The 54,677-nt window shown below is 47.0% G+C and overlaps 1 pseudogene; it reads left to right on the forward strand.

The window, feature by feature from the left end:
* Positions 1-679: 679 nt before the first annotated feature.
* Positions 680-38,343, forward strand: LOC135533816 (high affinity cationic amino acid transporter 1-like; annotated as a pseudogene).
* The last annotated feature ends 16,334 nt before the right edge of the window (positions 38,344-54,677 follow it).

The following is a 54,677-nucleotide window of genomic DNA, read 5'->3' on the forward strand; positions in this document are numbered from 1 at the left end:
CTACAGGTGGGTGTTACTATGGTGACCAGTGAAATATACCTGCTGGAGAACATGCTACAGGTGGGTGTTACTCTGGTGACCAGTGAAATATACCTGCTGGAGAACATGCTACAGGTGGGTGTTACTATGGTGACCAGTGAAATATACCTGCTGGAGAACATGCTACAGGTGGGTGTTACTCTGGTGACCAGTGAAATATACCTGCTGGAGAACATGCTACAGGTGGGTGTTACTATGGTGACCAGTGAAATATACCTGCTGGAGAACATGCTATATCGTCCGGGTGAGGGAAGGGTTTGGCCCAGCATCGTCCGGGTGAGGGGAGGGTTTGGCCCAGCATCGTCCGTGTGAGGGGAGGGTTTGGCCCAGCATCGTCCGGGTGAGGGGGAGGGTTTGGCCCAGCATCGTCCGGGTGAAGGGAGGGTTTGGCCCAGCATCGTCCGGGTGAGGAGGGTTTGGCCCAGCATCGTCCGGGTTAGGCCCAGCATCGTCCGGGTGAGGGGGAGGGTTTGGCCCAGCATCGTCCGGGTGAGGGGAGGGTTTGGCCCAGCATCGTCCGGGTGAGGGAAGGGTTTGGCCGGTGGGGCTTTACTTGGCTCATTGCTCTAGCGACTCCTTGGCTGGGAAAGGCTGACTTCGGTCGTCAGTTAGCGGTGCTTCCTCCGACACATTGGTGCAGCAGGCTTCCACATTGGTGCAGCAGGCTTCCACATTGGTGCAGCAGGCTTCCACATTGGTGCAGCAGGCTTCCTGCTTCAGTGGATGGGTGATATTAAGAAGTACGGTTTGGTCAAATTTCGGAGAACGCATGACTCGACATACGCCTCTCCAGAGCACGTGGGGAGTTGGAGAGATGAGACAAGTTCGTAATCACGAAATTATATACATGTTTTTTGAATATTATTCAAAATGATTGACAGCTATTACGGCTGCCCAAGGTGCTCCCACCAATAATTAATTATGGGGTGTAAAGACCTACGCAACGAAGACGTCTTCATTCATTTACAACATTAACTTTCTTTCTCTTTGAAAATAGGTTGCGGAGATCTTGAGGAATCTGTGACATCTAACCCCTGACATCTGACCTCTAACCTCTGACCTCTGCCCCCAGGTGAGGAGGTGAAGAACCCTCAGAAGGCCATCCCCATAGGCATCGTGTCGTCTCTCCTCATCTGCTTCGTGGCCTACTTCGGAGTGTCTGCTGCTCTCACCATGATGATGCCCTACTACCTCCTAGACAACAACAGTCCTCTGCCCGCAGCCTTTAAATATGTAGGCTGGGAGGGAGCCACTTACGCTGTGGCTGTAGGGTCACTGTGTGCTCTGTCCTCCAGGTTAGTACACATACTGTACATCTATGTATAGAAGGTGATTCAACACACACACCCTAGCCTCACCTAGACAAACTAACCTGTATGTACACACACACCCTGCTGATGTGATCAGTGAGTTTAGCTCACACCACCAGGTGTGTGCGTGTGTGTGTCTCTTAGTGAGTATATATTTAACCATGGGGGTATTTGATTCCCCAGCTGTCTATTAATATCAGTAGAGAGATCTGTCATATTGTCCCATAAATCTAACAGGTATATCATGTTCATTATAAACTGGGTGGTTCAAGCCCTGAATGCTGATTGGCTAACAGACGTGGTATATCAAATCAATCAACAGCTGATGTCACAAAGTGCTGTACAGAAACCCAGCCTAAAACCCGAAACAGCAAGCAATGCAGGTGTAGAAGCACGTTGGCTAGGAAAACTCCCTAGAAAGGCCAAAACCTAGGAAGAAACCTAGAGAGGAACCAGGCTATGTGGGGTGGCCAGTCTCTTCTGGCTGTGCCGGGTAGAGATTATAACAGAACATGGCCAAGATGTTCAAATGTTCATAAATGACCAGCATGGTCGAATAATAATAAGGCAGAACAGTTGAAACTGGAGCAGCAGCACGGCCAGGTGGACTGGGGACAGCAAGGAGTCATCATGCCAGGTAGTCCTGAGGCATGGTCCTAGGGCTCAGGTCCTCCAAAGAGAGAGAGAGAGAATTAGAGAGAGCAAACTTAAATTCACACAGGACACCGGATAGGACAGGAGAAGTACTCCAGATATAACAAACTGACCCTAGCCCCCATGACACAAACTATTGCAGCATAAGTACTGGAGGCTGAGACAGGAGGGGTCAGGAGACACTGTGGCCCCATCTGATGACACCCCCGGATAGGGCCAAACAGGAAGGATATACTGTATATCAGACCGTATACCACGGGTATGACAAAACATGTAGTTTTCCTGCTCTAATTTAGTTGATAACCAGTTTATAACAGCAATAAGGCTCTCGGGGTTTGTGATATATTGCCAATATACCACCGCTAAGGGCTGTGTCCAGGCACTCCACATTGCGTCGTGCATAAGAACAGCCCTTAGCCTTGGTATATTGGCCACATACCACACCCCTCGGCCTTATAACTTAAGTATGACAAACCTATACACTTCCTATTTCAACTATTAAAAATGCTAAATTATTGAAAAATACAAATGAAATGTATTATTATTCCACCTGCCGGTTAGCGGTTCTAAAGCCAATGAGTTGTATTCATTCCTCTAATTTGATTCCCAGACGTTAGAAGAAAAGTGTTTCAAAGGGATCTTCGGCTGTCCCCATAGAAGAACCCATAGAAGAACCCTTGTTGGTTCCAGAAAGATCCATTTTGGGTACCATGTAAAATGCTGTGTGAAAAGGATTCAACATTGAAGCCAAAACAGCTCTACTTAAAACCAGGTTCTACCTGGAACCAACTAGTGTTCTTCAAAGGGTTCTTCTATGGGACAGTCGAAGAACCCTTTAGGTTCTGGAGGGCATCTTTTTTCCCTGAGGGTGTAGTTCCATTCCGTGTCTGTGATAAGATGTCTAAATGATTAGCGTCTCCTGATATTACAATATGAAATGTGTTTTATTTCGACCTTGATCTCTCTGTCTGAATTGCCTGTTTCATGATTATGGGTTTGTCCACATGGCATCCTATTCTCATTATAGTGCACTACATTGCACCAGGGTCCATAGGGCTTTATAGTGCACTACATTACACCAGGGTCCATAGGGCTTTATAGTGCACTACATTACACCAGGGTCCATAGGGCTTTATAGTGCACTACATTACACCAGGGTCCATAGGGCTTTATAGTGCACTACATTACACCAGGGTCCAGAGGGCTTTGTAGTGCACTACATTACACCAGGGTCCATAGGGCTTTATAGTGCACTACATTACACCAGGGTCCATAGGGCTTTATAGTGCACTACATTACACCAGGGTCCATAGGGCTTTATAGTGCACTACATTACACCAGGGTCCAGAGGGCTTTATAGTGCACTACATTGTACCAGGGTCCATAGGGCTTTATAGTGCACTACATTGTACCAGGGTCCATAGGGCTTTATAGTGCACTACATTACACCAGGGTCCAGAGGCTTTATAGTGCACTACATTACACCCGGGTCCAGAGGGCTTTATAGTGCACTACATTACACCAGGGTCCAGAGGGCTTTATAGTGCACTACATTGTACCAGGGTCCATAGGGCTTTATAGTGCACTACATTGTACCAGGGTCCATAGGCTTTATAGTGCACTACATTACACCAGGGTCCAGAGGGCTTTATAGTGCACTACATTACACCCGGGTCCAGAGGGCTTTATAGTGCACTACATTACACCAGGGTCCAGAGGGCTTTATAGTGCACTACATTACACCAGGGTCCATAGGGCTTTATAGTGCACTACATTACACCAGGGTCCAGAGGGCTTTATAGTGCACTACATTACACCCGGTCCAGAGGGGCTTTATAGTGCACTACATTACACCAGGGTCCAGAGGGCTTTATAGTGCACTACATTACACCAGGGTCCAGAGGGCTTTATAGTGCACTACATTACACCAGGGTCCATAGGGCTTTATAGCACTACATTACACCAGGGTCAGAGGGCTTTATAGTGCACTACATTACACCAGGGTCCATAGGGCTTTATAGTGCACTACATTGCACAGGGGTCCATAGGGCTTTATAGTGCACTACATTGTACCAGGGTCCAGAGGGCTTTATAGTGCACTACATTACACAAGGGTCCATAGGGCTTTATAGTGTGCTACATTACACCAGGGTCCATAGGGCTTTATAGTGCGCTACATTACACCAGGGTCCATAGGGCTTTATAGTGCACTACATTACACCAGGGTCCATTGGGCTTTATAGTGCACTACATTACACCAGGGTCCAGAGGGCTTTATAGTGCACTACATTACACCAGGGTCCATAGGGCTTTATAGTGCACTACATTACACCAGGGTCCAGAGGGCTTTATAGTGCACTACATTACACCAGGGTCCAGAGGGCTTTATAGTGCACTACATTACACCAGGGTCCATAGGGCTTTATAGTGCACTACATTACACCAGGGTCCAGAGGGCTTTATAGTGCACTACATTACACCAGGGTCCAGAGGGCTTTATAGTGCACTACATTACACCAGGGTCCAGAGGGCTTTATAGTGCACTACATTACACCAGGGTCCATAGGGCTTTATAGTGCACTACATTACACCAGGGTCCAGAGGGCTTTATAGTGCACTACATTACACCAGGGTCCATAGGGCTTTATATTGCACTACATTACACCAGGGTCCAGAGAGCTTTATAGTGCACTACATTACACCAGGGTCCATAGGGCTTTATAGTGCACTACATTGCACGAGGGTCCATAGGGCTTTATAGTGCACTACATTACACCAGGGTCCAGAGGGCTTTATAGTGCACTACATTACACCAGGGTCCATAGGGCTTATAGTGCACTACATTACACCAGGGTCCATAGGGCTTTATAGTGCACTACATTGCACCAGGGTCCATAGGGGTCTTGTCTAGAAGTGTGCAAAATAGGGAGTACGATGCCGTTTTGGGATTGAGCCTCTCACTCTGTGTTTATGCATGAAGGAATATTAACTATTTAAAATGGTAATTGCTCTCACTAACACCCTTCATCACTATCGTAACCCCGCCTGCTAACACTTTCAGTCCTGTGATTGGATGCCCCAGCCTTCAGTCAAATCTCAGCACACTGCTCATACGTCGTAAATGCGTGAAAATCGCACCCCTTTGGAAATAAAAGTCCGATCAAAACCAAAATGTTCAAATGATACTGTCTTTCCAAAAATCCGTCCATGGACTTTCAATCACAAACAAATCAACATAATCTACTCAAACATTCCAAAAGAACATAAAGCCTAAAACAATTACGAAATATGTACAGTGCCTTGCGAAAGTATTCGGCCCCTTTGAACTTTGCGACCTTTTGCCATATTTCAGGCTTCAAACATAAAGATATAAAACTGTAATTTTTTAAGAAGAATCAACAACAAGTGGGACACAATCATGAAGTGGAACGACATTTATTGGATATTTCAAAAACTGAAAAATTGGGCGTGCAAAATAATTCAGCCCCTTTACTTTCAGTGCAGCAAACTCTCTCCAGAAGTTCAGTGAGGATCTCTGAATGATCCAATGTTGACCTAAATGACTAATGATGATAAATACAATCCACCTGTGTGTAATCAAGTCTCCGTATAAATGCACCCCACACTGTAATAGTCTCAGAGGTCCGTTAAAAGCGCAGAGAGCATCATGAAGAACAAGGAACACACCAGGCAGGTCCGAGATACTGTTGTGAAGAAGTTTAAAGCCGGATTTGGATACAAAAAGATTTCCCAAGCTTTAAACATCCCAAGGAGCACTGTGCAAGCGATAATATTGAAATGGAAGGAGTATCAGACCACTGCAAATCTACCTAGACCTGGCCGTCCCTCTAAACTTTCAGCTCATACAAGGAGAAGACTGATCAGAGATGCAGCCAAGAGGCCCATGATCACTCTGGATGAACTGCAGAGATCTACAGCTGAGGTGGGAGACTCTGTCCATAGGACAACAATCAGTCGTATCTTGCACAAATCTGGCCTTTATGGAAGAGTGGCAAGAAGAAAGCCATTTCTTAAAAATATCCATAAAAAGTGTTGTTTAAAGTTTGCCACAAGCCACCTGGGAGACACACCAAACATGTGGAAGAAGGTGCTCTGGTCAGATGAAACCAAAATTGAACTTTTTGGCAACAATGCAAAACGTTATGTTTGGCGTAAAAGCAACACAGCTCATCACCCTGACCACACCATCCCCACTGTCAAACATAGTGGTGGCAGCATCATGGTTTGGGCCTGCTTTTCTTCAGCAGGGACAGGGAAGATGGTTAAAATTGATGGGAAGATGGATGGAGCAAAATACAGGACCATTCTGGAAGAAAACCTGATGGAGTCTGCAAAAGACCTGAGACTGGGACGGAGATTTGTCTTCCAACAAGACAATGATCCAAAACATAAAGCAAAATCTACAATGGAATGGTTCAAAAATAAACATATCCAGGTGTTAGAATGGCCAAGTCAAAGTCCAGACCTGAATCAATCGAGAATCTGTGGAAAGAACTGAAAACTGCTGTTCACAAATGCTCTCCATCCAACCTCACTGAGCTCGAGCTGTTTTGCAAGGAGGAATGGGAAAAATTTCAGTCTCTCGATGTGCAAAACTGATAGAGACATACCCCAAGCGATTTACAGCTGCAATCGCAGCAAAAGGTGGCGCTACAAAGTACTAACGTAAGGGGGCTGAATAATTTAGCACGCCCAATTTTTCAGTTTTTGATTTGTTAAAAAGTTTTGAAATATCCAATAAATGTCGTTCCACTTCATGATTGTGTCCCACTTGTTGTTGATTCTTCACAAAAAAATACAGTTTTATATCTTTATGTTTGAAGCCTGAAATGTGGCAAAAGGTCGCAAAGATCAAAAGGGCCGAATACTTTCGCAAGGCACTGTATATTTTTCTACTATTTGGCTGCTCTGTGATTAACTCCCAACGTGACTGGCCTGCGTGGCATTGCCTGTATTCTGCCTGTATGTGTCCGGCTGTCCAGCTGTGTGTGTGTGTGTGTGTGATCGTCCATCCTGTGCCTGTATGTGTCTGTGTGTGTGCAGCCTGTTCGGAGCTATGTTCCCTATGCCTCGTGTGATCTGAGCCATGGCGAATTATGTTCTGCTGTTCAAGTACATAGCAGAGACAAGCCATAGCACCAAAACACCCCTAATCACCACCCTCACCTCTGGCTTTATGGTCAGCCCTCTCACCAACATACCATGGTACCATGGTTATCACTAACAACATGGTTATCACTAACACCATGGTTATCGCTAACAACATGGTTATCACAAGCAACAAGGTTATCGCTAACAACAAGGTTATCAATAACAACAAGGTTATCACTAACAACATGGTTATCACTAACAACATGGTTATCACTTACACCATGGTTATCGCTAACACCATGGTTATCACTGGCGACAAGGTTATCGCTAACAACATGGTAACACAAACAACATGGTTATCGCTAGCAACAATGTTATCGCTAACAACATGGTTATCACTAACAACATGTTTATAACTAACAACAAGGTTATCGCTAACTACAAGGTTATCACTAACCACATGGTTATCACAAACGACATGGTTATCACTAAAAACAAGGTTGTCCCAAACAACATGGTTCTCGCTAACAGCATGGTTATCACTAATAACAAGGTTATCGCTAACAACAAGGTTATCGCTAACAACAAGGTTATCACTAACAGCATGCTTATCACTAATGACATGGTATATCGAACAATATGGTTATCGCTAACACCATGGTTATCACAAACTACATGGTTATCGCTAACAACATGGTTATCGCTAGCAACAAGGTTATGGCTAAAAGCATTGTTATCGCTTAGCTACAAGGTTATCGCTAACGACATGGTTATCTCTAGCAACAAGGTTATCACTAACAACATGGTTATCACTAGCAACAATGTTATCGCTAACAACATGGTTATCTCTAGCAACAAGGTTATTGCTAACAGCACGGTTAACGATAAAAACACGGTTATCGCTAACGGCAAGGTTATCGCTGGCAAGGTTATCGCTAACAAAAGGTTTTCGCTAACAACAAGGTTATTGCTAACGCTATGGTTATCGCTAACAGCAGGGTTATCACTAACAACATGGTTATAGCTAACAACATGGTTATCACTAACAACTGGTTTATCGCTAACAACATGGTTATCGCTAACAGCCTGCTTATCGCTAGCAACATGGTTATCGCTAACGCCATGGTTATCGCTAACGCCATGGTTATCGCTAACAACATGGTTGTCGCTAACAACAAGGTTGTCACTGACAACATGGTTATCACTAACAACATGGTTATCGCTAACAACATGGTTATCGCTAACAACATGGATATCGCTAACAACAAGGTGGTACCCAGACAGAGGGACATCAATAACGGAAGCCAAGATCATGATATGCTGAAACAGACTGGTACCCGCACTAAACACAAGAGGTTAATGGTGGAAGGGTCAGGTCTAGTAAGGAGCAACATTACAGATACATTACAGCGAGCAACATTACAGCTACGTTACAGGGAGATACATTACAGGGAGCTACGTTACATGGAGCTACATTACAGGGAGCTATATTACAGCTAAATTACAGGAAGACACATTACAGGGAGCAACATTACAGCTACATTACAGGGAGCTACATTACAGGGAGCTACATTACAGGGAGCTACGTTACAGCTACATTACAGGGAGCTACGTTACAGCTACATTACAGGGAGCTACGTTACAGGGAGCTACATTACAGGGAGCTACGTTACAGGGAGCTACATTACAGGGAGCTACGTTACAGCTACATTACAGGGAGCTACATTACAGGGAGCTACGTTACAGCTACATTACAGGGAGCTACGTTACAGCTACATTACAGGGAGCTACGTTACAGGGAGCTACGTTACAGCTACATTACAGGGAGCTACATTACAGGGAGCTACGTTACAGCTACATTACAGGAGCACCATTACAGGGAGCTACATTACAGCTAAATTACAGGAAGACACATTACAGGGAGCTACATTACAGGGAGCAACATTACAGCTACATTACAGGGAGCTACATTACAGGGAGCTACGTTACAGCTACATTACAGGGAGCTACGTTACAGCTACATTCAGGGAGCTACATTACAGGGAGCTACGTTACAGCTACATTACAGGGAGCTACATTACAGGAGCTACGTTACAGCTACATTACAGGGAGCACCATTACAGGGAGCTACGTTACAGCTACATTACATGGAGCTACATTACAGGGAGCTACATTACAGGGAGCTACGTTACAGTTACATTACAGGGAGCTACATTACAGGGAGCTACATTACAGGGAGCAACGTTACAGTTACATTACAGGGAGCTAAGTTACAGGGAGCTACATTACAGGGAGCTACATTACAGGGAGCTACATTACAGGGAGCTACATTACAGCTACATTACAGGGAGCTACATTACAGGGAGCTACGTTACAGCTACATTACAGGGAGCACCATTACAGGGAGCTACGTTACAGGGAGCTACATTACAGGGAGCTACGTTACAGTTACATTACAGGGAGCTACATTACAGGGAGCTACATTACAGGGAGCAACGTTACAGTTACATTACAGGGAGCTAAGTTACAGGAGCTACATTACAGGGAGCTACATTACAGGGAGCTACATTACAGGGAGCTACATTACAGGGAGCTACATTACAGCTACATTACAGGGAGCTACATTACAGCTACATTACAGGGAGCTACATTACAGTGAGCTACATTACAGGGAGCTACATTACAGGAGCTACATTACAGCAACATTACAGTGAGCTACATTACAGGGAGCTACATTACAGCAACATTACAGGGAGCTACATTACAGGGAGCTACGTTACAGGAGCTACATTACAGGAGCTACATTACAGCTACATTACAGGAGCTACATTACAGGGAGCTACATTACAGGGAGCCACGTTACAGCTACATTACAGGGAGCTACATTACAGGGAGCTACATTACAGGGAGCTACATTACAGGGAGATACGTTACAGGGAGCTACATTACAGGGAGCCACGTTACAGGGAGCTACATTACAGGGAGCTACGTTACAGCTACATTACAGTGAGCTACATTACAGGGAGCTACATTACAGGGAGCTACATTACAGGGAGATACGTTACAGCTACATTACAGGGAGCTACATTACAGGGAGCTACGTTACAGCTACATTACAGGGAGCTACATTACAGGGAGCTACGTTACAGCTACATTACAGGGAGCTACGTTACAGGAGCTACATTACAGGGAGCTACATTACAGGGAGCTACATTACAGGGAGCTACATTACAGGGAGCTACGTTACAGGGAGCTACATTACAGGGAGCTACATTACAGGAGCTACATTACAGGGAGCTACATTACAGGGAGCTACGTTACAGCTACATTACAGGGAGCAACGTTACAGTTACATTACAGGGAGCTAAGTTACAGGAGCTACATTACAGGGAGCTACATTACAGGGAGCTACATTACAGGGAGCTACATTACAGCTACATTACAGGGAGCTACATTACAGGGAGCTACATTACAGGGAGCAACGTTACAGTTACATTACAGGGAGCTAAGTTACAGGGAGCTACATTACAGGGAGCTACATTACAGGGAGCTACATTACAGGAGCTACATTACAGCTACATTACAGGGAGCTACATTACAGCTACATTACAGGGATCTACATTACAGTGAGCTACATTACAGGGAGCTACATTACAGGGAGCTACATTACAGCAACATTACAGTGAGCTACATTACAGGGAGCTACATTACAGCAACATTACAGGGAGCTACATTACAGGGAGCTACGTTACAGGAGCTACATTACAGGGAGCTACGTTACAGCTACATTACAGGGAGCTACATTACAGGGAGCTACCTTACAGGAGATACGTTACAGGAGCTACATTACAGGGAGCTACGTTACAGGGAGCTACATTACAGTGAGCTACATTACAGGGAGCTATGTTACAGGAGCTACATTACAGGGAGCTACGTTACAGCTACATTACAGTGAGCTACATTACAGGAGCTACATTACAGGGAGCTACATTACAGGAGCTACGTTACAGCTACATTACAGGGAGCTACATTACAGGGAGCTACGTTACAGCTACATTACAGGGAGCTACATTACAGGGAGCTCACGTTACAGCTACATTACAGGGAGCTACGTTACAGGGAGCTACATTACAGGGAGCCACGTTACAGGGAGCTACATTACAGGAGCTACGTTACAGCTACATTACAGGGAGCTACATTACAGGAGCTACGTTACAGCTACATTACAGGGAGCTACATTACAGGGAGCTACGTTACAGGGAGCTACATTACAGGGAGCCACGTTACAGCTACATTACAGGGAGCTACATTACAGGGAGCTACGCAGCTACATTACAGGGAGCTACATTACAGGGAGCTAAATTACAGGGAGCTACGTTACAGCTACATTACAGGGAGCTACATTACAGGGAGCTACGTTACAGCTACATTACAGGGAGCTACATTACAGGGAGCTACGTTACAGGGAGCTACATTACAGGGAGCTACATTACAGGGAGCTACATTACAGGGAGCTACATTACAGGGAGCTACGTTACAGCTACATTACAGGGAGCTACATTACAGCTACATTACAGGGTGGATTTTGTTGTTTGACTCCTTGTCTCTTCCTGCTCTATACTAGTTTGACCCTCTATTAAGCGTCACCCTCCTCCTCCCTTGACTGTCACTTTACCCTCTCTCCTACCGAATATCTCCCCTCAACCCTTCCCCCCCTCAACCCTTCCTCCTCTCCTCTATCAAGTCTCTCTTCTCTCAACCCTTCCTCCTCCTCTCCTCTCCTCTATCAAATCTCTCTTCTCTCAACCCTTCCTAACCCCCTCTCTCCTTCCTCCCCCTCTATCAAATCTCTTCCCTCAACCCTTCCTCCTCCCCTCAACCCTTCCTCCTCCCCTCAACCCTTCCCCCTCTCCTCTATCAAGTCTCTCTTCCCTAACCCTTCCTCCCCCTCAACCCTTCCTCCTCTCCTCTATCAAGTCTCTTTCCCCTCAAACCTTCCTCCTTCCCCCAACTCTTCCTCCTCCTCAAATCTTCTTCCTCCCCTCAACTCTTCCTATGCCCCTCAACCCTTCCTCTCCTCTATCAAGTCTCTCTTCCCTCAACACTTCCTCCTCCCCTCAACTCTTCCTATGCCCCTCAACCCTTCCTCTCCTCTATCAAGTCTCTCTCCCCTCAAACCATCCTCCTTCCCTCAACTCTTCGTCCTCCCCTCAAATCTTCCTCCTCCCCTCAACTCTTCCTATGCCCCTCAACCCTTCATCTCCTCTATCAAGTCTCTCTCCCTCAAACCTTCCTCCTTCCCTCAACTCTTCCCCTCCCCACAACCCTTCCTCCTCCCCTCAACTCTTCCTTCTCCTCTATCAAATCTCTCTACCCTCAACCCTTCTTCCTCTTCTCTACCAAATTCTCCTCCCCCTGTTCCCCCACTTTACCCTCACCCCCTCTTATACCTACCATTCTACCAAAATCTCCCTTTCTCATCCCTTTCCTCTCCCTCCCTTCCTCCCCCAGTCTCCTGAGCTCACTGTTCCCTCTCTCCTCAATTCTCTCCCCTCACTTCCTTCCTCCCCCAGTCTCCTGAGCTCACTGTTCCCCTCTCCTCATTCTCTCCCCTCACTTCCTTCCTCCCCCAGTCTCCTGGGCTCACTGTTCCCTCTCTCCTCATCCCTCTCCCCTCATTTCCTTCCTCCCCCAGTCTCCTGGGCTCGCTGTTCCCTCTCTCCTCAACCCTCTCCCCTCCCTCCCTCTCCCCCTAAGTCTCCTGGGCTTCATGTTCCCTCTCTCCTCATCCCTTTCCTCTCCTTCCCTTCCTCCCCCCAGTCTCCTGGGCTCGATGTTCCTCTCCTCGTATAATATTTGCCATGTCTCCGACGGCCTCATCTTCTCCTTCTTGGCCCGCATCAGTGAGAGGAAGACACCCATCATGTCCACCATGGCTGCTGGAGTCATGTCTGGTAAGCAGCGTCAGGGGTTAGGGGTTAGAGGTTAGAGGTTAGGGAAGACACCCATCATGTCCACCATGGCCACTGGGGTCATGTCTGGTAAGCAGCGTTAGGGGTTAGAGGTTAGAGGTTAGGGAAGACATCCATCATGTCCACCATGGCCGCTGGGGTCATGTCTGGTAAGCAGCGTCAGGGGTTAGGGGTTAGAGGTTAGAGGTTAGGGAAGACACCCATCATGTCCACCATGGCCGCTGGGGTCATGTCTGGTAAGCAGCGTCAGGGGTTAAATTACAAGAGTTAGAGTTGGGAAGACAGTGGTAGAGCGAGCATCTGCATGGTGTCGTTGTTTACCTAGCTGTGAATACCTAGCTGTCATCTCTCGAAGAGAGAGGTTAAAGTTAATAAATACATAATAATAAATCAACCTGGTGTTCAGAGTGCTGTGACACAGTTAGTCACCTGAGGACCTACAGTCAGATTGGACCCCAGCTCTGTGGATGATGTGGCCAAGCTGTTCTGTGTTTGAACCACACATCATCAGTTTGTAGTATTGTTGTTACTCTTTCAGATGTCTCGGCCCAGTGATATTTACTTATCTGACAACTATTATCAAGCATACGAATGAAAAGTGTTGAGGGAGAGGAGAGAGAGTAGGGGAGGAGAGATTGTAGGGGGAGGAGAGAGAGTAGGGAGAGGAGAGAGTGTGGGGGAGGAGAGATTGTATTGGGAGGAGAGAGAGAGTAGGGAGAGGAGAGAGAGTAGGGAGAAGAAGGAGTAGGGGGGGAGGAGAGATTGTAGGGGGAGGAGAGAGAGTAGGGGAGGAGAGATTGTAGGGGGAGGAGAGAGAGTAGGGGGAGGAGAGAGAGTAGGGGAGGAGAGATTGTAGGGGGAGGAGAGAGAGTAGGGGGAGGAGAAATTGTAGGGGGGGGAGAGAGTAGAGAAAGTAGGGAGCGGCAGGAGATAGTAGGGAGATGAGTTAGAGACAGAGGGGTAAGTGTAGACAGAGGAGATGAGATAGAGGGGGTTAGTGTAGACAGAGGAGATAGAGGGGGTTAGTGGGGTTAGTGTAGACAGAGGAGATAGAGGGGTTAGTGTAGACAGAGGTGACAGAGGGGTAAGTGTAGATAGAGGAGACAGAGGTGTTAGTGTAGAGAGAGGAGATAGAGGGGTTAGTGTAGAGAGAGGAGATAGAGGGGTTAGTGTTGATAGAGGGGTTAGTGTTGACAGAGGAGATAGAGGAGATAGAGGGGTTAGTGTAGACAGAGAAGATAGAGGGGTTAGTGTTGACAGAGGAGATAGCGGAGATAGAGGGGTTAGTGTAGACAGAGGAGATAGAGGGGTTAGTGTAGACAGAGGTGACAGAGGGGTAAGTGTAGATAGAGGAGACAGAGGTGTTAGTGTAGAGAGAGGAGATAGAGGGGTTAGTGTTGATAGGGGTTAGTGTAGAGAGAGGAGATAGAGGGGTTAGTGGAGATAGAGGTGTTAGTGTAGACAGAGGAGATAGAGGGGTTAGTGGGGTTAGTGTAGACAGAGGAGATAGAGGGGTTAGTGTAGACAGAGGAGACAGAGGAGATAGAGGGGTTAGTGTAGAGAGAGGAGATAGAGGAGATAGAGGGGTTAGTGTAGAGAGGAGATAGAGGAGAGGGAGGGAGATAGAGGGGTTAGTGTAGACATAGGAGATAGAGGGGTAAGTGTAGATAGAGGAGACAGAGGAGATGGGGGTTAGTGTAGACATAGGAGATAGAGGGGTTAGTGTAGAGAGAGGAGATAGGGGGGTTAGTGTTGATAGAGGGGTTAGTGTTGACAGAGGAGATAGAGGAGATAGAGGGGTTAGTGTAGACAGAGAAGATAGAGGGGTTAGTGTTGACAGAGGAGATAGCGGGAGATAGAGGGGTTAGTGTAGACAGAGGGGATAGAGGGGTTAGTGTAGATAGAGGGGTTAGTGTAGACAGATGAGATAGAGGGGTTAGTGTAGACAGATGAGATAGAGGGGTCAGTGTAGAGAGGAGATTATAATAATAATTATTATTATTATTATCGCCTTTTGTCTCTCCTCCAGCTATCATGGCCTTTCTGTCTCTCCTCCAGCTATCATGGCCTTTCTGTCTCTCCTCCAGCTATCATGGCCTTTCTGTCTCTCCTCCAGCTATCATGGCCTTTCTGTCTCTCCTACAGCTATCATGGCCTTTCTGTCTCTCCTCCAGCTATCATGGCCTTTCTGTCTCTCCTCCAGCTATCATGGCTTATCGCCTTTCTGTCTCTCCTCCAGCTATCATGGCCTTTCTGTCTCTCCTCCAGCTATCATGGCCTTTCTGTCTCTCCTCCAGCTATCATGGCCTTTCTGTCTCTCCTCCAGCTATCATGGCTTATCGCCTTTCTGTCTCTCCTCCAGCTATCATGGCCTTTCTGTCTCTCCTCCAGCTATCATGGCCTTTCTGTCTCTCCTCCAGCTATCATGGCCTTTCTGTCTCTCCTCCAGCTATCATGGCCTTATGGCCTTTCTGTCTCTCCCCCAGCTATCATGGCCTTTCTGTCTCTCCCCCAGCTATCATGGCCTTTCTGTCTCTCCTCCAGCTATCATGGCCTTTCTGTCTCTCCTCCAGCTATCATGGCCTTATGGCCTTTCTGTCTCTCCTCCAGCTATCATGGCCTTTCTGTCTCTCCTCCAGCTATCATGGCCTTTCTGTCTCTCCTCCAGCTATCATGGCCTTTCTGTCTCTCCTCCAGCTATCATGGCCTTATGGCCTTTCTGTCTCTCCTCCAGCTATCATGGCCTTATCGCCTTTCTGTCTCTCCAGCTATCATGGCCTTATGGCCTTTCTGTCTCTCCCCAGCTATCATGGCCTTTCTGTCTCTCCCCCAGCTATCATGGCCTTTCTGTCTCTCCCATAAGCTATCATGGCCTTTCTGTCTCTCCTCCAGCTATCATGGCCTTTCTGTCTCTCCTACAGCTATCATGGCCTTTCTGTCTCTCCCCCAGCTATCATGGCCTTTCTGTCTCTCCTCCAGCTATCATGGCCTTTCTGTCTCTCCTACAGCTATCATGGCCTTTCTGTCTCTCCTCCAGCTATAATGGCCTTTCTGTCTCTCCCATAAGCTATCATGGCCTTTCTGTCTCTCCTACAGCTATCATGGCCTTTCTGTCTCTCCTCCAGCTATCATGGCCTTTCTGTCTCTCCTCCAGCTATCATGGCCTTTCTGTCTCTCCTCCAGCTATCATGGCTTATCGCCTTTCTGTCTCTCCTCCAGCTATCATGGCCTTTCTGTCTCTCCTCCAGCTATCATGGCCTTTCTGTCTCTCCTCCAGCTATCATGGCCTTTCTGTCTCTCCTCCAGCTATCATGGCCTTATGGCCTTTCTGTCTCTCCCCAGCTATCATGGCCTTTCTGTCTCCCCCAGCTATCATGGCCTTTCTGTCTCTCCTCCAGCTATCATGGCCTTTCTGTCTCTCCTCCAGCTATCATGGCCTTATGGCCTTTCTGTCTCTCCTCCAGCTATCATGGCCTTTCTGTCTCTCCTCCAGCTATCATGGCCTTTCTGTCTCTCCTCCAGCTATCATGGCCTTTCTGTCTCTCCTCCAGCTATCATGGCCTTATGGCCTTTCTGTCTCTCCTCCAGCTATCATGGCCTTATCGCCTTTCTGTCTCTCCAGCTATCATGGCCTTATGGCCTTTCTGTCTCTCCCCCAGCTATCATGGCCTTTCTGTCTCTCCCCCAGCTATCATGGCCTTTCTGTCTCTCCCATAAGCTATCATGGCCTTTCTGTCTCTCCTCCAGCTATCATGGCCTTTCTGTCTCTCCTACAGCTATCATGGCCTTTCTGTCTCTCCCCCAGCTATCATGGCCTTTCTGTCTCTCCTCCAGCTATCATGGCCTTTCTGTCTCTCCTACAGCTATCATGGCCTTTCTGTCTCTCCTCCAGCTATAATGGCCTTTCTGTCTCTCCCATAAGCTATCATGGCCTTTCTGTCTCTCCTACAGCTATCATGGCCTTTCTGTCTCTCCTCCAGCTATCATGGCCTTTCTGTCTCTCCTCCAGCTATCATGGCCTTTCTGTCTCTCCTCCAGCTATCATGGCCGTTCTGTCTCTCCTACAGCTATCATGGCCTTTATGTCTCTCCTCCAGCTATCATGGCCTTTCTGTCTCTCCTCCAGCTATCATGGTCTTTCTGTCTCTCCTCCATCTATCATGGCCTTTCTGTCTCTCACCCAGCTATCATGGCCTTTCTGTCTCTCCTCCAGCTATCATGGCCTTTCTGTCTCTCCCCCAGCTATCATGGTCTTTCTGTCTCTCCTCCAGCTATCATGGCCTTTCTGTCTCTCCCCCAGCTATCATGGCCTTATGGCCTTTCTGTCTCTCCTCCAGCTATCATGGCCTTTCTGTCTCTCCTCCAGCTATCATGGCCTTATGGCCTTTCTGTCTCTCCTCCAGCTATCATGGCCTTTCTGTCTCTCCTCCAGCTATCATGGCCTTATGGCCTTTCTGTCTCTCCTCCAGCTATCATGGCCTTTCTGTCTCTCCCCCAGCTATCATGGCCTTTCTGTCTCTCCTCCAGCTATCATGGCCTTATGGCCTTTCTGTCTCTCCTCCAGCTATCATGGCCTTTCTGTCTCTCCTCCAGCTATCATGGCCTTATGGCCTTTCTGTCTCTCCTCCAGCTATCATGGTCTTTCTGTCTCTCCTCCAAGCTATCATGGCCTTTCTGTCTCTCCTCCAGCTATCATGGCCTTTATGTCTCTCCCCCAGCTATCATGGCCTTTCTGTCTCTCCCCCAGCTATCATGGCCTTTCTGTCTCTCCTCCAGCTATCATGGCCTTTCTGTCTCTCTTCCAAGCTATCATGGCCTTTCTGTCTCTCCCCTACAGCTATCATGGCCTTATGGCCTTTCTGTCTCTCCTCCAGCTATCATGGCCTTATGGCCTTTCTGTCTCTCCTCCAGCTATCATGGCCTTTCTGTCTCTCCTCCAGCTATCATGGCCTTATGGCATTTCTGTCTCTCCTCCAGCTATCATGGTCTTTCTGTCTCTCCTCCAGCTATCATGGCCTTTCTGTCTCTCCCCCAGCTATCATGGCCTTTCTGTCTCTCCCCCAGCGATCATGGCCTTTCTGTCTCTCCTACAGCTATCATGGCCTTTCTGTCTCTCCTCCAGCTATCATGGCCTTTCTGTCTCTCCTACAGCTATCATGGCAATTCTGTCTCTCCTCCAGCTATCATGGCCTTATGGCCTTTCTGTCTCTCCTCCAGCTATCATGGCCTTTCTGTCTCTCCTCCAGCTATCATGGCCTTATGGCATTTCTGTCTCTCCTACAGCTATCATGGCCTTTCTGTCTCTCCTCCAAGCTATCATGGCCTTTCTGTCTCTCCTCCAAGCTATCATGGCCTTTCTGTCTCTCACCCAGCCATCATGGCCTTTCTGTCTCTCTTCCAAGCTATCATGGCCTTTTTGTCTCTCACCCAGCTATCATGGTCTTTCTGTCTCTCCTCCAAGCTATCATGGCCTTTCTGTCTCTCCCCCAGCTATCATGGCCTTATGGCCTTTCTGTCTCTCCTCCAGCTATCATGGCCTTTCTGTCTCTCCTCCAGCTATCATGGCCTTATGGCCTTTCTGTCTCTCCTCCAGCTATCATGGCCTTTCTGTCTCTCCCCCAGGTATCATGGCCTTTCTGTCTCTCCTCCAGCTATCATGGCCTTTCTGTCTCTCTTCCAAGCTATCATGGCCTTTCTGTCTCTCACCCAGCTATCATGGTCTTATGGCCTTTCTGTCTCTCCTCCAGCTATCATGGCCTTTCTGTCTCTCCTCCAGCTATCATGGCCTTATGGCCTTTCTGTCTCTCCTCCAGCTATCATGGCCTTTCTGTCTCTCCCAGCTATCATGGCCTTTCTGTCTCTCCTCCAGCTATCATGGCCTTTCTGTCTCTCTCTTCCAAGCTATCATGGCCTTTCTGTCTCTCACCCAGCTATCATGGTCTTTCTGTCTCTCCTCCAAGCTATCATGGCCTTTCTATCTCTCCCCCAGCTATCATGGCCTTATGGCATTACTGTCTCTCCTCCAGCTATCATGGTCTTTCTGTCTCTCCTCCAGCTATCATGGCCTTTCTGTCTCTCCCCCAGCTATCATGGCCTTTCTGTCTCTCCCCAGCTATCATGGCCTTTCTGTCTCTCCTACAGCTATCATGGCCTTTCTGTCTCTCCTCCAGCTATCATGGCCTTTCTGTCTCTCCTACAGCTATCATGGCCTTTCTGTCTCTCCTCCAGCTATCATGGCCTTTCTGTCTCTCCTCCAGCTATCATGGCCTTTCTGTCTCTCCTCCAGCTATCTTGGCCTTATGGCCTTTCTGTCTCTCCTCCAGCTCTCATGGTCTTTCTGTCTCTCACCCAGCCATCATGGCCTTTCTGTCTCTCTTCCAAGCTATCATGGCCTTTCTGTCTCTCACCCAGCTAATATGGTCTTTCTGTCTCTCCTCCAAGCTATCATGGCCTTTCTGTCTCTCCTCCAGCTATCATGGCCTTATGGCCTTTCTGTCTCTCCTCCAGCTATCATGGCCTTTCTGTCTCTCCTCCAGCTATCATGGCCTTATGGCCTTTCTGTCTCTCCTCCAGCTATCATGGCCTTTCTGTCTCTCCCCAGCTATCATGGCCTTTCTGTCTCTCCTCCAGCCTTTCTCTCCTCCTCTAGCAATCATGGCCTTTCTGTCTCTCCTACAGCTATCATGGCCTTATGGCCTTTCTGTCTCTCCTCCAGCTCTCATGGCCTTTCTGTCTCTCCTCCAGCTATCATGGCCTTTCTGTCTCTCACCCAGCTATCATGGCCTTTCTGTCTCTCCTCCAGCTCTCATGGTCTTTCTGTCTCTCACCCAGCCATCATGGCCTTTCTGTCTCTCTTCCAAGCTATCATGGCCTTTCTGTCTCTCACCCAGCTAATATGGTCTTTCTGTCTCTCCTCCAAGCTATCATGGCCTTTCTGTCTCTCCTCCAGCTATCATGGCCTTATGGCCTTTCTGTCTCTCCTCCAGCTATCATGGCCTTTCTGTCTCTCCTCCAGCTATCATGGCCTTATGGCCTTTCTGTCTCTCCTCCAGCTATCATGGCCTTTCTGTCTCTCCCCCAGCTATCATGGCCTTTCTGTCTCTCCTCCAGCCTCCCTCCTCTAGCAATCATGGCCTTTCTGTCTCTCCTACAGCTATCATGGCCTTATGGCCTTTCTGTCTCTCCTCCAGCTCTCATGGCCTTTCTGTCTCTCCTCCAGCTATCATGGCCTTTCTGTCTCTCACCCAGCTATCATGGCCTTTCTGTCTCTCTTCCAAGCTATCATGGCCTTTCTGTCTCTCACCCAGCTATCATGGTCTTTCTGTCTCTCCTCCAAGCTATCATGGCCTTTCTGTCTCTCCCCAGCTATCATGGCCTTATGGCATTTCTGTCTCTCCTCCAGCTATCATGGTCTTTCTGTCTCTCCTCCAGCTATCATGGCCTTTCTGTCTCTCCCCCAGCTATCATGGCCTTTCTGTCTCTCCCCCAGCTATCATGGCCTTTCTGTCTCTCCTACAGCTATCATGGCCTTTCTGTCTCTCCTCCAGCTATCATGGCCTTTCTGTCTCTCCTCCAGCTATCATGGCCTTTCTGTCTCTCCCCCAGCTATCATGGCCTTTCTGTCTCTCCTCCAGCTATCATGGCCTTTCTGTTTCTACTACAGCTATCATGGCCTTTCTGTCTCTCCTCCAGCTATCATGGCCTTATGGTCTTTCTGTCTCTCCCCCAGCTATCATGGCCTTTCTGTCTCTCCTCCAAGCTATCATGGCCTTTCTGTCTCTCACCCAGCTATCATGGCCTTTCTGTCTCTCCTACAGCTATAATGGCCTTATGGCCTTTCTGTCTCTCCTCCAGCTCTCATGGTCTTTCTGTCTCTCACCCAGCCATCATGGCCTTTCTGTCTCTCACCCAGCTATCAAGGCCTTTCTTTCTCTCCTCTAGCTATCATGGCCTTTCTGTCTCTCCGCCAAGCTATCATGGCCTTTCCGTCTCTCTTCCAAGCTATCATGTCCTTTCTGTCTCTCCTACAACTATCATGGCCTTTCTGTCTCTCCCCCAGCTATCATGGCCTTTCTGTCTCTCCTCCAGCTATCATGGCCTTTCTGTCTCTCCCCCAGCTATCATGGCCTTTCTGTCTCTCCCCCAGCTATCATGGTCTTTCTGTCTCTCCCCCAGCTATCATGGCCTTTCTGTCTCTCCCCCAGCTATCATGGCTTTTCTGTCTTCCCCCAACTATCATGGCCTTTCTGTCTATCCTCCAGCTATCATGGCCTTTCTGTCTCTCCTACATCTATCATGGCCTTTTTTCTGTCTCTCCCCCAGCTATCATGGCCTTTCTGTCTCTCCTCCAACTATCATGGCCTTTCTGTCTCTCCCCCAGCTATCATGGCCTTATGGCCTTTCTGTCTCTCCCCCAGCTATCATGGCCTTTCTGTCTCTCCTCCAGCTATCATGGCCTTTCTGTCTCTCCCCAGCTATCATGGCCTTATAGCCTTTCTGTCTCTCCTCCAGCTATCATGGCCTTTCTGTCTCTCCTCTAGCTATCATGGCCTTTCTGTCTCTCCCCCAGCTATCATGGCCTTTCTGTCTCTCCCCAGCTATCATGGCCTTATGGCCTTTCTTTCTCTCCCCCCACCTATCATGGCCTTTCTGTCTCTCCTCCAGCTATCATGGCCTTTCTGTCTCTCTTCCAGCTATCATGGCCTTATGGCCTTTCTGTCTCTCCTCCAGCTATCATGGCCTTTCTGTCTCTCCCCAGCTATCATGGCCTTTCTGTCTCTCCTAAAGCAATCATGGCCTTTCTGTCTCTCCTACAGCTATCATGGTCTTTCTGTCTCTCCTACAGCTATCATGGCCTTTCTGTCTCTCCTCCAGCTATCATGGCCTTATGGCCTTTCTGTCTCTCCCCCAGCTATCATGGACTTTCTGTCTCTCCTACAGCTATCATGGCATTATGGCCTTTCTGTCTCTCCTCCAGCTATCATGGCCTTTCTGTCTCTCCTCCAGCTATCATGGCCTTATGGCCTTTCTGTCTCTCCCCCAGCTATCATGGCCTTTCTGTCTCTCCTACAGCTATCATGGCCTTATGGCCTTTCTGTCTCTCCCCCAGCTATCATGGCCTTTCTGTCTCTCCCCCAGCTATCATGGCCTTATAGCCTTTCTGTCTCTCCTCCAGCTATCATGGCCTTTCTGTCTCTCCTCCAGCTATCATGGCCTTTCTGTCTCTCCCCCAGCTATCATGGCCTTTCTGTCTCTCCCCCAGCTATCATGGCCTTTCTGTCTCTCCCCCCAGCTATCATGGCCTTATGGCCTTTCTTTCTCTCCCCCACCTATCATGGCCTTTCTGTCTCTCCTCCAGCTATCATGGCCTTTCTGTCTCTCTTCCAGCTATCATGGCCTTATGGCCTTTCTGTCTCTCCTCCAGCTATCATGGCCTTTCTGTCTCTCCCCCAGCTATCATGGCCTTTCTGTCTCTCCTAAAGCAATCATGGCCTTTCTGTCTCTCCTACAGCTATCATGGTCTTTCTGTCTCTCCTCCCGCTTATCATGGCTTTTCTGTCTCTCCTACAGCTATCATGGCCTTTCTGTCTCTCCTCCAGCTATCATGGCCTTATGGCCTTTCTGTCTCTCCCCCAGCTATCTCAGCCTTTCTGTCTCTCCCCCAGCTATCATGGCCTTTCTGTCTCTCCTCCAGCTATCATGTCCTTTCTGTCTTTCCTCCAGCTATCATGGCCTTTCTGCCTCTCCCCCAGCTATTATGGCCTTTCTGTCTCTCCTCTAGCTATCATGGCCTTTCTGTCTCTCCTCCAGCTATCATGTCCTTTCTGTCTCTCCTACAGCTATCATGGCCTTTCTGTCTCTCCCAGCTATTATGGCCTTTCTGTCTCTCCTCTAGCTATCATGGCCTTTCTGTCTCTCCTCCAAGCTATCATGGCCTTTCTGTCTCTCCTACAGCTATCATGGCCTTTCTGTCTCCCCCCCCAGCTATCATGGCCTTTCTGTCTCTCCTCCAGCTATCATGGCCTTTCTGTCTCTCCTACAGCTATCATGGCCGTTCTGTCTCTCCCCCAGCTATCATGGCCTTTCTTTCTCTCTTCCAAGCTATCATGGCCTTTCTGTCTCTCACCCAGCTATCATGGCCTTTCTGTCTCTCCCCAGCTATCATGGCCTTTCTGTCTCTCCCCCAGCTATCATGGCCTTTCTGTCTCTCCTCTAGCTATCATGTCCTTTCTGTCTTTCCTACAGCTATTATGGCCTTTCTGTCTCTCCTCCAGCTATCATGTCCTTTCTGTCTTTCCTACAGCTATTATGGCCTTTCTGTCTCTCATCCAGCTATCATGGTCTTTCTGTCTCTCCCCCAGCTATCATGGCCTTATGGCCTTTCTGTCTCTCCCCCAGCTATCATGGCCTTATGGCCTTTCTGTCTCTCCCCCAGCTATCATGGCCTTATGGTCTTTCTGTCTCTCCCCCAGCTATCATGGCCTTTCTGTCTCTCCCCCAGCTATCATGGTCTTTCTGTCTCTCCTCCAGCTATCATGGCCTTTCTGTCTCTCCTCCAGCTATCATGGCCTTTCTGTCTCTCCTCCAGCTATCATGGCCTTTCTGTCTCTCCTCTAGCTATCATGGCCTTTCTGTCTCTCCTCCAAGCTATCATGGCCTTTCTGTCTCACCTCCAGCTATCATGGCCTTTCGGTCTCTCCTCCAGCTATCATGGCCTTTCGGTCTCTCCTCCAGCTATCATGGCCTTTCTTTCTCTCCTCCAGCTATCATGGTCTTTCTGTCTCTCCCCCAACTATCATGGCCTTTCTGTCTCTCCTACAGCTATCATGGCCTTTCTGTTTGACCTGAAGGACCTTGTAGATCTGATGTCTATTGGTACTCTACTGGCCTACACCCTGGTGGCAGCCTGCGTTCTGGTACTCAGGTTAGTATCCTGAACCCTACACCCTGTGTTCTGGTACTCAGGTTAGTATCCTGAACCCTACACCCTGTGTTCTGGTACTCAGGTTAGTATCCTGAACCCTACACCCTGTGTTCTGGTACTCAGGTATCCTGAACCCTGGTGTTAGCCTGCGTTCTGGTACTCAGGTTAGTATCCTCAACCCTACACCCTGTGTTCTGGTACTCAGGTTAGTATCCTGAACCCTACACCCTGTGTTCTGGTACTCAGGTTAGTATCCTGAACCCTACACCCTGTGTTCTGGTACTCAGGTTAGTATCCTGAACCCTGGTGTTAGCCTATGTTCTGGTACTCAGGTTAGTATCCTCAACCCTACACCCTGTGTTCTGGTACTCAGGTTAGTATCCTCAACCCTGGTGTTCTGGTACTCAGGTTAGTATCCTCAACCCTACACCCTGTGTTCTGGTACTCAGGTTAGTATCCTGAACCCTACACCCTGTGTTCTGGTACTCAGGTTAGTATCCTGAACCCTACACCCTGTGTTCTGGTACTCAGGTTAGTATCCTGAACCCTACACCCTGTGTTCTGGTACTCAGGTTAGTATCCTGAACCCTGGTGTTAGCCTATGTTCTGGTACTCAGGTTAGTATCCTCAACCCTACACCCTGTGTTCTGGTACTCAGGTTAGTATCCTCAACCCTGGTGTTAGCCTGCGTTCTGGTACTCAGGTTAGTATCCTCAACCCTACACCCTGTGTTCTGGTACTCAGGTTAGTATCCTGAACCCTAAACCCTGTGTTCTGGTACTCATGTTAGAGGACAATCATATATATCAACAGATGACGCCCATTAAAAAGGATTATCTCCATGTGTAATGGTCTGCCTGTGTCCTCTAACCCTAAGAGATTGATCCTCGTTCTGACTGTGTCCTCTAAACCTAAGAGATTGATCCTCGTTCTGACTGTGTCCTCTACACCTAAGAGATTGAACGAGGATCAGACTATGTCCTCTAACCTTAAGAGTACTGGCGTGGTAATACGATTGGTCTGTTAACAGAGCAGGTTAAGAGAACTAACGAGGCAGGTTAGGAGAACTAACGCGGCAGGTTAGGAGAACTAACACAGCAGGCTAGGAGAACTAACGCGGCAGGTTAGGAGAACTAACACAGCAGGTTAGGAGAACTAACACAGCAGGTTAGGAGAACTAAGACAGCAGGTTAGAGAACTAACACAGCAGGTTAGGAGAACTAACACAGCAGGTTAGGAGAACTAACACAGCAGGTTAGGAGAACTAATACAGCAGGTTAGAGAACCAACACAGCAGGTTAGGAGAACAAAGACAGCAGGTTAGGAGAACCAACACAGCAGGTTAGAGAACAAAGACAGCAGGTTAGGAGAACTAACACAGCAGGTTAGGATAATTAAATTGGCAGACTAGGAGAACTAATTTAGCAGTTTAGCTGAATTAATTTAGCAGGTTAAAAGGATGAGTTTTAAAGTTAGGAAAAAGGTTAGGTTTTGCTACAATGATAAAGTGAAAATGTTGTCCCCAATGTCACTACTTGATACTAGATAGAGCACAACTAGATAGCCAGAAACGTAAACAAACCGTCTGTGACAACAACAAATTATCAGTATCATAACACCAGAACAAAGAGCTCCACCCTCTCTCTTGCAAGTTACGGGAAAGTCTATGAGCCTCCCCTTCCGAAATGTGAAAGATACAAAATCCTGATTTATCCAAAGCTGCTTGTTATCTCATATGCATCTCGTTGTATCATGACAGATCAACGCTACCATTTCTGTTTACATAGTCTGTCCACCAGATTACATAGTACAATAGGACAGTGTTTCTCAAGCCTTTCCTCTGGGACCCCCCAGCAGTTCCATGTCTTTAATATATTCCAGAACTACCTGATTCAACTTGACAATTAATCATCATCACTTTATGTCTCTCTCAAATGTCAAAATGCTTTGTATACTGTTGTTTAGGATAGTTATCATTGTTTTAGTTTACTGTGGAGCCCCTAGTCCCAATCAACATGCCTCAGATTCCTCCTTTGTCCCACCCCCCACACATGCGGTGACCTCACCCAGTATAACCAGCATGTCCAGAGACGCAACCTCTCTTATCATCACCCAGTGCCTGGGTTTACCTCCGCTGTACCCGCACCCCACCATACCCCTGCCTGCACATTAAGCTCTGAATCTATTCTACCACGTCCAGAAATCTGCTCCTTTTCTTCTCTGTCCTCAACGCACTAGACGACCAGTCTTGACAGCCTTTAGCCGTACCCTCATCCTACTCCTCCTCTGTTCATCGGGTGATGTGGAGGTTAACCCAGGCCCTGTGTGTCCCCAGGTGCTCTCATTTGCTGAATTCTGTAACCAAAAAAGCCTTGGTTTCATGCATGTTAACATCAGAAGCCTCCTCCCTAAGTTTGTTTTACTCACTGCCTTAGCACACTCCGCCAACCCTGATGTCTTTGCCATTTCTGAATCCTGGTTTAGGAAGGCCGCCACAAATTCTGAGATTTCCATGCACAACTACAACATTTTCCATCACGATAGAACTGCCAAAGGGGGGGAGTTGCAATCTACTGCAGAGATAGCCTGCAAAGTTCTGTCATACTTTCCAGGTCTGTGCCCAAACATTTCGAGCTGCTCATTTTAAAAACGAATCTCTCTAGAAACAAGTCTTGCACTGTTGCCGCCTGTTACATACCCCCTCAGCTCCCAGCTGTGCCCTGGACACCATATGTGAATTGATCGCCCCCATCTATCTTCAGAGTTTGTTCTGTTAGGTGACCTAAACTGGGATATGCTTAACACCCCGGCAGTGCTACAATCTAAGCTAGATGCCCTCAATCTCACACAAATTATCAAGGAACCCACCAGGTGTAACCCTATATCCCTAAAGACTCTCATAGATATCATCCTGACCAACCTGCCCTCCAAATACACCTCTGCTGTTTTCAACCAGGATCTCAGCGATCACTGCCTCATTGCCTTAATGGGTCTGCGGTCAAACAACCACACCTGATCACTGTCAAACGCTCCGAAAACACTTCTGTGAGCAGCAGGCCTTTCTAATCAACCTGTCCCAGGTATTCTGGAAGGATATTGACATCATCCTGTCAGTAGAGGACGCATTGTTGTTCTTTAAAAGTAATTTCCTCACCATCTTAAATAAGCCCTTTCAAAAATAGAACTAAGAAAAGATATAGTCATTGGTTCACTCCAGACCTGACTGCCCTTGACCAGCACAAAAACATCCTGTGGCAGACTGAACTAGCATTGAATAGTCCCGGCGATATGCAACTTTTCAGGGAAGTCAGGAACCACTACAAGCAGTCAGTCAGGAAAGCAAAGACTAGCTTTTTCAAATAGAAATGTGCATCCTTTAACTCCAAAAGCTCTGGGACACTGTAAAGTCCATGGAGAATAAGAGCATCTCCTCCCAGCTGCCCACTGCACTGAGGCTAGGAAACACTGTCACCACCGATATATCATCAGGTGGGTATACACGATAATCGAGAATCATTTTTCTACAGCTGGCCATGCTTTCCTCCTGGCTACCCCAACCTCGGCCAACAGCTCCACACCCCCGCAGCCTCTTGCCCAAGCCTCCCCAGCTTCCCAGCTTCTCCTTCACCCAAATCCAGACAGCAGATGTTCTGAAAGAGCTGCAAAACCTGGACCCATACAAATCAGCTGGGCTTGACAATCTGGACCCTCTCTTTCTAAAATTATCCACCGCCATTGTTGCAACCCCTATTACCAGTCTGTTCAACCTCTATTCCATATTGTCCGAGATCCCTAAACATTGGAAAGCTGTCGCGTCATCCCCCTTCAAAGAGGTGACACTCTAGACCCAAACTGTTATAGACCGATTTCCATCCTGCCCTGCCTTTCTAAAATCTTCAAAGCCAAGTCAATAAACAGATCACTGACCATTTCGAATCCCACCGTACCTTCGCTGCGCAATCCAGTTTCCGAGCCGGTCACGGGTGCACCTCAACCACGCTAAAGGTACTAAATGATATCATAACCGCCATCGATAAAAGACATTACAGTGCAGCCGTCTTCATCAAAGGCTTTCGACTCTGTCAATCACCGCATTCTTATCGGCAGACTCAACAGCCTTGGTTTCTCAAATGATTGCCTCGCTTGGTTAACTAACTCCTTCTCAGACAGAGTTCAGTGTGTCAAATCGGAGGGTCTGTTGTCCTGACCTCTGGCAGTCTATGGGGGTACCACAGGGTTCAATTCTCGGGGCGACTCTTTTCTCTGTATATATCAACGACATCGCTCTTGCTGCAGGTAATTCCCTGATCCACCTCTACGCAGACGACACCATTACATTTACATTTACATTTAAGTCATTTAGCAGACGCTCTTATCCAGAGCGACTTACAAATTGGTGAATTCACCTTCTGACATCCAGTGGGACAGCCACTTTACAATAGTGCATCTAAATCATTTAAGGGGAGGGGGGTGAGAAGGATTACTTATCCTATCCTAGGTATTCCTTGAAGAGGTGGGGTTTCTGTATACATCTGGCCCTTCATTGGACACTGTGTTAACTAACCTCCAAATGAGCTTCAATGCCATACAACACTACTTCCGTGGTCTCCGACTGCTCTTAAACGCTAGTAAAACCAAATGCATGCTTGTCAACCGTTCGCTGCCCACACCCGCCTGCCTGACTAGCATCACTACTCTGGACGATTCTAACTTAGAATACGTGGACAACTACAAATACCTAGGTGTCTGTCTAGACTGTAAACTCTCCTTCCAGACTCATATTAAACATCTCCAATCCAAAAATAAATCTAGAATTGGCTTCCTATTTTGCAACAAGCCGCCTTCACTCACGCAGCCAAACTTACCCTTGTAAAACTGACTATCCTACCGATCCTCTACTTCAGCAATGTCATTTACAAAATAGCTTCCAATGCTCTACTCAGCAAACTAGATACAGTCTATCACAGTGCCATCCTTTTTGTTACCAAAGCCCCATATACTACCCACCCACTGCGACCTCTATGCTCGTTGGCTGGCCCTCACTACATATCTGTCGCCAAACCCGCTGGCTCCAGGTCGTCTTTGCTAGGTAAATCTCCGCCTTATCTCAGCTCACTGGTCACCATAGCAACACCCACCTGTAGCACGCGCCTACCAGGTATATTTCAAAGGCAACTTTGGCCGCCTTTCCTTCCAGTTCTCTGCTGCCAATGACTGGAAGAAATTGCAAAAATTGCTGAAGCTGGAGACTTTTATTTCCCTCACTACCTTTTTAACATCAGCTATCAGAGCAGCTAACCGATCGCTGCATCTCTACATAGCCCATCTGCAAATAGCGCACCCATTCTACCTCATCCCCATATTGTTTTTATTTGACTTTTCTGCTACTTTGCACACTAGTATTTCTACTTGCACATCATCATCTGCTCATCTATCACTCCAGTGTTAATTTGCTAAATTGTAATTACTTCGCTACTATGGCCTATTTATTGCCTTACCTCCGCACGCCATTCGCACACACTGTATATAGACTTATTTTTTTCTATTGTGCTATTGACTGTACGCTTGTTTATTCCATGTGTAACTCTGTGTTGTTGTTTGTGTCACACTGCTTTGCTTTATCTTGGCCAGGTAGCAGTTGTAAATGGGAACCTGTTCTCAACTGGCCTACCTGGTTAAATAAAGGTGTTCTCAACCAGCCTACCTGGTTAAATAAAGGTGTTCTCAACCAGCCTACCTGGTTAAATAAAGGTGTTCTCAACTGGCCTACCTGATTAAATAAAGGTGTTCTCAACTGGACTACCTGTTTAAATAAGGTGTTCTCAACCAGCCTACCTGGTTAAATAAAGGTGTTCTCAACTGGCCTACCTGATTAAATAAAGGTGTTCTCAACTGGCCTACCTGGTTAAATAAAGGTGTTCTCAACCAGCCTACCTGGTTAAATAAAGGTGTTCTCAACTGGCCTACCTGATTAAATAAAGGTGTTCTCAACTGGACTACCTGTTTAAATAAAGGTGTTCTCAACCAGCCTACCTGGTTAAATAAAGGTGTTCTCAACCAGCCTACCTGGTTAAATAAAAGTGAAATAAATAAAAAATAAAATCAAAACTTTGACCGTTCAGAGCTACAACAAAATAATGAAACGTCTGGGAGTCCGCAAGGAGAAGGGTTGAGAAACACTGCAATATGGAAATAGCAGGCTAGGAGAACTAACACAGTAGGTTAGGAGAACATTTGGGACACAGTAAAACTCCTCTCTGTTCCAGGTACCAACCAGAGCATCCCAGCTCCTTGGCCTATCAGATGGCCAGTACCGTGGAGGAGATGGAGCTAAGTGATGGTATCTCCGCCCCTAGTATGGGCATCCTGCCTGGTGTGAAGGAGCACTTCAGCATGAAGACTGTCCTGTTCCCTGACAACACTGAACCCTCAGCCCTGTCCGGCTTCACTGTCAACATCACTGTCAGCCTCATGGGTAAAGGGGGTACAGGAAGACTACAGATAAGCTACACACACACACACACACACACACACACACACACACACACACACACACACACACACACACACACACACACACACACACACACACATATCTCCCCTCCCATCCTTCTCCGTCGTCTCCTCCCTTCTCATCCCTTTCTATCTCTCCTCTGTCATCTATTGCCTGCCCTCCCTCTCCTCCATTGCCTGCCCTCCTCTCCTCCCTCCTCCTCCCTCTCCTCCTCTCCTCCCCTCTTCCACCTCCTCTCCTCCCGCCTCCCTGCAGTGTGGAACATCGTAGCTCTGACCGTCATCTTCATGGTGTGTCTTTTCCTCCTCTCCTCCCTCTCTTCCCCTCTTCCTCTCCTCCTCTCCTCCCTCTCTTCCCCTCTTCCCCTCCTCCTCCTCCTCCTCCTCCTCCCCTATAGGCCTTCTGATCCTGGTGTTCAGTATACTAGCAGTACAGGGTGGATTTGCAGTGTGGAACATCGTAGCTCTGACCGTCATCTTCATGGTGTGTGTTCTCCTCACCTTTATAATCTGGAGACAACCAGAGAGCAAGACCAAGCTGTCCTTTAAGGTGGGTATACAATACCTAACCCCACCAAGACCCCAACACCCTAACACCAAGACCCTAACACCAAGACCACCAAGACCCTAACACCAAGACCCCAACACCAAGACCCCAACACCAAGACCCCAACACCAAGACCTTATCACCAAGACCCCAACACCAAGACCCTAACACCAAGAACCCAAAACCAAGACCCCAACACCCTAACACCAAGACCCCAACACCAAGACCCTAACACCAAGACCCTAACACCAAGACCCCAACACCAAGACCAATCCACCCCATACTAAAACCTCTCACCCCAACAAGATAAAGCACATTGGACCAAATAACCTCCTCGCTGTTACCTTTCTGCCAATCTAGGCTGCTTTGAAGGGTCCTGCCCATTACACAAACTCCCAATCACCCTCTTGACACGCCCCCTCTCCTGCCAACTAGTCACACCTGAACTCACTGTGATAATCACCTCTCCTGAACTCACTGTGATAATCACCTCTCCTGAACTCACTGTGATAATCACCTCTCCTGAACTCACTGTGATAATCAACTCTCCTGAACTCACTGTGATAATCAACTCTCCTGAACTCACTGTGATAATCAACTCTCCTGAACTCACTGTGATAATCACCTCTCCTGAACTCACTGTGATAATCACCTCTCCTGAACTCACTGTGATAATCACAGACAAAAGTTGGCAGATCTGCTGTACTGACTTCAGACTGTAAAGCAAAACGTAGAACACCATTGTGTTTGTTAGAGTCTCATCTTTCCATAGATAGGTCATAATAGTTTATAGGCCTAACCATTTGGATGCTATGAACGATTTTGTGAGAATAATGATTTTTGGGATGTATCATGGTCTGACAAACACCTCCATCACCCCCATCTTCATGTCTCATGGTCTGACAAACACCTCCAACACCCCATCTTCATGTCTCATGGTCTGACAAACACCTCCATCACCCCATCTTCATGTCTCATGGTCTGACAAACACCTCCAACACCCCATCTTCATGTCTCATGGTCTGACAAACACCTCCAACACCCCATCTTCATGTCTCATGGTCTGACAAACACCTCCAACACCCCATCTTCATGTCTCATATGGTCTGACAAACACCCCATCTTCATGTCTCATGGTCTAACAAACACCTCCAACACCCCATCTTCATGTCTCATGGTCTGACAAACACCTCCAACACCCCATCTTCATGTCTCATAGTCTGACAAACACCTCCAACACCCCATCTTCATGTCTCATGGTCTGACAAACACCCCATCTTCATGTCTCATGGTCTGACAAACACCTCCAACACCCCATCTTCATGTCTCATGGTCTGACAAACACCCCCAACACCCCATCTTCATGTCTCATGGTCTGACAAACAACTCCAACACCCCATCTTCATGTCTCATGGTCTGACAAACACCTCCAACACCCCATCTTCATGTCTCATGGTCTGACAAACACCTCCAACACCCCATCTTCATGTCTCATGGTCTGACAAACACCTCCAACACACCATCTTCATGTCTCATGGTCTGACAAACACCTCCAACACCCCATCTTCATGTCTCATGGTCTGACAAACACCTCCAACACCCCATCTTCATGTCTCATGGTCTGACAAACACCTCCAACACCCCATCTTCATGTCTCATGGTCTGACAAACACCCCATCTTCATGTCTCATGGTCTAACAAACACCTCCAACACCCCATCTTCATGTCTCATGGTCTGACAAACACCTCCAACACCCCATCTTCATGTCTCATAGTCTGACAAACACCTCCAACACCCCATCTTCATGTCTCATGGTCTGACAAACACCCCATCTTCATGTCTCATGGTCTGACAAACACCTCCAACACCCCATCTTCATGTCTCATGGTCTGACAAACACCTCCAACACCCCATCTTCATGTCTCATGGTCTGACAAACACCCCCAACACCCCATCTTCATGCAGAAGTGTGACATTATTGGATGCGCTGGATTGAGACGCATCCAAACTGTCTCCAGAGAAGGTTTCTTGTCTGCATTTATAAAGTCGTGTACCCTTACGGAAAACCAACACGTTGTAGCCGAGGTATCTTCAAGGTGGGCGGCAGGGTAGCCTAGTGGTTAGAGCGTTAGACTAGTAACCGGAAGGTTGCAAGTTGAAATCCCGAGCTGACAAGGTACAAATCTGTCGTTCTGCCACTGAACAGGCAGTTAACCCACTGTTCCTATGCCATCATTGAAAATAAGAATTTGTATTTTACTGACTTGCCTAGTTCAATAAAGGTTTAAAAAATGTAAAGGGTGTGACTGCGGTAGATATACATTCATTGCTCGACCCTAGCGTTCCAACATAGGTAATTGGACCATTAATCTGCATTGTGAATTGATGAGTAAATTAATGATTTTTTTCTTAACGGAAAACCAAATTGTCCATTTTACTTGTTGTCTGCTTGTTTTAGACAACTACAAAACTACATTTAAGAAAAGTACAACATATCTAAATGTTATTTTTCAACACTGCCTGCTTCTGAGTGTTCTCACTACATAGAAAAACATAATATTGTAAGGTTTCCCTTATGTGGGGTGGCAGGTAGCCTAGTGGTTAGAGACAAGTAGTCTAGTGGTTAGAGGTAGGTAGCCTAGTGGTTAGAGTAGGTAGCCTAGTGGTTAGAGGCAGGTAGCCTAGTGGTTAGAGGCAGGTAGCCTAGTGGATAGAGGCAGGTAGCCTCGTGGTTAGAGGCAAGTAGCCTAGTGGTTAGAGGCAGGTAGCCTAGTGGTTAGATTAGGTAGCCTAGTTGTTAGAGGCAGGTAGCCTAGTGGTTAGAGGCAGGTAGCCTAGTGGTTAGAGGCAGGTAGCCTAGTGGTTAGAGTAGGTAGCCTAGTGGTTAGAGCAGGTAGCCTAGTGGTTAGAGTAGGTAGCCTAGTGGTTAGAGGCAGGTAGCCTAGTGGTTAGAGGCAGGTAGCCTAGTGGTTAGAGGCAGGTAGCCTAGTGGTTAGAGTAGGTAGCCTAGTGGTTAGAGCAGGTAGCCTAGTGGTTAGAGTAGGTAGCCTAGTGGCTAGAGGCAGGTAGCCTAGTGGTTAGAACAGGTAGCCTAGTGGCTAGAGGCAGGTAGCCTAGAGTTAGAGTAGGTAGTCTAGTGGTTAGAGCAGGTAGCCTAGTGGTTAGAGTAGGTAGCCTAGTGGTTAGAGGTAGGTAGCCTAGTGGTTAGAGTAGGTAGTCTAGTGGTTAGAGGTAGGTCATCTAGTGGTTAGAGGTAGGTAGCCTAGTGGTTAGAGCAGGTAGCCTAGTGGTTAGAGTAGGTAGTCTAGTGGTTAGAGGTAGGTCATCTAGTGGTTAGAGGTAGGTAGCCTAGTGGTTAGAGCAGGTAGCCTAGTGGTTAGAGTTAGGTAGCCTAGTGGTTAGAGCAGCATAGCCTCAGTGGTTAGGGAAGGTAGCCTAGTGGTTAGAGCAGCATAGCCGAGTGGTTAAAGCAGCATAGCCTAGTGGTTAGGAAACGTAGCCTAGTGGTTAGAGCAGGTTGCCTAGTGGTTAGAGCAGCGTAGCCGAGTGGTTAGAGCAGCATAGCCTAGTGGTTAGAGGTAGGTAGCCTAGTGGTTAGAGCAGCATAGCCTAGTGGTTAGGGAAGGTAGCCTAGTGGTTAGAGCAGCATAGCCGAGTGGTTAAAGCAGCATAGCCTAGTGGTTAGGAAACGTAGCCTAGTGGTTAGAGCAGGTTGCCTAGTGGTTAGAGCAGCGTAGCCGAGTGGTTAGAGCAGCATAGCCTAGTGGTTAGAGGTAGGTAGCCTAGTGGTTAGAGCAGCATAGCCTAGTGGTTAGGGAAGGTAGCCTACTGGTTAGAGCAGCGTAGCCTAGTGGTTAGAGCAGCATAGCCTAGTGGTTAGGGAAGATAGCCTAGTGGTTAGAGCAGGTAGCCTAGTGGTTAGAGCAGCATAGCCTAGTGGTTAAAGCAGCATAGCCTAGTGGTTAGGGAAGGTAGCCTAGTGGTTAGAGCAGCATAGCCTAGTGGTTAGAACAGCATAGCCTAGTGGTTAGGGAAGGTAGCCTAGTGGTTAGAGCAGCATAGCCTAGTGGTTAAAGCAGCATAGCCTAGTGGTTAGGGAAGGGAGCCTAGTGGTTAGAGCAGGTAGCCTAGTGGTTAGAGCAGCATAGCCTAGTGGTTAGAGCAGCATAGCCTAGTGGTTAGGGAAGGTAGCCTAGTGGTTAGAGCAGCATAGCCTAGTGGTTAGAGCAGCATAGCCTAGTGGTTAGGGAAGATAGCCTAGTGGTTAGAGCAGGTAGCCTAGTGGTTAGAGCAGCATAGCCTAGTGGTTAGAGCAGCATAGCCTAGTGGTTAGGGAAGGTAGCCTAGTGGTTAGAGCAGCATAGCCTAGTGGTTAAAGCAGCATAGCCTAGTGGTTAGGGAAGGTAGCCTAGTGGTTAGAGCAGCATAGCCTAGTGGTTAGAGCAGCATAGCCTAGTGGTTAGGGAAGGTAGCCTAGTGGTTAGAGCAGCATAGCCTAGTGGTTAAAGCAGCATAGCCTAGTGGTTAGGGAAGGGAGCCTAGTGGTTAGAGCAGGTAGCCTAGAGGTTAGAGTGTTGCACTAGTATCCGAAAGGTTGCAAGATCTAATCCCCGAGCTGACAAGGTAAAAATCTGTTGTTCTGCGCCTGAACAAGGCAGTTAACCCACTGTTCCTAGACCAGTTAACCCACTGTTCCTAGACCAGTTAACCCACTGTTCCTAGACCATCATTATAAATAAGACTTGCCTAGTTAAATGAAGGTTAAATAAAATACCCCTTGTGATGTCCTAGCAGCCATGTGAATGAGTGCTAGCTAGCTAACGACTGGAACATTAAGTTATCCAAGACCAACAGCACAAACAAACAGACTATATAAAGTGGGGAGAACAAGTATTTGATACACTGTCGATTGTGCAGGTTTTCCTACTTACAAAGCATGTAGAGGTCTGTAATTTTTATCATAGGTACACTTCAACTGTGAGAGACGGAATCTAAAACACAAATCCAGAAAATCACATTGTATGATTTTTAAGTAATTAATTTGCATTTTATTGACATAAGTATTTGACGAAAGGATTTGATCACCTACCAACCAGTAAGAATTCCGTCTCTCACAGATCTGTTAGTTTTTCTTTAAGAAGCCCTCCTGTTCTCCACTCATTATCTGTATTAACTGCACCTGTTTGAACTCGTTACCTGTATAAAAGACACCTGTCCACACACTCAATCAAACAGACTCCAACCTCTCCACAATGGACAAGACCAGAGAGCTGTGTAAGTACACCTTATTGAGGGGTGGATGGAAGGGGCCATGTAACACGAGATCTTGGCCAACAACCTCCTTCCTCAGTAAGAGCATTGAAGATGGGTTGTGGATGGGTCTTCCAGCATGACAACGACCCGAAACACACAGCCAGGGCAACTGAGGAGTGCCTCCGTAAGAAGCATCTCAAGGTCCTGGAGTGGCCTAGCTAGTCTCCAGTCCTGAACGCAATAGAAAATCTTTGGAGGGAGCTGAAAGTCCGTATTGCCCAGTGACAGCCCCGAAACCTGAAGGATCTGGAGAAGGTCTGTATGGAGGAGTGGGCCAAAATCCCTGCTGCAGTGTGTGCAAACCTGGTCAAGAACTACAGGAATCGTATGATCTCTGTAATTACAAACAAAGGTTTCTGTACCAAATATTAAGTTCTGCTTTTCTGATCTATCAAATACTTATGTCATGCAATAAAATGCAAATTAATTATTTACAAATCGTACAATGTGATTTTCTAGAATTTTGTGTACCTATGATAAAAATTACAGACCTCTACATGCTTTGTAAGTAGGAAAACCTGCAATATCGGCAGTGTATCAAATACTTGTTCTCCCCACTGTAGTTACAAATAGTGAGTGGAGGTACTAACAGACAAGTTAAATGTCTTTGATTAAATGTTTTCCACCTTCGTGTGTCTTGCTTGGACACCATCTCCCACACCAAATAGACTTTTCTCACAGGCTCCATATATCCCTACGTGGGAGAAGGTTGGGAGATTTTACCTTGTTTGACCTGAACAACATAATATATTTTTGGCATGTTTTGTTACTTCTGTATAAAAGAAAATCGACGACAAAGTAGGCTCTTTTACACAATATTTGTTTTTTCCAATTTGTTGTCGAGGAGAATTTCTTATTTTAAGGTGAATATCGACTCGGATTACGCCTCTTGTTTCTGACTAGCTGACCTCTGCATGACCTTTGTATTTTACCTCCGACCCCTTAAGGTGCCCCTGTTGCCGTTCATCCCAGTGGTCAGCATGTTTGTCAACGTCTACCTGATGATGCAACTGGACAGAGGCACGTGGATACGCTTCGCTGTCTGGATGGCTATAGGTAAGAAACTATTTTCTATAACAATGTCATCTCTATTGAGATATCCTCTTCCAAGACATTATCAGAATATTATCAACTCCTCTATAGAGAGATACCGCTGCTGGCTTGGCTCTGAAGCTAAGCAGGGTTGGTCCTGGTCAGTCCCTGGATGGGAGACCAGATGCTGCTGGCTTGGCTCTGAAGCTAAGCAGGGTTGGTCCTGGTCAGTCCCTGGATGGGAGACCAGATGCTGCTGGCTTGGCTCTGAAGCTAAGCAGGGTTGGTCCTGGTCAGTCCCTGGATGGGAGACCAGATGCTGCTGGCTTGGCTCTGAAGCTAAGCAGGGTTGGTCCTGGTCAGTCCCTGGATGGGAGACCAGATGCTGCTGGCTTGGCTCTGAAGCTAAGCAGGGTTGGTCCTGGTCAGTCCCTGGATGGGAGACCAGATGCTGCTGGCTTGGCTCTGAAGCTAAGCAGGGTTGGTCCTGGTCAGTCCCTGGATGGGAGACCAGATGCTGCTGGCTTGGCTCTGAAGCTAAGCAGGGTTGGTCCTGGTCAGTCCCTGGATGGGAGACCAGATGCTGGTTTTGGAGGCACTTTGTCCTCTGGTCTAAAAACATATCCCAATGCCCCAGGGTTAAATCAAAAAATAAAATAAATATATCCTCTTCCAAGACATTCCATTATTAACCCCTCTGTTTATTGCAGGGTTTGTGATCTACTTTGGCTACGGGATCCACCACAGTGCTGAGGCGGCTCTGGACCGCTCCTCTCCTGGGTCTGATGTAGAGCTGAACGGCTACATAGCCAGCCACTCAAACAACATGGAGCCCATGTCTCCTGAGAAAGAGGCGTTTCTACATAATGGTCTGGAGGCCCGGGGAGAGGAGGACCGAGACCTGTAGAGTGCTGGGACCCAGCTGACAACTGCCACAGCCTGCCCTGACCACATATCACACCTTATCACGCCCCTTTGGAACTTTTGTCTGTCTGGTACCTTTATCAAACAGGATAGAACCCTATTGGAATGAACCGTCTCATTTTTGGATGTACCATGCCGTTTTTTAACAGGGTCCTGGATTTAGACTTTAGTCTAACATCTCACAGTGGCACATGTAGCTTCTCGCAGGTGTTCCTGGGAAGTACAATTCTAATGCAGAAAATAAAGGAGTAGAGAAAAAGAAGGAAGAGAGGATAGACTGCTGTTTGTTCCTGAGGGTGTATTGTGAGCTCACATGGGGTTTCCTACTACAGACAGGAGAACCATATCAACCTAGAGAAACTGAGCAGACATCTTGGATCTTGTCCTCCTCCATTTTAGGGAGAGTGTGGGTTGATGTGAAGGGAGTGGGGTAGTGTAATGTTGCTGTTGAGGACTGAGTTTGATTGGACCCACTGGTTGAATCAACGTTGTTTCCAAATCATTTAAATTAAGTTACGTTGAACTAACGCTGAATAGACGTCGAATTGACGTCTGTGTGCAGCGAGGATACTCAACTAGCTAGCACACGGTACTCTCACAGCTCAGGAAGGACTATCTGTTGGTTCACATCCTAATGGATTAGTTAGGGTTAAGGTTGTGCATTAGAGTTGTGCATTAAGCCTGTCACTCCAGAGATGTCAGAAAACATCACGAGTCACTCAGATGACTTTTGTAACTGAGTGACTTAGATGTAGCCATGGAAACTCTGTTGGGTAATCTTCAAGATAATCACACTGTTTGATGAGGCAAATCTATACTCTCAACATTTTCAGATGATTGTCAACCTGTCTAGAAGGGTAAACACCAGACATGGTGTTGTCACGCCTTGGTCATTGTATTTTGTGTTTTCGTTATATATTTGTTCAGGCCAGGGTGTGACATGGGTTTATTGTGTTGTCGTATTGGGGTTTTTGTAGGCATTGGGATTGTGGTTGATTAGGGGTGTGTCTAGTTTAGGCTTGGTTGCCTGAGACGGTTCTCAATCAGAGTCAGGTGATTCTCGTTGTCTCTGGTTGGGAACCGTATTTAGGTAGCCTGGGTTTCACTTTGTATTTCGTGGGTGATTGTTCCTGTCTCTGTGTAGTGTTCACCAGATAGGCTGTAATAGGTTTCACGTTCCGTTTGTTGTTTTTTGTATTTATCAGTTATTCCATGTACCGCGATTCATTTGTTTCATTAAATAACATGAGTAACCAACACGCTGCATTTCGGTCCGACTCTCATTCAACAAATGAAGAACGCCGTTACAGAATCACACACCACACACGGACCGAGCAGCGTGTTAACAGGCAGGAGCCACAGGAGAGGCAACAGAAGCAGCTTCAGTGGGAGAGGCTACACCACTTGGAGTATACGACGTGGGAAGAAATAGACAGGTGGGCGGCCGACCCAGAGAGTGCCGGAGCCCGCCTGGGATTCGCTGGAGCAGTGCGAAGAGGGCTATAGGAGAATGGAGTCGAAAAGAAGGACACGGCGGCGCAGAGCTAAACCAGAAAATCAGCCGCAAAAATTTCTTGGGGGGGGGGGGCTTTCAGGGAGTATGGCTACGCCAGGTAGGAGACCTGCGCAAACTCCCTGTGCTTACCGGGGGGCTAGAGAGACCGGGCAGGCACCGTGTTATGCAGTGGTGCGCATGGGGTCCCCAGTGCGGGTGCATAGCCCGGTGCGGTATATTTCAGCTCCGCGTATCGGCCGGGCTAGATTGAGCGTCGAGCCAAATGCCATGAAGCCGGCTCTACGCATCTGGTCCCCAGTGCGTCTCCTTGGGCCGGCTTACATAGTACCAGCCTTGCGCTCGGTGTCTCCGGTTTGCCTACATAGCCCAGTGCGGGTGGAATACACCTCGCTGCACTGGGTGACTGGAGTCAGTAAAACTGACTATCCTACCGATCCTCGACTTCGGCGATGTCATCTACAAAATTGCTTCCAACACTCTTCTCAGCAAACCGGATGCAGTTTATCACAGTGCCATCCGTTTTGTCACTAAAGCACCTTATACCACCCACCACTGCGACTTGTATGCTCTAGTCGGCTGGCCCTCGCTCCATATTCGTCGCCAGACCCACTGGTTCCAGGTCATCTACAAGGCCATGCTAGGTAAAGCTCCGCCTTATCTCAGTTCACTGGTCACGATGGCAACACCCATCTGTAGCACGCGCTCCAGCAGGTGTATCTCACTGATCATCCCTAAAGCCAACACCTCATTCGCCGCCTTTCGTTCCAGTACTCTGCTGCCTGTGACTGGAACGAATTGCAAAAATCGCTGAAGTTGGAGACCTTTATCTCCTCACCAACTTCAAACATCAGCTATCTGAGCAGCTAACCGATCGCTGCAGCTGTACATAATCTATTGGTAAATAGCCCACCCATTTTCACCTACCTCATCCCCACAGTTTTTATTTATTTACTTTTCTGCTCTTTTGCACACCAATATCTCTACCTGTACATGATCATTTATCAATCCAGTGTTAATCTGCAATATTGTAATTATTCGCCTACCTCCTCATGCCTTTTGCACACATTGTATATAGACTCCCCTTTTTTTCTACTGTGTTATTGACTTGTTAATTGTTTACTCCATGTGTAACTCTGTGTTGTCTGTTCACACTGCTATGCTTTATCTTGGCCAGGTCACAGTTGTAAATGAGAACTTGTTCTCAACTAGCCAACCTGGTTAAATAAAGGTGAAAAAAAAAAAAACTGGCAGGGCGACCGAGAGGATTCAACCTGGTAAGGTTGGGCAGGCTCGGTGCTCAAGAGCTCCAGTGCGCCTGCAGGGTCCGTATCCAGTACCACCTCCACACCCCAGCCCTCCGGTAGCAGCTCCCCGCACCAGGCTTCCTGTGCGTGTCTTCGGCCAAATACCACCAGTGCCAGCACCACGCATCAGGCCTACAGTGCGCCTCGCCTCTCCTCGCCTCTCCTCTCCTGCGCTGTCGGAGCCTTTCTTCTCTCCTGCGCTGTCGGAGTCTCCCACCTGTTCAGCGCTATCAGAGCATTTCTCCTCTCCAGCGCTGCCGGAGCCTCCTGCCTGTTCGGAGCAGCCAGAGCTGCTAGTCTGCATGGAGCAGCTAGAGCTGCCAGTCTGCATGGAGCTGCCAGTCTGCAAGGAGCTGCCAGTCTGCAAGGAGCTGCCAGTCTGCAAGGAGCTGCCAGTCGGCAAGGAGCTGCCAAAGATGTTAGTCTGCATGGAACAGTCAGAGCTGTCAGTCTGCAAGAAGCCGCCAGAGCTGTCAATCTGCATGGAGCAGCCAGAGCCGCCAGTCAGCATGGAGCAGCCAGAGCCGTCAGTCAGCATGAAGCAGCCAGAGCCGTCAGTCTGCCAGGATCCGCCAGTCAACCAGACTCTTCCGGTCCGACTCTCATTCAACAAATGAAGAACGCCGTTACAGGTATTAAATACTTAATAACTAGTATAATAATTAATAACTAACTACTAATATACTCTACCTTTAGATCTGCTAAAACCATGGATGAGCTATATATGTGTGTTTCCTCTGAAACAGTGTATTCCTCTGAAACAGGATATAGGCTACCTTGTTGTAAACTTCCGTTATCTCCCTGTGATGTAGTGGCTGTGGCTCACCACTAGAGGTCACTGTGTATCACACAACGTCAGTAGACCTTTCAAATCAAATGAAATAAAATTGTATTCATCACCTGCGCCGAATACATAAGGCGTAGACTTTACCGTGAAATGATTACTTACAAGCCCTTAACCAACAATGCAGTTCAAGAAAGAGTTATAAATATTTACTAAATATACTAACGTGAAAAAATGTAATATCAAAAAGTAACACAAGAAAATGACAAAACATTAATGAGGCTATATACAGGTGATACCGAGTCAATGTGCAGAGGGCACAGGTTTCTCAAAGTAATTTGTAAAGTGGCTATGCATAGATAAGTAACAGCAAAAAGTAGCAGTGTAAAAACAAAGCGGGTGTCAATGTTAATAGTCCGGTGGCCATTTAATTCATTGTTCAGCATCTAATGGGGGTAGAAGCTGTTAAGGAGCCTTTTGGTCCAAGTCTTGGCACTCCGGTACCGCTTGCCGTGCGGTAGCAGAGAAAACAATCTATGACTTTTGGGTGACTGGAGTCTTTGACAATGTTATGGGCTTTCCTCTGACACCACCTGGTATGGATGGCAGGAAGCTTGGCCCCTGCAATCAACTGGACCGTCCGTATGCACTACCCTCTGTAGCGCCTTACGGTCAGATGCCGAGCAGTTGCCATACCAGGCAGTGATGCAACCATGCTCTCTGGTGCAGCTGAAGAACTTTTGAGGATCAGCGGACCCATGCCAAGTATTTTCAGTCTCCTAGAGGGGAAAATATGCATAGGTAATAAACAGCAAGTATCAGCAGTGTACAAAACAAATGGAGGGGGTGTAAATGTAAATTGTCCAGGTGGCCATTTAATTCATTGTTCAGCAGTCTTATGGCTTGGGGTTAGAAGCTGTTAAGGAGCCTTTTGGTCCAAGTCTTGGCGCTTCGGTACCGCTTGCAGTGTGGTAGCAGAGAGAACAGTCTATGAGTTGGGTGAATGGCGTCTTCGACAATGTTTGGGGCCTCTGACAACACCTAGTATGGATGTCAGGAAGCTCTCGAGAGGTCTAAGGCATCTCAGAGACGTCACTACAGACCCTGGTTCGATTCCAGGCTGTATCACAACTGGTCGTGATTGGCAGTCCCATAGGGTTGCGCACAATTGGCCCAGCGTCATCCGGGTTAGAGTTTGGCTGGGTTAGGCCGTCATTGTAAATAAGAATTTGTTCTTAACTGACTTGCCTAGTTAAATAAAGGTTAAATACATTTTCGTTTTTAAAGCTTGGCCCCAGTGATGTACTGGGCCGTACACACTACCCTCTGTAGTGCCTTACGGTCGAATAACGAGCAGTTTCCATACCAGGCGGTGATGCAACCAGTCAGGATGCTCTCGATGGTGTGGCTGTATAACTTTTTGAGGATCTGGGGACCCATTCAGTCTCCTGAGTAAATATGGTCACCAAGGAACTTGAAACTCTCTACCTCTCATCCACTTCAGCCCAGTCGATGTTAATGGAGGCTTGTTCAGCCCTACTTTTCCTATAGTCCACGATCAGATCCTTTATCTTTCTCACATTGAGGAAGAGGTTGTTGTCCTGGCACCACACTGCCAGATCTCTGACCTCCTCCCTATAGGCTGTCTCATCATTGTCGGTGATCAGGCCTACCACCTTTCTTGCAAACTCAGTAATGATGTTGGAGTTGTGGTGAACAGAAAAGAGCATGAAAGAGCATAAAAGGCATTTAGCTCCTCTGGTAGGCTCGCGTCTGGCCCCGCGGCCTCGAGTCTTCTTGGGTATGACGCTACAAGTTCGGCACACCTGTATTTGGGCTGTTTCTCCCATTCTTGTCTGCAGATTCTCTCAAGCTCTGTCAGGTTGAATGGGGAGCGTCGCTGCACAGCTATATTCAGGTCTCTCCATATATGTTAGAGCGGGTTCAAGTCTGGGCTCTGGCCGGGCCACTCAATGACATTCAGAGACTTGTCCCGACTTGTCTCCTGCATTGTCTTGGCTGTGTGCTTAGGGTTGTTGTCCTGTTGGAAGGTGAACATTCGTCTCAGTCCGAGGTCCTGAGCACTCTGGAGCAGGTTTCATCAAGGATCTCTTTGTACTTTGCTCAGTTCATCTTTCCCTTGATCCTGACTAGTCTCCCAGACCCTGCCGCTGAAAAACATCCCCAGAGCATGATGCTGCCACGACCATGCTTCACCATAGGGATGGTGCCAGGTTTCATCCAGACGTGACACTTGGCATTCAGGCCAAAGAGTTCAACCTGGGTTTCATCAAACCAGATCAGACTCTCATGGTCTGAGAGTCTTTAGGTGCCTTTTGAAAGCAAGCTGAAAGAAAGCTGTCATGTGCCTTTTACGTAACAAAATGTGGAAAAAGTCAAGGGCCCTGAATACTTTGCGAAAGTTTGTGGATACCCCTTCAAATGAGTGGATTCAGCTATTTCAGGCACACCCATTGCTGAGAGGTGTTTAAAATTGAGCACACAGCCATGCAATGTCCTTAGACAAACAATATCAGTACAATGGCCTTACTGAAGAGCTCACTGGCCTTCAATGTGTCACTGTCATAGGATGCCACCTTACCAATAAGTCAGTTCATCAAATTTCCTCCCTGGTAGAGCTGCCCCGGTCAACTGTAAGTGCTGTTATGTGGAAATGTCTAAGAGCAACAACTTCTCAGCCAGTTGTTGTGGAAATTTCCTCTATTTACCAAATCATGAGAGCAAACCACACACAAGTTAGAGTTAGTTATCAAAGTCCATCTTTAATTATATGAGCTCTATCACAACTCTGTGACTCTCAGATCAATTCAGTGTCTATAAATGAATTCTCTGAGAGTCCCTTCCACATTTCATCTGAGAGCCTTTATAGCAAAGACACACACAGGATAAGACAGCATCGGCATAATTCATCGTTCAGCTTTGTCTCCTTAACTATGTTCTTTTCTCAAACTCAAAACCATAAACCAATCCTCCATATCAACAGGCATATATCAAGTCCATCCTATCTTGACAAGATCACAGAGACACACTGACTGGCACACAGACATTGTGGAGCCAAGAGATACACGCTTGACCTCCCCTCTCTCCGGCCCAAGCAACTTAGTCTTGACATAGAACAGATACTGACACAGAACCCCGCCACAGTATTATACAAAAATAACATGCTGATGAGAAGTAACTTACAAACATATGATGAATATAAAACATCTTACCTATGTTACCACCTAATTCTGATTATTCCCCAACACAGTAAAATAGTCTTAGTTGCAACAATCACTACCAAGTTCCAAACTGCCTGTGGAAGCAACGTCAGCACAATAACAATAGTCTGTCTGTCTCCCTCCCTCACTGTTTATGGGGAGCTTCATGAAATGGGTTTCCATGGCCGAGCAGCAGCCGCACACAAACCTAAGTTGGCCGCCATTGGACTCTGGAGCAGTGGAAAAGTGTTCTCTGACATTAAGAATCATCCGCAGACAAATCTGGGTGTGGTGGATGCCATGAGATTGATACCTGCCTGAAAGCATAGTGCCAACTGTAAAGTTTGGTGAAGGAGGAATAATGGTTTGGGGTTGTTTTTCATGGTTCGGGCTAGGCCTTTTTGTTCCAGTGAAGGGAAATCTTAACGATGCAGCATTGAATGACATTCTAGATGATTCTGTGCTTCCAACTTCGTGGCAACAGTTTGGGGAAGGCCCTTTCCTGTTTCAGCATGACAATGCTGCACAACGCGAGATCCAGTTAGAGCAGACACACTCCAAGTCAATGGCTTTGGAAGTTCGACGGACAGATGTCCACATACTGAAGTCAATCTGTTATTAATTTAGATACAGGGACTGGATAAATGTTTTTACATGCTATGTTTTCTAGAGGCGAGAATATGAATAGCAGAGATACTTTATGTATACCTGTTGTAATATGTTCAATGCATTTTCTGCATGTAACATATTGTAAATATTTCTTGCAGTAAATTATTTGTAAATTACCAAAAATGTGCTTTTAAATGTTTTTTTGCCAAAGTGCATGGGTTTGTGTGTCCGATCCTGCTACACTGAATGTTTTAAATGTTTTTTTGCCAAAGTGCATGGGTTTGTGTGTCCGATCCTGCTACACTGAATGTTTTAAATGTTTTTTTGCCAAAGTGCATGGGTTTGTGTGGCCGATCCTGCTACACGGAATGTTTGAAATGTTTTTTTGCCAAGTGCATGGGTTTGTGTGTCCGATCCTGCTACACGGAATGTTTGAAATGTTTTTTTGCCAAAGTGCATGGGTTTGTGTGGCCGATCCTGCTACACGGAATGTTTGAAATGTTTTTTTGCCAAAGTGCATGGGTTTGTGTGGCCGATCCTGCTACACGGAATGTTTGAAATGTTTTTTGCCAAAGTGCATGGGTTTGTGTGGCCGATCCTGCTACACGGAATGTTTTAAATGTTTTATCACATAAACCCATAGACTATGTGTCTGAATGTTTGAAATGTTTTATCACATAAACCCATAGACTATGTGTATGAATGTTTGAAATGTTTTATCACATAAACCCATAGACTATGTGTATGAATGTTTGAAATGTTTTATCACATAAACCCATAGACTATGTGTCTGAATGTTTGAAATGTTTTATCACATAAACCCATAGACTATGTGTATGAATGTTTGAAATGTTTTATCACATAAACCCATAGACTATGTGTCGGAATGTTTAGAGCGAATGTATTTGACATACCATAAAACGTCAATTAAACGCAGAAAGATGACTGTCCCTTTTAATAGCCGGGCAAAGACACACATTTCAGCGAATAAACACCTGTTTCAAATAAATGTATTGTTTACGAGATTATCGTGAATTATTTACAAGGTTTAATGTTTGTTTTGTTACATACAATTATTCAGTAAGGACTCTAAAAAATGACGTCAATCATCCGTTTTATCGCCAGTAAGAAACTGCTAGCTGTTGACTGCTAACACCTGAGAACCGACAGCATAAAAAGTCAACTTTAGGAGCACAAACACCCAGAAATCAACCAGAAAATGCACAGTCAAAGAGGTTAAATATTTCCCTTGACAGAATAGTCAATGTCACTTTTTTATTGAGGCATATTAAGAGAAAATAAATTTGACACAGTGTGAAAATGATAACAATAAATGTTTTAAAAATGCAGGAAGTGAATGCTGGAATTAAACAATTAACTTAATAAGAGCAAAAGCTGTGTGCATTAAGAAAAAATATGCTCAAATAGAAGCCTGTCTTTAATAAGCGGCTGTTGTGTTCAGTTATTTCAGCAAACAAACGCCTCTGGATATTAAAGTTTTACAATATGTTAACTTAGGGCTCGATTCAATCAGATCCGCTTTAGCTGAAATCCACATAGTTGATGTTTCGATGGTTGTCACTGGTGTAGAGAGGAGTAGTAGGCAGGAGGCATTCGCAGGTTTAGAGCTACATAATGTATTTAAACACCATAGAACAAAGCTGGACGAAACCCTGTTGTTCTAAAAATATATCTTCATAAACAAAAAAGCACAGGGTGAACCCAAAGTGAAAACATTAAGTACTAAGGAAATAGTAAGAGAGAGATTCCTCTCAGGAAAACAAGCAACATTTACAATGACCGACAGAGACAAATGACAGAGGGAGTACGTATACAGTGATAGAGTGGGGATTGGAACCAGGTGTGTAATGATGACGAGACAAGTTCGGGATTGATGACTGAAGGGTGCTTGCCAGCAACAGGTTGGGCAGCAGCTAGAAGGCTGGCGACGAATATCTGAGCTGGACAGGAGGGAGAGCCAAAGAGAAGGCTGTTGTAACAATGGTGCCAGAGATGGAACTGTGTTAGAGCTGTCAAATCCACAACGGCTCCTGGTATTAGAACTAAAGCAGACATTGACATTGGTCGAATTAAGTGAAATCCAATCGCCACCTCCATTAGGATAATAGATGTAATCTACAGGATGATAGATGGAATCTACAGGATGACAGATGTAATCTATAGGATGACAGATGTAATCTACAGGATGATAGATGTAATCTACAGGATGATAGATGTAATCTACAGGATGATAGATGTAATCTACTCCTCCATTAGGATGACAGATGGAATCTACAGGATGATAGATGTAATCTACTCCTCCATTAGGATGATACATGTAATCTAATCCTCCATTAGGATGACAGATGGAATCTACAGGATGATAGATGTAATCTACTCCTCCGTTAGGATGATAGATGTAATCTACTCCTCCGTTAGGATGATAGATGTAATCTACTCCTCCGTTAGGATGACAGATGGAATCTACAGGATGATAGATGTAATCTACTCCTCCGTTAGGATGATAGATGTAATCTACTCCTCCGTTAGGATGATAGATGTAATCTACTCCTCCATTAGGATGATAGAAGTAATCTACTCCTCCGTTAGGATTATAGATGTAATCTACTCCTCCATTAGGATGATATATATAATCTACGGGATTACATTACATAACAGCTCCATTCTGACAGGAAGAGGTACACAACTGAGGTAACAGCTCCATTCTGACAGAGAGAGGAACACACCTGAGGTAACAACTCCATTCTGACAGAGAGGAACACACCTGAGGTAACAACTCCATTCTGACAGGGAGAGGAACATACCTGAGGTAACAGCTCCATTCTGACAGAGAGAGGAACACACCTGAGGTAACAGCTCCATTCTGACAGGGAGAGGAACATACCTGAGGTAACAGCTCCATTCTGACAGAGAGGAACACACCTGAGGTAACAGCTCCATTCTGACAGGAAGAGGTACACACCTGAGGTAACAGCTCCATTCTGACAGGGAGAGGAACTCACCTGAGGTACCAGCTCCATTCTGACAGGGAGAGGATCACACCTGAGGTAACAGCTCCATTCTGACAGGGAGAGGAACACACCTGAGGTAACAGCTCCATTCTGACAGGGAGAGGATCACACCTGAGGTAACAGCTCCATTCTGACAGGGAGAGGAACACACCTGAGGTAACAGCTCCATTCTGACAGGGAGAGGAACACACCTGAGGTAACAGCTCCATTCTGACAGGGAGAGGAACACACCTGAGGTAACAGCTCCATTCTGACAGGAAGAGGAACACACCTGAGGTAACAGCTCCATTCTGACAGGGAGAGGAACACACCTGAGGTAACAGCTCCATTCTGACAGGGAGAGGAACACACCTGAGGTAACAGCTCCATTCTGACAGGGAGAGGATCACACCTGAGGTAACAGCTCCATTCTGACAGGGAGAGGATCACACCTGAGGTAACAGCTCCATTCTGACAGGGAGAGGAACACACCTGAGGTAACAGCTCCATTCTGACAGGGCGAGGAACTCACCTGAGGTACCAGCTCCATTCTGACAGGGAGAGTCTTAATCTCTCATTATATATCCCCTATAGTGTAGAATAGTCTTAATCTCTCATTATAATCCCCTATAGTGTAGAATAGTCTTAATCTCTCATTATAATCCCCTATAGTGTATAATAGTCTTAATCTCTCATTATAATCCCCTATAGTGTAGAATAGTCTTAATCTCTCATTATAATCCCCTATAGTGTAGAATAGTCTTAATCTCTCATTATAATCCCCTATAGTGTAGAATAGTCTTAATCTCTCATTATAATCCCCTATAGTGTAGAATAGTCTTAATCTCTCATTATAATCCCCTATAGTGTAGAATAGTCTTAATCTCTCATTATATATCCCCTATAGTGTAGAATAGTCTTAATCTCTCATTATAATCCCCTATAGTGTAGAATAGTCTTAATCTCTCATTATAATCCCCTATAGTGTAGATCACATATGTCAGAGTCAAGGCCAGCGGGCCACATCCGGCCTGTGAGAAGGTTTTTACGGCCCCTGGGATGATCTTGATTTATTATTAGAACCGGCCCCAGACCGCAGCAAGCCGGCAGCCCGCAGATCTTTTACACGCAATACTACATTTCCCACAATGCAACGGTGACGCACCGAGCAGTAGGCTGCTTCATTTCAATATTTATTGGCACAGCAGTCGTCAGCATCACAGTAAAATTAACTTTCAGATACCCATCAAAAATGGAAAAACGGAAGGTGGACACTGAGAACCGGGGTTTCAAACAAGGTGGGAGTCGGAGTATATGTTCACGGAGGTATGTACAGTACAGTGAAGGCATTTAAAACCAAACTGACTCTGTGGGAGACGCAGATGCGGAAAGAAAATTTGAGCCACTTTCCCAGCTGCCAGACCATGAAAGAGAAGCTCTCTACCAGTGCGTTCCCGAGCGCACAGTTGGCTGATAAAATAGGTATGCTTGCCGCTGACTTTCGACGCGATTTGCTGACTTTGAAGCACAAAAAGCAGGTTGGAACTGCTCGGTAACCCATTTGCTGTTGACGTGGAAAGCTCACCACCAAACCTCCAAATGGAGTTGATTGACCTCCAATGCAATGATGCACTGAGGGCAAAATATGCGGCAGTGGGTGCTGCGGAGTTCGCCCGTTTCCTCCCCGACACAATGCCCCAGCTGCGCATCCAGGCTGCTCAAACGTTGTCTATGTTTGGCAGCACATACCTGTGTGAACAACTTTTTCTTTGATGAACCTGAACAAAACATCACACAGAAGTCGACTTACTGCTGAACACCTCCACTCAATTCTGAGGATTTCCTCAGCTCAGAGCCTACTCCGAACATTGATGAACTTGTGGAAAAGATGGGACACCACCAAGTATCACCCTCAACCTCAAACAAGTGAACATTACTGTGCAATCACATATTTAGAGTTTTTACTCAGTTCAAGTTTAAAAGTTAAAGTTTAATATTTGTTTTCACTGCATGTTACTTCTCCTTAAACAAAGTGTTGTTTTTGATTAATAGATTTTTGCACTTTATTTTATTGTATTTCAATCCAATTATATTTTAAAAATATTTCAGTTGAGTGGATGATAGAAAATTGCTATTATTGTTTTTTTCTTTGAAGTAAATTTAGCCCACTTTTGCTAAAATAGAAAATATAGGCTACTGATGGTGCCTTGAATACCGGTTTCTTTCATTTAATGTTCATGTTATGGGGATTTTTATATAAAGGAAATTTGTCTTTTGTGTCTGTTGAAAATTAAAGATTACTGACAGAGCCATAAGAAAATATTGCTTTATTTATCTGATCATATTGGAATATATTTGTTAGGTTTTCAGTAGGTTCAATTAGGTTCACTAGACTATATGCGTCATTTAAAAAATTTTCAATGAACATTCGAACAGTCCGGCCTCGGCTTGTAGCTAAATTTTTATTTGGCCCTCCGTCCATTTGACTTTGACACCCCTGGTGTAGATTAATGAACTCCCTTGCCTTTTTTGCACTTACACTTTTTTTAGCTACTTTATTGAGGGAACATGCACTTAATAAGACTGTGACACGTTGGTGGATGCACTAAATGTAATTTTATTTGACTAAAATCTAATTGTAATGTAAAATACGCATATGTTCTTGATTGAAGATTGTGTCATCTGTCTGTCAAAATTGCACGTTGACATGTTTACATATATTTACAAACTAAGGTGACAGTTTTTGGTAATCATTTAATTAATAAATCATACCACTGTTTGGCCCTGTCCGGGGGTGTCATCAGATGGGGCCAGAGTGTCTCCTGACCCTCCTGTCTCAGCCTCCAGTGTTTATGCTGCAGTAGTTTATGTGTTGGGGGCTGGGGTCAGTCTGTTATATCTGGAGTACTTCTCCTGTCCTATCCGGTGTGAATTTAAGTATGCTCTCTCTAATTCTCCCTTTCTCTTTCTTTCTCTCTCGGAGGACCTGAGCCCTAGAAAAAATGCCTCAGGACTACCTGACATGATGACTCCTGCTGTCCCCAGTCCACCTGGCCGTGCTGCTGCTCCAGTTTCAACTGTTCTGCCTGTGATTATTATTATTTGACCATGCTGGTCATTTCTGAACATTTGAACATCTTGGCCATGTTCTGTTATAATCTCCACCCGGGCACAGCGAGAAGAGGACCGGCCACCCCACATAGCCTGGTTCCTCTCTAGGTTTCTTCCTAGGTTTTGGCCTTTCTAGGGAGTTTGTCCTAGCAACGTGTTTCTACACCTGCATTGCTTAACGGTTTGGGGTTTTAGGCTGGGTTTCTGTACAGCACTTTGTGACATCAGCTGATATACTAAGGGCTTTATAAATACATTTGATGGATTGAATAAACATTGCTGCCCTGAATATATCAGTCTCTATCGACAAAGATCGGTGGGGAAAAAATTGCGATGGACTGCTTTCTGGATGACGATCGTGCCATTCAATGCTGACTCTCACTGTAACGGCGTTCTTCGTTTGTTGAATGAGAGTCGGACCGAAATGCAGCGTGTTGGTTATTCATGTTTTTTAATGAAACAAATGAATCGCGGTACATGAAATAACTGATATAAATAAAAATAAAAATACACAGTGAAATACACAGTGAAACCCAGGCTACCTAAATACGGTTCCCCATCAGAGACAACAAGAATCACCTGACTCTGATTGAGAACCGCCTCAGGCAGCCAAACCTAAACTAAACACACCCCTAATCAACCACAATCCCAATGCCTACAAAAACCCCAATACGACAACACAATAACATAAACCCATGTCACACCCCGGCCTGACCAATTAATTAACTAAAACACAAAATACTAAGACCAAGGCGTGACAGAACCCCCCTAAGGTGCGGACTCCCGGACGCACCTCAAACCATAGGGAGGGTCCGGGTGGGCGTCTGTCCATGGTGGCGGTTCCGGGACGTGGACCCCACTCCATTAATGTCATAGTTCCTCCCCTACGCGTCCTGGGATAATCCCACCCTCACCGCCGACCATGGCCTAGTAGTCCCCACCCAGAACCCCACTGGACTGAGGGGCAGCTCGAGACAGACGGGCAGCTCGGGACAGAAGGGCAGCTCGAGACAGAGGGGCAGCTCGGGACAGAGGGGCAGCTCGGTACAGAGGGCAGCAGCTCGGGACAGAGGGGCAGCTTGGAACAGAGGAAGCCCAGCACTGAGAGGAAGCCCAGCACTGAGAGGAAGCCCAACCCAGGCAGTTGAATCTCGCAGATCCTGGCTAGCTGGCAGTTCTGGCAGATCCTGGCTGACTGGCGGATCTGGAAGAGTCTGGTCGACTGGCAGATCTGGAAGAGTCTGTTGACTGGCAGATCTGGAAGGGTCTGGTTGACTGGCAGATCTGGAAGAGTCTGGTTGACTGGCAGATCTGGAAGGGTTTGGTTGACTGGCAGATCTGGAAGAGGGGCTGGTTGACTAGCAGATCTGGAAGAGTCTGGTTGACTAGCAGATCTGGAAGAGTCTGGCTGACTGGCAGATCTGGAAGAGTCTGGCTGACTGGCAGATCTGTAAGAGTCTGGCTGACTGGCAGATCTGTAAGAGTCTGGTTGACTGGCAGATCTGGAAGAATCTGGCTGACTGGCAGATCTGTAAGAGTCTGGTTGACTGGCAGATCTGGAAGAATCTGGCTGACTGGCAGATCTGGAAGAGTCTGGCTGACTGGCAGATCTGGAAGAGTCTGGCTGGACTGGCAGATCTGGAAGAGTCTGGCTGACTGGCAGATCTGGAAGAGTCTGGCTCACTGGCAGATCTGGAAGAGTCTGGATGACTGGCAGATCTGGAAGAGTCTGGCTGACTGGCAGATCTGGAAGAGTCTGGTTGACTGGCAGATCTGGAAGAGTCTGGCTGACTGGCATGATCATGGCAGACTGACGGCTCTGGCTGCTTCATGCTGACTGACGGCTCTGGTTGCTCCATGCTGACTGGCGGCTCTGGCTGCTCCATGCAGATTGACAGCTCTGGCGGCTTCTTGCAGACTGACAGCTCTGACTGTTCCATGCAGACTAACAGCTTTGGCAGCTCCTTGCAGACTGGCAGCTCCTTGCAGACTGGCAACTCCTTGCAGACTGGCATCTCCATGCAGACTGGCAACTCCTTGCAGACTGGCAACTCCTTGCAGACTGGCAGCTCCATGCAGACTGGCAACTCCTTGCAGACTGGCAGCCTTGCAGACTAGCAGCTCCTTGCAGACTGGCAGCTCCTTGCAGACTGGCAGCTCCATGCAGACTGGCAGCTCCATGCAGACTGGCAGTTCTGGCTGCTCCAAGCAGACTGACAGCTCTAGCTGCTCCATGCAGACTGGCAGCTCTAGCTGCTCCATGCAGACTGGCAGCTCTGGCTGCTCCATGCAGACTGGCAGCTCCTTGCAGACTGGCAGCTCCATGCAGACTGGCAGCTCTAGCTGCTCCATGTAGACTGGCAGCTCTGGCTGCTCCATGCAGACTGGCAGCCCTGATGCGTGGTGCTGGCACTGGTGGTATTGGCAGAGGACACGCACAGGAAGCCTGGTGCGGGGAGCTGCTACTGGAGGGCTGGTGTGTGGAGGTGGTACTGGATAGACCGGACCGTGCAGGCGCACTGGAGCTCTTGAGCACCGAGCCTGCCCAACCTACCCGGTTGAATACTCTCGGCCGCTCTGCCAGTGCGACGAGGTGGAATAGCCCGCACTGGGCTATGTAGGCGAACCCGGAGACACCGAGCGCAAGGCTGGTGCCATGTAAGCCGGCCCAAAGAGACGCACTGGGGACCAGATGCGTAGAGCCGGCTTCATGGCATTTGGCTCGACGCTCAATCTAGCCCGGCCGATACGCGGAGCTGAAATATACCGCACCGGGCTATG

Source organism: Oncorhynchus masou, unplaced genomic scaffold (genome assembly GCF_036934945.1).
Source record: "Oncorhynchus masou masou isolate Uvic2021 unplaced genomic scaffold, UVic_Omas_1.1 unplaced_scaffold_2683, whole genome shotgun sequence".
Classification (NCBI taxonomy): domain Eukaryota; kingdom Metazoa; phylum Chordata; class Actinopteri; order Salmoniformes; family Salmonidae; genus Oncorhynchus; species Oncorhynchus masou.